General features: G+C 37.4%; 4 protein-coding genes across 5 annotated transcripts; 1 reads left to right on the top strand and 3 right to left on the bottom strand.

Annotated features, from left to right (window-relative positions):
- On the bottom strand, positions 9,365–15,211 carry LOC109843136 (APO protein 1, chloroplastic-like). The gene is given in 8 exon segments (XM_020412070.1): positions 9,365–9,649; positions 11,387–11,871; positions 11,874–11,958; positions 12,188–12,416; positions 12,418–12,483; positions 13,249–13,625; positions 14,964–15,019; positions 15,139–15,211. Coding segments are annotated over 7 exon segments (1,245 nt in total). The 5' UTR covers positions 15,167–15,211; the 3' UTR covers positions 9,365–9,649; positions 11,387–11,467.
- On the top strand, positions 16,366–22,631 carry LOC109841306 (protein PHR1-LIKE 2-like). Its single transcript, XM_020410234.1, has 6 exons — positions 16,366–16,577; positions 19,319–19,395; positions 19,549–19,603; positions 20,167–20,236; positions 20,318–20,387; positions 22,053–22,631. The coding sequence occupies exons 1-6, from the start codon at positions 16,433–16,435 to the stop codon at positions 22,308–22,310; spliced, it is 675 nt and encodes a 224-aa protein (XP_020265823.1). The 5' UTR covers positions 16,366–16,432; the 3' UTR covers positions 22,311–22,631.
- On the bottom strand, positions 24,621–34,870 carry LOC109841307 (probable calcium-binding protein CML21). 2 transcript variants are annotated; one of them, XM_020410236.1, is made up of 6 exons: positions 34,709–34,870; positions 34,544–34,581; positions 33,429–33,673; positions 32,056–32,264; positions 25,489–25,663; positions 24,621–25,033 (listed from the first exon to the last, which is right to left on the bottom strand). In XM_020410236.1, exons 3-6 carry the CDS (start codon positions 33,622–33,624, stop codon positions 24,924–24,926), a joined length of 690 nt encoding a protein of 229 aa, XP_020265825.1. In that variant the 5' UTR covers positions 33,625–33,673; positions 34,544–34,581; positions 34,709–34,870; the 3' UTR covers positions 24,621–24,923. The 2 variants fall into 2 exon arrangements, with proteins under 2 accessions (XP_020265825.1, XP_020265824.1); XM_020410235.1 differs by lacking the exon at positions 34,544–34,581 and having other exon boundaries at positions 34,709–34,868.
- Positions 42,153–45,338, bottom strand: LOC109841657 (germin-like protein 8-11). The gene is given in 5 exon segments (XM_020410605.1): positions 42,153–42,160; positions 44,675–45,050; positions 45,052–45,102; positions 45,105–45,159; positions 45,334–45,338. Coding segments are annotated over 5 exon segments (495 nt in total).

A 72,089-nucleotide genomic window follows, 5' to 3' on the forward strand; every position in this document is an offset into this window, starting at 1 on the left:
GCAATGAAAAATTAAGATTGGATATTGAAAGTTTGACCCATGATGAGAATAATGCCATGTTAGAAGTAGAAGCTAAAAAATAAATAAATTAGATACTCTTGTTTGCTCTACTTCTTGTGACAATGCACATATTTCAAATGATGAGTTGAATCAAATAAAAAAACGCATATCATCCTTAGATTTAACATTAAATATATGCATTGCTAATAATGAAAAGCTTATGGACGTGTGTGCAAAGTCCCACAAAAATGTTTCTAAGAAACCTATTCACTATGCACACATGTATAACAAAACTTACAAGTATTCTATTTGCGGCCGAAAAGACCATATTGGTAAGTTTTGTTATGATGCACTAAAACCCACCATGCCTAAATATATTGATCCTTGTGCATCCCATCAAGCCACTTCATCTCATACACATGCACATATTGCACATCATAAACATGGTCATGTGTACAAGTGTGAGTTTTGTGGTCGTTTTGGTCATTTGACCAAGTTTTGTTTTGACTTGAAGAAGGTTTCCCATCTGCAAAACAATTTTAAAGAAAAATCTATTCTTACAAATGATTTTCGTACACAACCAATTGGTCAACACAAATCTTTTCAACCTTTTCATTGCACCTATTGCAATCGAAAAGGATATTTATATGAGTATTGTTTTGATCGTGTCCATGCACCATATGCGCCCAAATGGGTTCATAACCCAAGGGCCTTAAGCTTTAATGATAGGGGTCATGTCCCTAGTCTCTTCGGCACCAAGAGTAATTGGGTACCAAAACATGTTTAATCTTTAAGAACAAATTTTTTAGCTTTTTAGTTTTTCATGTTCTTAAAAATGATTTCTATTTAAATTTTATAAACAAAATTGAAAACAATTTTATACTTGGCATTTGATTTGAAAAGTTATCATTCATATTTTTTTTATGATTCTCTTTCATAGATTTTCATGTTTTCATCCTTTATGAATTGATACAAATTTTATCAAGATGATTTTTCTATGCTAAAACATCATTTTTGTTAGTACACCTTGTTTTCAATTTTAAGTTTGAACAATGTGTTTGTGTTTATGGGATTATTATAAAACACTCTTATGATGTAATTTATGTGTTTGAGCTTCCGGATCATCTGTTTGTTATAATTTATTTCTTATATGGTTTGATCAAGTTTTATAAAGAAGATTTCTTCTATTGATCAAACACTTTATATATATATATACTTTGTTTTAAATTTGCATATGATAAGATTATGTTTTAGCAACCCCCTGGATTTATTGATCTTTCACTTCATATCATGTTCACCGGGCATTCATATGGGTTGAAGCAAGTTTTTCTTGTTTTTTGTCGAAAATGAGCATATTGATCTTTCATGTATTTATCCAAAGCATACTAATTTTTGATCTTTATGGACAAAACTTATAAATATTTTGATAAATATTTTTTGTTTTCATGTATTGAGACATCATTCTCATAATAATGTATTTATATATGTTCTCAATCAATCATAATTAATAATGTATTTATATATGTTCTCAATCAATCATAATTTATGGTTTGATAACTTATGAATTTTCTTTTGAATTTATTGACAAATCATTTATGGTTTGATAACTTATGAATTTTCTTTTGAATTTATTGACAAATCATTTGATTCTTGATTTTTTTAATTTTTAAAACTTTGATTTTCATTTTTGGGATTTTTTGTTTTTTTTTTTTGTTTTTGATATATATCCTATGGATATATATATCTTTGTGTTAGACCCTTGTAACACTTTGTATTAATGATACACATATGAGTGTTCACTTGGTCTTGTATGTGAGTGGTGTTTAGCATACTTTTATCTATGCTTGCTCATATTTGTTTGTCATGTTCATAATTGTATATTTTCATATGGCATTTTGATAGGGGGAGCAATCCTTATATCTTCTTATGTTTTATACTCACCTATGCTTTATGATAGGGGGAGCTTTCGCTCTCTTATTTTTTTGGTTTACCCATTTTGATGTTACCAAAGAGGGAGAAATAAGTGAATTGTGAGTATATTTTAAGAGTATTGTGTTTTATTGTACATCTTATATACTCTTTGTGTAGATAGTTTGTCATCATAAAAAAGGGGGAGATTGTTAGGTCTCATGTTATGAGCCTACATCTTCTAATCTTATTTTGATGATTACAAACAATTCCTAATATTATTTGTCTAGTGTTTATGTTTTCTTATTAGGTATTCTAGACAAACAATACGTTAGAGGATGGATGGACTAGAGCTTTCACGATCATATCCATTGGAGGATGGAAGGAAATAGTAGAATGAAGTCTATGCATACTAGTCAAGATTCAAGTTCAAGCTTCTTCCATGTTTACCAAGACAAGCTACAATGAAGATCTATCAAGCTTGGATAAATTAGTTTAGGGTTTATACTTTGTGTGTTAATATCTTAAGCTCAATATTATAAACACACAATTTAATGGTTTATGTGTTTTATCCAAAAAAGTTTTTGCAAACAAATAAAGATATAATACTTATTTGTTTTCTATGTGGATAAGTTTTTTTGGTTTAGCTATATAGATATGAAGCAATATATATCTTCATTTTCACATTTATGTGTTTCATATTCTATTGAATTTGTAAAATATTAAGTTTATGGATTGAAGACTTACTTACACTATTTTCATATCTTGTATAAGTCTAGAAATACATTCTAAAGTGTTTCAAAGTTTTGTTTAAGTCATTTTGGCAAAATCAAGCTTTTAACATGTTCATACTTATGTGATTTTACAAAATGATGAAATTTTACAAATGGAAAATGCAAATTGAAAAATTCTTTTTGTAACATGTTCATTATCATATTTACAATCATTTCCCAAAGTTTTATATTTTTTTAAATTTATTTAATATTTTCAAAAAAGGTTTGAATTTTGTTTTTACTATTCAATTCAGGTTGATAACATGTTATCAGTCGACTGGTCAGTCGACTGATGACATCAGTTGACTGATCAGTTGACTGAAGAATGTGCCTGCAATATTCAAAAGTTTCTGTTCTGTTTTGGTGCGACTGATGATCCATCAGTCGACTGATAAAGGTCATCAGTCGTTTGATAAGCTGCCGATTGCCTGCAATAGTCAGCTCATCAATCGACTGATAAAATCCGTCAATTGACTGATGACCTGTAACAGCTATTTTTCTAGTTTTTGTTTGTTTGTCTTTTGCTGGGTTTCACTTGGGTTTTGAGCTTTGTTTCTTCATCCTATATATACCCCATTCTATTTCACTTCTGAACTAGGAAAAAAGAGTTTAAAAACAAGTTTTAAGGGTGGTTTAAGTTTGTTTAAGTGTTTACAAAATTGGTCTTGTGAAGTTTGTTTCACAAGAAGAGGAGATCATCTTTGGTTTGAGCTTTCCATTTCACATCTCCATCTCTCTTGTTCTAGAGAAGTTTTCTCAACTCATTTATCTAGCTTATTTACATTTACATTGTCATAATTATATTGCTAGACTTTAATTGAGTTTTATTTTATTTTCTCATTGCTTGCACACACAACCTTTGAGCTTAACTATTTTCACATATTGTATAATTTGGAGTTGTGGTGAGTGTAACCTTGAGAGTGAGCTTAAATTGTGTTCTCACCTATTATAGAGAACAAAATCTTGTATTTGAGCCTTATTGTGAGAGTTCACCTTGTAATACACATTTACACCAAGAGGAGTGTGTGGTGAGGACGTAGTCGATACCAAGAGGAATGGCGTCGGTAGTAAAGCCTAGAGAGAGGTAGTAAAGCCGAGTACTTGAGGGAAGCGATACGTGAGGACCAACACTTGAGGTTGTAGTTTGTGTATGTACATTATGAGAGATTTGCAGAGTTTTCGGTGAGCTAGAAAACCGAGTGTGTAGAGAAGTTTGGCTTCCAAACCGGGTGTGTCGAGATAGTGGAGATCTCCTCGAGGTGAGGAGCGGAGACATAGGTCGTGGGGACCGAACTCCGTGAACGTATCTTGTGTTTGAGTTTGCTTTGTATACATTTATTTTGTGCTTGTACTTTATATTCTTGCTCATAACTCACTCATATATCATTTGCAAGAATTAATTAATCAAGAAAGTTTTAATCGGCATTAATATCTAATAAGATTAGCAATAACCCTATTCACCCACCCTCTAGGGTATTTTCAGTCACCGTGAATCTGACATGCATGACACCGTTTAGCATAATCGACAGCATCTGCAAACATTTTAGGCCAATAGTAACCAATTCTTCGAAGACGATCTCCTAATTTAGCTCTTGGTGGGTGAGCTCCGTACATTCCATCAAAGCTTCTTTAAGAGTCTCTTGCGCTTCTTTTCTGGAAAGGCAGCGAAGCAGGACTCTATCATGCGATTTTTAGTACAAGGTTTGAAAAACCGCGTCATAATAGAATCAAAGGACCTTCCGTTTTATGGCGGCCGCTTCCTTAGAATCATCAGGCAATATCCCGTACAAGACATAGTCAATATATGGGAACCGTCAATCCCTTGGTCCGAGCTTAATTGAAGTTTCACAGGTAATCTCTGCTGTTGTTTCATTTGAGTAGTCTTCTAAGGGGAACTTAGGATGATACAAGTCACGACCCATAACGAATATTGTTATTTTAGCCTTTGGCGGCAATGCCAATGAAGTTGCCAGCGAGGCTAAAGCATCTGCAAATGTATTCTGGACTCGTGGGATGTATCCAATAAAGAAGCCTTCAAACTTCTGGGCTAGCTCTAGCATGGCGAAGTGTATGGAACTAAGTCCTCATTACGTACTTTGTATTCTCCTCAGACTTGATTCACGATGAGCTGAGATTCATCATAAGCCTCAAGGTGTCGAATATTGAGCTCCTCAGCCAACTGCATCCCTAATAGCAAAGCGTTGTACTTCGCTACATTGTTGGTGCATGGTTCCATTAGATAGAATCCTCTTGGGATTACATGACCACTTGGGGATACAAGTACCACCCCCGTACCAGCAGTGATTCCTCCATTAGGGTTTGCTCTAGACGCACTGTCGATGAACAATTTCTATACTTGCATGACCTCTTGGGTTACACAAGCTTCAGCAACTTCATCTGGTAAGTCTTTATATAATTTGGATGAATCAGATACTAAATGATCAGCTAAAAAATCCGCTAGAGCTTGGCCTTTAGCAGCCTTTTGAGCTATGAATTGCATGGAGTATTGCGATAGGAGTATCGCCCATTTCACTAGATGACAATTCAGTGAACATGGTTTCATCATGAGCACCCTAAAAGGATTCACCTTGGAGATGACATGAATTGATTGACCGACCAGGTAGTGTCGCATTTTTTGAACGACGAATACTAAGGCAAGACATTCTTTCTCCACTGGGTTGTACCGGTGTTCAGCTCCGATCATGGTTCTGCTGAGGTAGTAGATTGCATGCTCATGTCCTTGGTCATTGTTCTGAGCTAACAAAGCTCCAAGATAATGATCCACGGCTCTCACATATAACAAAAATGATTTTCCTAATATTGGGGCCACAAGGACAGGTGGTTGAGTGAGGTATCGCTTAATCTCCTCAAATGTTTTTTGACATTCTTCATCCCAAATGAATGAGACTCCTTTCTTCATTAATTTGAAGAAAGGTTGGTAGCGACTCGAGAGATTTGATATGAATCTCCAGATGTATGCCAATCGGCATTGCAAGCCTCTGAGCTCTTTGATGTTTCTCGGAGGTGGCATTTCTTGGATAGCACGAACATTTTCTGGATCGAGAGAAATCCCTTTAGATGTGACTATGAATCCATGAAATTTACCGCTAGACATTCCTAGGAACGATTTGGTTGGATTCATCTTCAGTTGATGCGCTCGCATGATATTAAACATCATCTTTAGATCTGCAAGATGATCGCCTTTGTTTTGGCTCTTCACAGTAATATCATCCACGCAACACTTTGTCTTTTTACGTAGATGTTCGTGGAAAATTGTATACATTGCACGCTAATAGGATGTATTAGCGTTCTTCAGTCCGAAGGGAATTACCGTATAACAGTATACCCCCAGTGATGTTCTGAAAGCGGTATGCTTTTCGTCTTCAGGATACATTTTAATCTGGTTATACCCTAAAATCCGTCCATAAAAGACATCCTCACATACCTACAAGTATTGTCGATCATGACATCTGTGATGGGGAGTGGAAATTCGTCTTTTGGACATGCGGCGTTTAGGTCACGAAAGTTGATGCAAATTCGGACCTTGCTATTTTTTTTGGGCATGAGAATGATGTTAGTCACCCAGTCAGGGTTTTGTTCCTCTCTGATAAACCCGAGTCGATAAGCTTTTTGACTTCTGACTCAATCATCTTCATGATCTCTGGACGGTACCGACGTTGTTGTTTCGTAACAAGCTTTGCATCCGGATCAATATTAAGACGATGCATGGCTACTTTAGGATCAAGACCGGACATGTCTTCATAATTCCAAGCGAAGATATCTATATATTCTCTGATGAGAGATATGAGGTCTTCTTTCTTGGATGGAGATAAACTCTCACTTATGAAAATTGGCTTGGAATTGGTTTCATCTCCCATATTAACTTGATCAATTACCTTATCTTCTGTGGGAGGCTCACGCTGTTCGAAGCTCATATCCCATAAAATGTTAAGGCGTTTGATCCAAGGGTCGTTGGTTGACTCAACCAACTTTTCATCATCCTCGTCTGCATCTTCATTTGAATGATCAATCAAAATCATGTTCACAGAGATATTTTTAAAGAATGTTCCGATGCTCACATCGGATTCTCATGATGATGTTCCAGATGAATGGTCTTGCCATAGACAATCATTGACTTCAATCTCTGAAAGGGGAGGGGTTGAAATGTAGCCTAACCCACTTATAGTTTTATGATAATAATCAGGAGGTTTTCCTTCTAGAGTGAAAGATTAGATTGGTGCTCGTCTTCCTTTCCCGAAGTTTAAATATTCCTGTTTATCGAAGTCATAACCCATTCGTCTCATCCGATGGATAGAATTGGGTTCATAATAATAAAATTGTGAGATTCCGAGATCTTAATCTGAACTTTCCCCCTTGGGTAACTCAGAGCTGACTTTACCGAAATAGATTGGCTTTTGGCTTTTTTTTAGACGAGACCATGAAGAAAGCTTTCTGCACATCTTCCATCTCTTCGAATGTAGCGAAGGATGATTTGAGTGGCAAATCGAGTGATACCTCAGCATACAATGTATGTCAGGGTTCTGTACCTACATCTATATCAGTCTCTGTCTTCTCACATTCAGAGGACATATCAGACAAGTAAGCCAAATTGAAATCTTTATTAATGAACCACTCGCCCTCACTCGGTACATTATTATTATTGAGTTCATTCTGGCTCATTACATTCAGATCTAATTCCCACAGACACTCTTCCTTGGGGTCGGGCTCGATGTCAGCTTCGTTGCCACTGTCGGCGGCTTCCTTCGGCTGCTCTGGCTCTTGGGGTCCAGATAGAAGAATGAGCTAGTATGAAAATTTTCCATGCCTCTGAAAGGTTGCTTCTCTGCGATCAGCGTTTTGACTTCTCCCTCATCATCGGTATATTTTATTACCTGATGAAGGGTAGATGGGACGATGCGATTCGCATGAATCCAGGGCCGTCCTAACAATAGATTGTAGGACGTGTCCGCATCTATAACATAAGAAGTCACCTGTGACTTGAGATCACCGATTTGACACCTGAGTTTGATCTTGCCCAAGGGTCGGGTGTTGTTAGCGTTGAAGCCGAAGATCGTAGTCTAGGTAGAGCTCAGCTGGTGTAGGGGAATCCCTAGGACTTGCATGACCCGGTATGGCATGATGCTGAGTGCAGAAAAAATTTAGTCCGCTCTTAAGAGGACGCATAATGCGAGACGTGATAGACGTGGGGACTCATAGGGTACAAGTGTCGATGGTTCCGAGGACACACGGGAGCAAGCTCAAGTCGTGCACATGATAAAGCTGGTAGCTCATAGCAGGCTCAAGCCGGATGTTCACAGCCGGTTCAAGTCGACGAGGATGTCATGCGCTCCCAACTTCACACACAACCGGACGAGGATATCATCCGAGCTCATGCTGAAGGTGAACGAGGAAGGGGGAGAGGAAGAAGAGGGAGAGGGAGAGGGAGAGGAAAGAGAGTTGTAAATATTTGTTAAATTTTGATATATTTCATAGGATGTTTATGTTTGAAATTGAATATTACGTTTGAATGTTACGTATTCGATTGATTATGGATTTTCAGTAAGTGAATTGAATTTGGGGGTGCAATTGATCATGGATTGGTATGTGTTAATCTCTATTTGATAAGATATGTGTTTATTTGTGTTTGGAATTGCATTGTGGATTGATAACTTGTGCATTGATATGTATGTATTAGTAGGAGTGAGATTTTTCAGTTGAGCGAAGGCTGGAGGAGCTCTGAGAAATGGTCGAGGTTGAGAACCCCGACCATTTCTGGCATGGGTTCTGACCTGAGCTAAATGTCTGGGCTAAAGTTTCTACTAAATGGTCGGGGTTGGGAACCCCATCCATTTCGCAATAAGCAATGCCAACCCTGACCATTTTTACATTGACTAAATTAGTCGGGGTTTCGCACCCCAACTAATTTGGCTTCTAAATGGCGGGCAACCTCCTAAATAGTCAGGGTTACCAACACGACTATTTAGGAACGATATTAAAAAAAATTGGCCACTTTCTCACCACAATGCTAACGTGGCGAGAAAGTGGGTTGATTTTTGTAAATAACTTTGAATATGGTCGATTTTAAAGAATAAATTATAGAATGGGTTTAAATAGAAAATTTCTTCAAAAAAAACTCAAACTAATTTTGTTTTGAAATGTTACGCAAAAGAAAAATAACACAATTTATTATGTATAATAATGCACACCATTAATAAGAAAGGGAGAGAGAGTGTGAGATGGAAATACCCTAAAGAGATAGAATTTGAAGCTCTCACTCCCTCTTTAATAGCGTATCGAGCGCTCCCTCTTTAATGGCGTATCGAGCAGACGATGACCACGATTACCTCTTCAAGGTCATCTTGATCCTCCTCTCTCAATTCACAAGGAACGAGTTCAACCTCAAGTCTAAATCCTCGAGTATAAATGCACGGTCAGCGTCGAGTCTAAATCCACTCTCTTTATGATGATGTTGCACGCGGTTTCTTCCCTTCCTTTTTATATTTTTATGATCCAAACATCAAAAAATGAAGTAAACTGCCAGCTTTTTGGGTTTTCCTTGGATGTTAGTTTTCATTTTCGGGCTTTTCAGCATTTTTTTGACAAACCAAACAGCCCCTAAACCACAAGAAAAGCCAGAGTTAAGTGACAATTTTAGCTACTCAATACCAGGCAGGTGTTTGTTCTTGAGCTAACTAAACCAACATATTAAATACTCTCAATTTACACACAAGAAGCAAGAAAGGCATTTAGCAATGTAATATACCACTCGCTAGGATTGACAAAGTACAATATATCACAACATATTCCCATCACCATATGCATGTGCACTCTGAAGCAAGATTTCGTAACCAGACTCAAAAATACATCAGTGCAACTCGGTCATTCATCGATCTCAGTAGATCGAGCTTGAGATCTCGATGACTTCTGATCTGATGAAACTCCTTTCAGAAGATCTGCATAAGTTTTGGCTACAATCAACCAAGAATGTATCAGTAGAGAATAGATTTCAGTACCATAAGGGTATCAAGTACAAGAGGATTTCAGTGTCAGCTTATGCCAACAATGTGACATAAAGGGTAAATATCCTTATTCAAAATGTCACAAAACCCCCCTTTAAGCCTTGGGGTTTACAAAGAACCCCTTCAATTTTCATGCTTTTTCACAAAAAATAATAATAATGGTACCAACCACAATTTTTACATGGGTGTATAAATTACGTAGGATGATATTTTGGCAGTGAAAATTTTGGTTCATACTTTTAGGAGGTTTTCTTGAAAAACATTGAAAGTTAAGGGGGTTTTGTGACATTTTAAGAGGTACGGGGGTTATCTAACATGCCCAAACTTAAAAGGGATTTTGTGAAATTTATCTAGAATAAATGCTTCTAAAGACTAGAGGCTATCCCAACCAAACCCACCCCAAAATCATATTGTGACGGGAAAAAATAATGGATGAAAAATATAGTTTGACTGTTCATGTCTAGAATGAGAAAATTTAGGAATAATCTAGAAACTGACTAGAATGAAGAAATGCGTAGATAATATGAAGCATGTGTGGTATCTCTGCTTATAAATGAATACAGAAGGAAACACACAGGTCAAATTCCACAATAAAAAAGAAATAGCAGTGTATCAGAAAATAGAAAATAAAGTATTAATCAACATAACGTACAAATATGACCAAAATAGACCATAAACATTAAAGAAAAACTATGAAATTTTATACAAAATTTTCACGAAATTCACAAATCTCTAGTACTTCATTAATTAACTGATTACTGGAGAATAACTTAGGAAACAGGTAACCTGCTATATTTGAAAGTATAAAAAAGGCTAAAAACTAATCAACTTTTAGAAGTGCCTCGACCAGGCTCTATTTTGATTTGGTGTATGAACAAATATATGCAAAACATCAGAACTCAGAAGCCATCATTTCTTTCTCCACCAAGAATATGGGAAAAGAAACTTTCATAAAAGTTAGAAAAGGAAACAGGAAAAGGATTTCTCTTCCACTTCCAGAAAAGAGTCGCTATTTATATGCAACTCAATCGTAATTCAATAATTATCTGAACTAGACAAAAATTGAAACTGCAACTATCAAATAATAATAATAATAATAATATCTTGGTTAAGGCACATCTAAAAGCTAGAATCTACCAACCGGTGCTTCCTCATAAAGTCTGAAAAAGTCATAACCTTGTCTGATATGTCCATGATAAATAAGCTATACATATAACATACAAGTATAACCGAAATTAAATTTAAAGATTCTACTTTTTTCTATAAATGCCAGGAATTTCACGAATCTCTAGTAGTTCATTAATGGAATGCTTACTGCAAGAATAACTGAGGAAACTGGTCACCTGCTATGTTTGGAAGAAAGGGAAAAGAAGACTAAAACTCAATCAATATTAAGGAATCTCTAGCTATTTTAGTTGGTCTGAGAAGTGAGAACAATTGTAGAAAACAAGAAGTCTCATTTCTTTCTCTGTCATAAACATTCGAGAAAGAAACATTCTTAAGAGTTAGAAAAGAAGTAAGAAAAAGGATTTCACTTCCCCTTCTCAGAAAAGAAAAAGGAGAAAAAGACTCTTTCGTTAAAAATAGAATTTATAAGTGCAACTAACAGGAAAATTCTTCGTTCATGCACATCTAAAACTATAATCTATCAACCATTGTTTCATTACAAAGTGCAAAAAGTCATACCTTTGTCCGATATGTCCACCACAGGCTCTACTATATGGACAGTTAAGCTGCAGGAGCATGATGCCACTCTATGCCACAGTCTCATGCTGCCATTCTAGCCTCCTCAGCATCAGGAATAACAATATCAAGCCTCATCAAAGGCCGATACGCCTCCGGTATCTCCGCACCAGCCTGCACGCAGACCTCCACCACGGCCGGAGCCTTGCCATAGTACCTCCTCAGGGCTCCACTCAATGGTGGCCCGTCCGGGTCCCGCACATGCCACACGTAGTTTGGCGGGACCACCTCGTCCAGTGTGGCATCCTGCCACCCGTGCTTCCCATCCCTCCACTGGTGCTTGAACGCGCCACACAGCTTAGCATTGTGGCCCCATGGTCCCACGTGCACCTCCGAGCAATACCCGCACGCCTTCACTGTGTACTTCCTCATTAGCTGCCGAACCCCTCGCCTCACCATGTTGTATGCCTCCAAAGTCGTCTCGGCNCAACTGGGTCGAGCTCTGAGAGCAAGGCTTCAACGGCGGCTCGGTCAGATATTTTCGGCTCGTCGACAAACCCACCTCGGTCGATAACCTTTGTAGAAAAGAGAGAAGACAAAGTTATTAGTTCATCTACCCCACAAGGGAAGAAGTTCTCTAGGATCAAGAAGTAGGCCCTAATACCGTGTAGAGATTGAAAAAGATAATACCATTATTCCATCTAACTCTAACCACTCTTAAATAGATATTAGGAAGGTTACATAAGCAGGCATGTATGTTGACCTAAATACCCAAATAGTGAATAACTGATAAAATCTGACAACCTTCTTGCCAAGCATCCGAATCGGAGAAGCGCGGCGGCGAGAAGGGTATTGTGGAAGATCGACGCCAGCCTGGATGCAGAGCTCCATGATGGCAGGGATGCGGTCGTAGTCAAAGCGGGTTTCATGCTTGATGCGGCGGCCAAAGGGGTCGAAGAGGTGGTAGGATTCGATCGGGAGGAGGACATCATGAATGGAGCCTCGAACCCATACGTGGTGGCTTCGGGTTGACATTGCCTGGACCATGGCAGTCTTGGATGCGGTGGCCGATAGGACCAACATGGACTTCTGGGCAGTTGCTGAAAAAGGGGGAGGGAAGAACTTTTCATGATACAAAGATAGAAAATATCAGAATGAGCATGTATTGCATTTAAGTAATTTTAGTGTAAAATAACAGCAACAAAGTGTTATCTCAGTAACACAGGTCTCAGCTGATGTGCACTCACCACATGCATGCACACTCACACACAGAGGGAGAGGGTCACTGAAGGGAATTGTTGTGGTATATGCCTTTCTTTCTTTCTTTTCTTTTTTTTTTGGGTGGGTGGGGGGTGGTGTTGGTGGGGGGTATGTGACAAGGAGGAGGAGTATACAACTTCATAAGCAAAGTATAAACAAAAAGCAAAAAACATGTAAGCATTTGATAGCAAATATTTATTCTGGGGTTGGAGTTTGCTACTTCATATCTCCAGTTAAAAAAAGAGAAGGATAAATGTATTGTAACCATCTATACATCTCCAAAATAAACAAAGAAACAAAGAGCGGGATAGGTATGTAATCCCTCAGTAAAAGGAATTGAAAATGCTTCAGTTGGTACATAAACTGGAAAATCAAGTCCCTCTGGAAAGAATCCTGGAGAAGATATTAAACTACCGGAGACAAATATATCTATGAGAGATTGTCAGAGCGAAGTAATGTAGCCACAAAGAGGGTAGAGGACAGATGAAAGTTCTAAAAATAAGGAAATAAGTCAGGGAATAGGCTAATAGCCAGAACTTAGAGATAGCGTAATAAAATTGTAATTATAAAAAAGAGAAGCTGACAATCATCTATAGATTCTATACCTACAACCATGGACTGGAACAACTGTCAAGAGCTGAGAGAGGCCTTTGATCAGCACTTTCCATGATTCCAGAACCTCATAAGCTACAGGAATGAGTTCTGGAACCAGTAAACCATTCTTTGGAGGCTCCAGAGGCTTCTCTATTCCCTTTTCTGCAAGCTTTTTATCTGTTCTCGCAGCTCTTTGTATCTTCTTTAGTGGTATAGGATAAGGTTTCTTCTTATTCTTTGGCAATATCGGAGGGAGATCTACATTTTGACGACGTTGCTTTCCATATTTCTTAACTGTTGAGGGATCATCAATCTCTTGAGACAAACAAGCATAAGCTTTTGATGTCGTCTTCGTCTTTTCAAAATAGTGAAAAGGTTGTTGCCCAACCTGCAACAAGGAGGAGATAACAAGGAGAAAGCAATAAGACTATATGCCAACATATAAGAATCTACCAAGCTCAACCAAATTTCAAAGAGACGCTAAATAATACTATTAGTAATTAATTCTTGTGAAAGGATGCTCACTGAGATAATAAATTGACAAATTAATGTAAATGCATCTTAGAGGATAAATTTCCTCATTCTCAAGAGTAGTTGTAAGACACAGGTGAGATGGTGTTCTCAATCTGTAGCTACATAGTCAAATACATCCTTCCCAATCTTTTCATCTTCTCATTTACAACCCTCAGCAAAGTGTAAGGTAAGGTTACTTTGAACACCCCAAATATAACCCCTTTCTGTTTTCCATACTGATCAATAAGAATATCTTGCAGATAAACATGGACACAACAGATCCCTTGTTTCTTAAATCCTAGAAACAAAACCAAATCCAAATCCATGCTAAGGCAGTAAGCATAACCAAATCACCAATATATAACTATGATGTAGAGACGGATTTCGCTAACAGTCCTAAGAATCCTAATCCACACTTATGGCATTAAGTCCAAGCTAACAACGCCTATAAACTGAAAACCAAACGGACACACCTTTCTCAGTTATAGAACAAGTTAACACCCAATAACAGATTTGCATGATAATTCAATTAGATCTCCCATTGCGAAGGACCAAACTCTACCAGTGTTCCATTATTATGTATGTTACGATAAGCATACACGCTCACTCTGATTCTTGATTGTGTGGCATCGCCATAGCTCCATTATATTTGCTATTAGAAGCATCCCATTTGCTAACACTCAGGTATCATATCAGATGCTTGAATGAACCAAACTTGTATTCAAATCATATGTAGGTCAATCAACCAAACAGAAAAAATTGAAGGTATGTCGTGTTTTAGTCGCTATTTATGCATATTCAAGGTAAATCAGTCGATTTTGTATTTGATATGAATCTAATAGAGCCCAGTTAAAAAAAAAACCAGATTTCCAATCCAAACACATTCTCAAAATTGCCATGACTGTTTGAAATAACATTATCAGGAGATTTAACTGGGCATGATAATTTGGGAAAGAAAATCAAATTTCAGATACCAAATCCATTCACAGAAATATCTAAAAAATTTGAAACACCATTAACAAAACCTACACACACACACACACATAGTTAAATTTTTAAAAGAATTAAAAGCTTTTGGTTTTCTACTTCATACTTCAAATTATGAAAATAGAACAAGACCCATTAAAGAAAACATTGGAAAAAATCCAATTCCTTCAAAATTTACACCCAATTGTTTAAAATGGGGCAAAAAATCAACAGCATATAGCAAAACCTTGAAGAAGCCATGGGCTTTGGTTCTTCTAGTATCCACAAAACCCAAGCAAACACCTGCAGAGATAAAAATGAAGAGCTAATTGAGATAAAGTCTTGTGATGAAAATACATCTAAAAATGAAAAAATAAATTATTTTTTTTAAAAAAAAGAGACGAAGTAGAGAGGGGGCTCACCCTTTTGAGGAAGAAGAATAGACTCCATTTTTTTGCTTTTAATTTGGGAACTGCGAATAGAGCTGAGGAGGAAAAAAAGATCATGGGAACGGGTAAATGGGTGACGGATCGGGTTCTTGGATGATCCGTTTACTTTGGGTTTACAACACTCGCATACTGACCTAACCATGGACCAGCACACTGTGGGTCATTTTGCGGGCCCACAAGTAGGTGCCCTAGCAATTTCTTGCAGCAAAAACTATTTCAAAGACAACAACATCATCATCGTCATCATTATTTACTAGGAAATCTTGGTTAGGTAGGTTTAACGTTTCAACATTCTTTATCAACAAGGAACAAGATTCGGAGTCCTAATCTCTCTCATCATAAGGAAAAATTCTTAGATGCTCATTGAGAAAAATTCCTCAAGGATCCAAAATATGAGACCAACAGGGGGACATGTGAGGTGCCCCCTCCTATTGCATAATGAGTTGAGTTTGGTCATCACTCAACTCATTATGCAATAGGAGGGGACACCTCACATGTCCCCCTGTTGGTCTCGTATTTTGGGTCTCTGTAGCAAAGCCCGCTCATGGAGCATCATTGTTGCACGTTCTAGCTCAATCAAATTGTGTCGTGTGGCACTCGCTACTCTCATTCAACTGTCTCACTTTAAATGCCATTCAATTTTTGGTAAAATGACAAATCACGTCAAGTAACTCAATGAGCACCCAATAATCTATCCTTAGATCTCTTACTCCGGCCCAAATAAGCAGGCAATAAACAAAGCCAAGCAGAGGTCCTTTTTGTCCCTTGCCTAGTCGCATTCATGACAAGTCCACCCTGTTGTCCTCCATCCACATACAATATCAATTATGCCACCCAAACAAATTTTTTTTTTTTAAATACTCATCCTTACATCCTTTGTATATCATATTAGCCCCTCAAATCGTTGGAGTTATTATCAGACCACCCAATTCTCATTATTTCAAATTAATCCTTTAGTCGTCATCTTTAATTTTTGATTAGATGGACTGAATTCAAAATAACAGTTGCAGGGGGACCTAATGACAGTTTCAACGATTTGGGAGAACAATTTGAAAATATCTTAAAGAGTCGATGGTGCTAATAACAATTTTAAATTCAAGATGTTTCTAAGAAAATCCTAACTTTCTTGAATTGGGCCTTCACTACCCCGAAGTAGCTAAAAGAAATAAAAGTAGAAAAACACAGCAAAGTGCCAAAAAGTCCTTCGCCTTTTCTCCCCTCCTTTCTCTCCCCAGGCATTATTCTTCCAGAAATTGCAAAGCGAGGGATGTTCTCTGGCCTGCTTCCAGCTCAGGGGGAGATCCACGGGCCCAGGGTGGTTCTGACGGCGGATCCAAAGCCCAGGCTCCGATGGACCGCCGACCTACACGAGCGCTTCGTCGATGCCGTTGCTCAGCTCGGAGGCCCAGAAAGTTTGTGCTCCAATCTCTCTCTCTCTCTCTCTCTCTCTCTCTCTCTCTCTCTCCTCTCTCTCTCTCTCTCTCTCTCTCTCTCTCTCTCTCTCTCTCTCTCTCTCTGTTGCTGTTCTTTCGCTTAAAGATGGCATTTTGTGAAATGGGTAGTTGTTCTTCTGTCGGATTCGTTAGTGGTTTGCTTCAAGTTTGATGTTTTGGGGGCAAATGTAAGCTGCTGCTGTGTAGTAGTAGTAGTAGTAGTAGTAGTAGGTTCTTTTGAGAAATGGCTTGGGGTTTCACCCCTTTGGGGTTTCTTGCCTATGTGCCCCTAATCCAAGATATTTGCTAATTTGACCCTGCATTCTTCCACATTTGGGAGCGCACAACATCAGCAATAACAACGAAGACTTCATCCCAAATTTCTGGGGTCGGCTATGTGAATCCTGCAATGACAACGATAGGGAGGATATGCTTGCTAATTGATGTTTATAGTGTTTTTCTTACCCGCCGTGTTCGATTAAGATATAAGCACTGTAGTTATGTTGGTGCGGATAGACCCCCTGTACTATTTGCCGAAATGCACGTAGACGTCAGTGAACTTTTTTGACTCTTTTGAGAGAAAATATTTAGCAACTTGGGGTCTATCCGCACCAATAGAACTACAGGGGTCTGTAAAACTTGTTTTTAGCTCTTTTAAGAGTTCAAAAGTATTCACTCAGGGGTCTGTCGGCACCAATAGAGCCACAGGGATCTATCTGTAATTGGGCGATGCAGGGGCCTATTTGCAGTTACCCTTTATTAAAGGGTGACGTTTGTGAAATGGGTTCTTGGTTTTATCCCTGATTTATTCGTAATTTACGTCAACTTGAGAGTTTGTGCTTGAATATTTCTCTTTTTGTTGTTGTTTTTCTCTTAAAGATGGCATTCTCTGAAATGAGTAGTTGCTATTTTCTAGGGTACATTGGTGGGTTTTTTTTTCTGAAATGAGTAGTTGCTATTTGAATTCTGCTGTGGTATGTACTATGTTTGTTTGTCGATTTACGTTATTTTTTGATATAATTTTGGTGTTATTTAATCAACGGTGGAGGTTTTGAAACAGGCTCTTGTTTTTATTCTTGCTTTGTTGGTAATTTTTGACAATTTGATGTTTTGATCTTTCATTAATTTAAAATCTCGTATCTGTTAGAGATTATTTGTGCTTTCTTCCCTCTTTTCATACCTGTAGTAGCAAAACGAGCAAAATTGACCCGCTCGATGCTGCGACATTAATGTGGAAATTGACAAAAAATTTAGTTTAAACATTGGTTTAAAAATGCACCATGTACCTAACCATAAGGAATTAAAATATAGCAAGTTAAAACAAAATGTCACAAACTATGCAATATATCAAACTGCTGAAATAAAGTGGGTTTGAAAATAAATAATTCAGTTGAGTATGTTGGACCTAAGAGTGAATTTGGAAGTGAGTCGATTTTAAAATGATAGGGTAAAACTTTGGACTTACTGGAAAAAACTCTTTCTGGAAGGGGTTGGGTTTTGGAAGTGAATGGGAGTAAACCTTGATTTATAGGAAAGTCATCTTCAGTTCGTCATGTCGTAAGATTAGCATGGAAAAAGCCAAAACAAATGGTTTAAGCATTTTGTTTAGAAATACATTGTGTACCTAACAACTTAAAACAAAGATATATCAAATTACAATACAATAAGAAAATTACAATGTATACTAAATTGTTGAAATATAAAGCTGGTTTGAGAATAATGAGTATTTTGGATCTAAGTGTCATTTTGGAAGTGGGGTAGGTTTAAATATGAATGCGGGGTAAACTTTATGTTTACAGGAAAAAACCCTTTTTGGAAGTAATAGATTTAAAATAAACGGGGTAAGACTTTGGGTTCATCGGCAAAAAAGCTCTATCTACACTAACTATTAAAAATGTAACCCCCTCTAACCTTATAGTATATGGGGTATAACACATATGAGGTAAAACTTTGGTTTATTGGCGAAATACCCTTAATATTATATTATTAAAGTTGATGAAGCATTTTGGGTCTTGGATTGACTTTCTAAGAGTGGGCTTAAAAATAATTTACGAAAATAATATGGGTTTATAATGAAAACTCCTCTATTTATTACCTTTTCGTATCTTTAGTTAAAGATCTACTGTAGCTTCTCCAGTGACGAGCTACAGTGGATGACCCTTTAATTTTAGTATATAGATTAATGTTGTGTGTAATGTAGAAATTGGTTCTTTTGTCTTTTATGAGGTGTTTTTTTGTTTTTCTGTTTTTTTCAATTTATGTTTCTTTTGGGTGGTTGTGTATTTTAGAGTTATGGGCTATAACTGTTATCAATCATCCCTCATATTGATACGTTTTCAATCTGAAACAGGTCTTTCCTTTTATATGCTTTCATGATTGTGCTTTATTGTCAATTTTAGTTCCGTTGTGTAATTTTCTGTTGGGTTAACTTGGTCTTTCTTCTCCTTTGAGTTGATGTTGGTCGATTTTGATGTATTTTAGTAGATATAATACCTTGCTTTGATAATTTGATGAGTTAAATTCTAAGATTATTTATTTATTTACGTTTATTTCTTGTCTTCACTAATATATACATAATAGAATTAAGGATAACAATCTTAACTATTAACTTCTTGTCCGTTCTATGTTTGCTGGTGATTTTTCAGCTAACAATCAAGGAACCATTCAAAATGCAAACGTGCTTTATTGATTGTAAACCTTTTTATACAATTTTGCTGCAGAAGCAACTCCAAAGACTATCATGCGAACAATGGGTGTGAAAGGGCTTACACTTTTTCACCTTAAGAGTCATCTCCAGGTTAGTATGCACTAGCTTTGATTTATACCCGTTTGTTATATCACCCATGATTTGGTCACAATTTTACTATCTTGGTTAGTCGGTTGCAGACAGTTTGTTAAACTTTCAATGTTAGAGAATGGTTCTTACTGATTACTTTTTATTGTCTTCCAGAAATACAGATTAGGTAAACAATCAGGCAAAGAGATATCAGAGCAATCCAAAGATGGTAAGATCATAAACTCCAATTTTTTTTTACCATATATCAAGTTTTCTCTCTTTTTTATTCATAGTCTATTCTACTTGTGTGGACAAGATGTTATCAGCACAAACAGCTGTAAACTTGATGATATTAGCACAAACTGCTGTATACTTGATGACCAACAGTGTATATGTTAAGTTTGCTCTCAATTATGTTGAGCTAGTTCATAAATTCAGCTCCTGCTCAATTCTGAAGATAGAGTAATGACATAATTAAGGATTTGTTTCCAATCAGTTTCAAATTCGGAAAGGATGCTTCGTCCACAGATCAGTCATGCTTAAGTCATGATTCTTAAACATTTTGTTTTGTTTTGTTTCATGCATTACAACCATATGAGAAAACTTGTAACTATTGCTACTCTTCTTTTCCGTAACTAGAAATAACATTAGGAAGAAGACCTGCTTCCTAAATCTTCTTCTAGACATTCAACCTGAGATGCTTTTTGTGCTTCTCTTATATTATTGATAATGTCTTAGCCTTGTTTTACCCTTCAAAGTGAATTCTCTTTGTGTTTTGGTTCAAAAACTCAGCCTCTTATCTTTTGGAAACCCCAACCAGCAGTGCATTGTCTCCAAGCGTGGGTACTCCTGATGCGAATGAGTAAGATCACACTTAGCAATTTTTCATTGCTAGTGATTACATTTCCCAGCACAATGTCCTAATGTCTGATTCCCCTTGTAGGGGGCAGGAAGTCAAAGAAGCTTTAAGAGCTCAGATGGAAGTTCAGCGAAGACTTCATGAACAAGTGGAGGTACGTCTTTTTTTTCTAATTGGCTTTTATCTTAAATCTTTCCATAATGGAAAACCGAGCTTGTAGGAAAGTAGAGATTATGCAGTTACATATTTTCCCAATGCTAGATTAAAACAAACTTCTCTAACTTTCCTAATATACTAACTAGTAAGTACTCTAATATCTCTTTCCTGTTTGTTGAACCCTACAACTATCAAATTCTTCTCCTTTTTTATATGAAAATAATTCTAACTCCCTATTAGGAACTCACTTCTTGTATTAATCACTTTTTGATTTTGAATGCAAATCACATCTCCACAATATGCTATTCGATATCTATTGAAAATTAATAATGATCTCATATAAATTATTAGTTTCAGTATTGAAAATTAATAATGATCTCATATAAGTTATTAGTTTCAGTATATACATGTAGTTGTATCCCCATGCCCTACATTTCACAGATTTGTCGTGTCTCATACCAGCACTCGTACCTGTACCTGTTTCCATTCAACTTGGATGTTTCCATTCAACTTAGATATTATCGAATGAGATTATTGATATAATTGTTTTAGTATTTTTTTTAATAGAAGAACAAGTGTGCCCCAAACTCCAATTCTTGACTACGTGACTAATAGCAACCAGGGTTTTAAATATCGATTATCACCAAAATTTATATTAGATTGCGATTATCGAAGACAAGTAGTAAAATCGGAGAGTCATGTTAGATGGTGTACATATATAATATAATGTCCTAAAATGTAATGGGCACCATAATATCGTTGAACTCTGAGGGTCGAACACCTTCGAGAGAGCTTTGAGCGTCGTTGAGCTTTGACTTGGAATGCTTTCCAAAAGGGGTCTTCAATTGAGAAGTTTCGAGCGATTGAATTTAAGAATATAATGGTGGAGGCGGAGAGAAACCCGAATGGTGGAGGCGGAGAGAAATTAGGGTTGGGAAATCGAGTGATGGGATAGGTGCGTGAGTTCTTTTGCTTTTATTTAATGGATATCAGGTTGGGTCTGGAAAACAATGGTTTTGTAACCAAAACGAAACCAATAGTTGGAATGTGATTTTTAGCAAAATCAGGTGATTTAAACCACTCCAGAAATCAGGCAATAAAGCAGATTTACACTGATATATCGGACAAAATTGGTAATAAACGATAAACGATCAAATTTCTAGAAATTGTTGCGGTTTTGGTCCAATTCTGATATATCAGCGATAGGTCAATAAAATCGGCCAATTTTTAAAACCCTGATGGCAACTATAGAATACACCATTTTATACTGCCTTCTTCCTCTTTATGCATCATAGTCAGCCTACTGTTGCAAAATAGATTTTAAATTCAACACCGGGAAGAGTTTTTGAACTCTGTTATAATTTGCATTAAATCTGCATATTTTTATGATAATTGGGAGTCCAACTCTTCATTTATTCCATGTTTTTCACTCATTTATCAAGGAAAAAAATCATAAGAGTGCCCTCTACATAAAATCATATAGGGATAGGCAATGAAGATAGCCTTGAATGAACCTTGATGCATACCTCACTATTGACTATAGGTGCAGTATGCACTGAGAATCTGACTGCACTGATGACTGAGTGATTTTCCTTTTCCCCTCAACATATAATTGCATAGTTAGCTGATTACTGAATATTGGCATTTGTTGCTAATCTTTCAGGTCCAAAAGCATGTACAAATCCGAATGGATGCCTATCACAAATACATCGATGCCTTACTAGATAAGGCATGCAAGATTGCACATGAGCAGATAGTTTCCGCTGGCTTAAACAACCCATTCATGTGCGCCTCTTCTGTACCTCTCAGCCCATCTTCGTTGCCTCAGATATCAGTTGAAGCAAAGTCCTCACTCTCCTCCATTACAGAAGGCCAGTTTCTCTACCAGAAGTCCCCGCAACTAAAGAGGAACTTAACGTAGACTGGTATCTCTGTTTCCCAATTTTACCAATAATTTGGTGAAGTTTCATGGAGCTTTGATTTTGAATGAGAAGTGTTGGGGGTGTCTTCTCTTGTGATGAGAAGTCTCACTTGAAATTGGTACTGTGGTGGATTTGTCATTGGTTATGTGCTCACTCTCTTTAACCAAGCAAGATTTTATCTAAATGCTTCCTTTTACCAACTTGTGTTATCTGCCTTCTTGTTGAACTTGTTTATGTGTATATGAGCTCAGATGCACATCTAGTTTGTGATTCTAATATATTTTGCAGGGGATGAAATGACTGATATTGATAGAAATACACCAAGCACTTGAGTTTTTTTGTCATATCTTCTACATGTAACGTCAGATGGATATCTTATTCATGAATACACACTACTTCCAGATGTCCTGATATCATTCTAGTGCTCGTTGATTCGGCCACAAAGGCGAAGCTTGTGCTCGTCTATCATATACTTCGAGTCGAGCTCAGGCTCAGATTTCCATCTGAGCACGGACTTCCAGCAACCATCACGGTAGGGGATATTATGATGTATGGTTCAAAGTTAGGTAGTGCTTATATATAGATGCACGTCTGATTTCATGATGGAACTGCAGTTTATATGCTTGTCATGCATCAGTGCACATGGTTCGTAAGATGGATTCTGTGTTGTCACTATTCAATTTCAACTACAAAATCTCACATAAAATTTTGTATTATGGTGCACTACCGATTTATTGAGTTTGGATAATACTTTAGTTTCAATTACAAAAAAAAAAAAAAAAAAAAATCAACGTGGAAGGTCTATCCGCAACAATGAAACTACAAGGGCAGTAAGTTCAAAGCAAGAATAATACATGGATTCATGTGCAAGTAATCCATTGTTCTATTCATATATATATATATATATATTATATAATATATATATATATATATATATATATAATATATATATTATCAGGGCCGGTTCTGAGATTTTAGGGGCCCTGTGCGAAAAGTAACACAAGATCATTCTCTATATACAAAAAATCAATAAATTCCAATTTGAATCCCTAAAATGCTAGGGAACAAAATGTTACCGATCAGACATTAACATGTTACTTGATTTTTTGCATCTGGATAGTCTTTAACAATATAATTTTACCACTATGACGTATTCAGACCATATTTATGATCATTTTCCCATCAAGCAATTAAAAGTATACAAATTTCAATATCTGGAGATGCAATTCCTTGTATGACACTAATGCCTAATGGCACGAAATCACTTCTCCAAAATCAAGAAATAATGGCTAACAAATCAAGCTTAACAAGGTCAGAAGTCCAATTTCATCAAAATAACTAAACGAACTGAAATTAATTTCCACAAACCATAAAGATAATTCAAATTTAGTTCAATAATAAGCTCACAGCAGTCAAAAATCATTCAATTTTTTACTACACCGAGAAAAAAGCACTTTTAAGAACAAAAGTTGCCAAAGTGCAATGAATGATTTCGCAGGTGGCTTGATTTTAAGACTAACAGGGTAAAACTTTGGGTTTATAAACAAAAAAGATCAATTTTTATTGCAACTGAACGTACCAGATCGCTGATACTCTCGAAATCAGAATCTTGATGGCCATAATCTCATCAAAGGAACGCATCGAGCGGCGATGCAGCATCGCGCTCCCTCCGTCTCCAAATCAACTCGTAAAGCTCGTAATCCTCAGGCCTAATCGGATACTTTTTCCTCTCCATTGAATTCTCCGAAGGAAGAAAGGTGAAAAAATAAATAGAAACTGGATTGGAGATCGTGAATTGCGAGCGGATCTAGGAGGAAAGTAACACCTAGATCTGTAAAACAAGCAATGATTGCTAGATCCAGAACGGAGGAGGAGAGGCGATTGGATAAATTTTTTTAGGGGGCCTCCTCAATTTTAGGGCGCCCCTGCTGCGCGTCGATCACCTCGCACACTCCTCGAGAACCGCTCGAGTATATTATATATATATAGTAGTATATATATATATATATATATATAATATATTAATATATATATAGAGAGAGAGAGAGAGAGAGAGAGAGAGAGATTTTTTCAGCTGGCTTTTTTTCCCATGTAAACTAGTGTTAAAAATAGTGAACAAGAGGCTGCAACGACTAACAACAGAAGCCTTATTGCCGACCTTTGGTACCAAAATAAGCATAAGAGCTTAGTGAAGCAACCAGATTGAAACCAACAAATGAATGTCGAATCAGAAAGGTTCAACCGTCATCCTTAAGTAATTGTCTTTTTATCACAATGCCTCCCTCATACTTCTGCATAAAATTCTGTGGTTAAAGCAAATTCTAAAATATTTATAAATTCAAGCCAAAAGCAATGCACCCTCCAGAAGAGGAATTAAGGACGGCAAACACATGAACTACTACTGACATCAAGAATTTCCAGTCTATATACATGATATATATCCACCAATGTTACAGGATGTCAGAATTTTGAGTCCCAAATTGCCATTATTTCAAAACAAAGATGCATTACCTTCTTTGGGATATCATACTTAGGTTTTTTCCCCCGTACTTCAAGGGCCACACCTGCAAACCTTTGCAAACGTAAAAAAGAAACAGCAGGATTCAAGGAGCTCATTCTTCGTCTTCATCATCTTCATTTTCGTCAATCCCAACCCAACGAGTAAAAGCAAAGAGAAACTCCTTGAAGGTGACCATTCCATTTTTATCCCAGTCCATCTCTTCTGTTAAATCAACAGAGACCGGATATAGGATTTGTTAGCCAAAGAATGTATTTGGTAATTTATATAAACAGTACTGTTCGAAATAATTTTAACAATCCACAGATATATCCTTTTCATAGTTTATTAGAGATTAATACATAAAATCTCCGTGAGATTCAAAGAATTAACCACCCCTTAAGGTTTCAAAAGTGACTTTTGACCCCCTCCGTCTCTATTTCTGAGTAAACTTGGATGTGAAATTGTGATCATATGAGATAAGAATTATATGTACTCTCATACAAACATGTATGTGATTAATATATTGAAATTTGATAACTACATCAAGAAAATGATGAATATTTGACTAAAAACTGAAAATAAAGGAGTGGGGCGGTAGGGGAATGACACTAACTTTAGGGAGTAGAAGCCAATCAACACAATTTTATATGAGAGCACAAGCTACAAAGAGCATTTACCAAATCTTCTCATTGCGATTGGTCCCGAAGAACGTTCACCCGAAGTAGTCTCATTAATCGCTTGTACCATCTCACTCTTGCTAACGTATCCATCGCTGTTCTTATCCAAGAATACAAAAGCATTAACCAAAGTTTCAAAAGTTGCTTGAAGATCTGGAAAGCCCAGTTGATATTTCTATCAACCAGGTCAAGGAAAAGCACACTTGTTGAAAATCACAATCAAATAAATGACGAGCGTGCAAAAGTTAAGTAATTCATCCTCCAAGATGAACTTTATGAAAGGAAAATATTTAAAACTCCCTGAAGTTTGCAAGTGTGTCCAAGCATATGAGATATAAAAGCATGTCTCTCATTTATTTCCCTTGATGATGGCAGCTTCTTTAAAATAAGAAGATTCTCAATTCCCTTTTCCATCATCTTGTCGATATTACTAGTTATATTCAGAGACTTTAACAGTAGACCAGATTACCTTTGTCAATAACATCATTTGTTTTTAATATATACTCCGTCACTAAATGTTCCACATGTATTCGGGATTCCCTTGTATTCACTCTATCATACCTTTTAATATGTAGAAAAATCAGAATCCAAACCAGCATAGACATTAAGGACAAAATGCACAAAGAGTAACCAGAAAGAAAAAGACATGTTCATTGATGTCACTACAAGAATACACGTGAATAATACATAGGAGATAATACATATATAAGGGCAGCTGGTCGGAAAATTTGTTCATAAAAATATCCACAACTTTCATCGCAACAGGCAGATGGACTCAAACTGATATACACCAAGTATCCATCTAACAGGACAGAATCTAATTTCTACACTAGCACTGCACGGCAACAAAGGAATAACAAGAACACGCCTTTCATCTCAAACTTTTAGGGTCAGCCACATGAATCCTTTTCTTCACTTTAGCTCCTTTAAGGGACATCTCCTCCATGAAGTTAACAATTGCAAAGTCCTTTGGTTTTCACTTCCCACGTTTATTTAATTCTACCTCTAGTCATTGTCAAATCATTATGTTAGTCTAAGTGTGTAGACCCAAAGCTGCAATCGAAAAGACGAAGAAAACAGTCAGAAGACTGTGTGGTCGACCGCAGTGGCAGAGCCGGTCGACCGCGTGCACTGCAGGAGACTGAGAAGAAGTTTTCGCTCTGGCCGGTCGACCGGCGTGGTCGCTGCGGTCGACCGATATCGTGCACAAGACCCTGTAGGATTTCGTCGTTCTGACCGGTCGACCGACCTTGGCAAAGCGGTCGACCGCGACGCAGATTCGCTGTTTCCTATTTTATCTAGGAATCCTGTTCTGCTGGGGTTTGTTATAAATACCCAAACGTTTCTAGGGTTTGAAAAGAACATCAAAAAGAGAGCTTTTTGGCTGCTAAGAGAGAGAGAATCTCAGAGAGATTTACCCCTTGTTTGAGAGCTTGTATTTTCTTCTTCAATTAATAGAAAGATTGTGTGGTGTGGCTCCCGAGGACGTAGGCACGTTGCCGAACCTCGTTAAATCTGTGTGTTCATCTCCCTTACTGTTTTTTGCAAGTTAGATCTTTATTTGTGGTTTTATTCCTACTTTCCTACTTTCAACACAAGGTCCGGAAGGGCAAGGGTTCGATTGATTGTTTCGAATCCCCAACAACTGGTATCAGAGCTTCGTTCAGCAATTTGTGTGAAAGCCATGGCAGAGGAAAGCAAATCAAAGATTGAGAAGTTCGACGGATCGGATTTCGCCTACTGGAAGTCGCAGATGGAGGACTATCTGTACCAGAAGGACTTGTATCGCCCGCTTCTGGGCAAGGAAAAGGGAAAGAAGACGACGGAGTCAGATGGTGATTGGGAGGTACTGGATAGGAAGGCTCTAGGGCAAATCCGGTTGTCGCTCGCCAAATCAGTAGCCCACAATATTCTGAAGGAGAAGACGACGGTGGGGCTTATGGAAGCGCTCGCGAAGATGTACGAGCAACCGTCGGCAGCAAACAAGGTGCATCTAGTCAAAACTCTTTTCAACCTCAAGATGGCAGAAGGACGGTCCTTCACGATGCACCTCAGCGATTTCAACACGATTGTTGATCAACTTATCTCCGTGGACATCACGTTCGATGACGAAGTGCAGGCCCTTCTACTACTATCGCAGTTGCCGGATAGTTGGGCAGGTTGTGTGACGGCAATTAGCAACTCGGCGGGGAAAGAGAAGTTGAAGCTGAATGAGGTTGTTAGCATGATTCTATCCGAGGAGGTTAGAAGGAAATCGTCCGAATCAGAAGGTTCAGGTTCAGCCCTAAGTTTCGAGCAGAGAGGCAGAAGCCAGAAGAAAGGGAACCAGAACAGGAATCGGTCGAAATCAGTGAAGAAGAGGCCGAACTCGAAGGTTAGGTCTATCAAAGGGAAGTGTTGGAACTGCGGCCAGGAGGGCCATATGTCTTCGGTCTGTAAAGCACCAAAGAAGGATGCGGGTGAGCAGGAGGCTCATATCGTGCAGGATGCCTTGATCCTTGCTATGGATAGCGATTCTGATTCTTGGGTCATCGACTCAGGAGCTTCTTTCCACGCCACTGCTAATAGGAAACTACTTCAGAACTATGTAGCAGGGGACTTTGGTAAAGTATACTTGGGGGATAATGAACATTGCAATATTATTGGAAAGGACGACGTTCAGATACAGATAAAGGGCTCTAAGTGGAACTTGAAGAACGTGAGACACGTGCCGAAGCTAAAGAGGAATCTTGTTTCGGTGGGACAGCTTGGAGCAGAAGGCTACGTTTCGACATTAACCGGGGATTCGTGGAGAATCTCCAACGGTACGATGATTATTGCCCGAGGCAATAAAACAGGAACTCTCTACCTCACTTCACATGCGAGTGACACACTCGCAATTGCAGCTGGCAAGGAGAGTACAGATCTGTGGCACAATAGGCTGGGGCACATGAGCGAGAAAGGGATGAAAATTCTACATTCACAAGGAAAGCTAACCGGGATCGACACCGTGGAAGTCGGGGTTTGTGAAGACTGCATCTTTGGGAAGCAGAAGAGGGTTAGTTTCCAGAAGGGTGGAAGGCCACCTAAGGCTCAGAAGCTAGAGTTGATTCATACAGATGTATGGGGCCCAGCCAGTGTGTCTTCTTTTGGCGGTTCGAGATACTACGTCACCTTCATCGATGATCACTCGAGGAAGGTGTGGGTTTACTTCATGAAGCACAAGTCAGAGGTGTTCGAGATCTTCAAGAAGTGGAAGGCCATGGTCGAGAACGAGACAGATCTGAAGGTGAAGTGCTTAAGATCAGATAATGGTGGAGAATACGAGCTGGAGGAGTTCAAGAGGTTTTGTGCTACGAATGGGATTCGCTTAGAGAGGACTACTCCAGGGACGTCGCAGCAGAACGGCATTGCAGAGAGGATGAACAGGACCTTGACAGAGCGTGCGCGGAGCATGCGATTACATGCAGGTCTACCTAAGACATTTTGGGCGGATGCGGTGCATACGACAGCTAGGAGGTCATCTAGGGTACCCAAACCAAATCCCAAATACCTCTCGTCACTTGATTATCTACTCTTAACAGATAGCGGAGAGCCGGAGTGTTATGAAGAGGCAGTGCAAGTGAGTGAATCTCAGCAGTGGGAGCATGCGATGCAGGAGGAGATGGATTCTCTACTCACTAATGAGACATGGGAGTTAGCCCAGCTACCTGCACAGAAGAAAGCCTTGCACAATAAATGGGTCTACCGGGTCAAGCAGGAGAGTGATGGAAGCAAGAGATTCAAGGCCAGATTAGTAGTGAAAGGGTTTCAACAGCGGGAAGGAGTGGACTACACGGAGATATTTTCCCCTGTTGTGAAACTCACAACCATCAGAGTGGTGTTGAGTTTGGTAGCTGCAGAAGACCTCTTCCTTGAGCAGTTAGATGTGAAGACTGCCTTTCTTCATGGTGACTTGGATGAAGAAATCTACATGAAGCAGCCTGTTGGCTTCATTGAAGAAGGAAAGGAAGAGATGGTGTGCAAGCTCAAGAAGAGCTTATATGGTTTGAAACAGGCTCCGAGACAGTGGTATAAGAAGTTTGATAACTTCATGCAGAACAATGGCTACAGAAGATGCAATTCGGATCATTGCTGTTATTTCAAAAGGTTCGAGTCCAGCTTCATTATTTTGTTATTATATGTTGATGACATGTTGGTAGCAGGACCGTGTTTAGAAGAGATAAACAGTTTGAAGAGGCAGCTAGCAAAGGAATTTGCAATGAAGGATCTGGGTGCAGCGAAGCAGATTCTAGGGATGCGAATCAGTAGGGATGAAGCTGAAGGGACATTGAGTTTGAGCCAAGCTGAATACATTGAGAAGGTACTTCAGAGGTTCAACATGCAGAATGCTAAAGTTGTTAGCACACCCCTTGGAAGTCAGTTCAAGTTATCTGAGGAGCAATCGCCTAAGACAGATGCAGATAGAGAGCATATGAGCAGGGTGCCATATTCTTCGGCCATTGGGAGTCTCATGTACGCGATGGTTTGCACGAGGCCGGACATCGCCCATGCAGTGGGAGTTGTGAGCAGATTTGCAAGCAATCCAGGAAAGCAGCATTGGGAGGCCGTAAAGTGGATAATGCGGTACTTGAGGGGAACAACGAACAAGCCACTATGTTTCAGGAGGAAGGAGTTGGTGCTGCAGGGATACGTGGATGCGGACTTCGCCGGTGATCATGATACGAGGCGAAGCACCACGGGGTATGTTTATACCTTAGCGTCGACAGCAGTGAGCTGGGTCTCACGTCTGCAGAAGATTGTGACTTTGTCTACAACCGAGGCTGAGTATGTCGCGGTGACTGAAGCAAGCAAGGAGATGATCTGGTTGAACGGGTGCTTGGAAGAGTTGGATCTGAAGCAAGGGAGAGGAGTTCTTTATTGTGATAGCCAGAGCGCTATACATCTTGCCAAGAATCCAGTATATCATGCCAGAACGAAGCACATCGACGTTAAATACCATTTTATACGCTCGCTGATCGAGGACGGAAAGTTGCACTTAATGAAGATTTTGGGGAGTCAAAATCCGGCGGACATGTTGACGAAGGCAGTCACCATTGAGAAACTGGAGTTGTGCGCAACTTCAGTTGGCCTTCACGAGTAGAAGACGAAGGCGGAGCCACACTACGAGGATCGGCGCGATCGTCGGGATGTTGATTGAAGAAAGAATTTTTCGGGGGAAAAGATACATGCGAAGAAGGGGAGAGTTCGGGTGAGCTCATTGATGGCGCTTTGGTCTCCAAGTGGGAGATTGTTAGTCTAAGTGTGTAGACCCAAAGCTGCAATCGAAAAGACGAAGAAAACAGTCAGAAGACTGTGCGGTCGACCGCAGTGGCAGAGCCGGTCGACCGCGTGCACTGCAGGAGACTGAGAAGAAGTTTTCGCTCTGGCCGGTCGACCGGCGTGGTCGCTGCGGTCGACCGATATCGTGCACAAGACCCTGTAGGATTTCGTCGTTCTGACCGGTCGACCGACCTTGGCAAAGCGGTCGACCGCGACGCAGATTCGCTGTTTCCTATTTTATCTAGGAATCCTGTTCTGCTGGGGTTTGTTATAAATACCCAAACGTTTCTAGGGTTTGAAAAGAACATCAAAAAGAGAGCTTTTTGGCTGCTAAGAGAGAGAGAATCTCAGAGAGATTTACCCCTTGTTTGAGAGCTTGTATTTTCTTCTTCAATTAATAGAAAGATTGTGTGGTGTGGCTCCCGAGGACGTAGGCACGTTGCCGAACCTCGTTAAATCTGTGTGTTCGTCTCTTTTACTGTTTTTTACAAGGTTAGATCTTTATTTGTGGTTTATTCCTACTTTCCTACTTTCAACACAAGGTCCGGAAGGGCAAGGGTTCGATTGATTGTTTCGAATCCCCAACACATTACCTATTCATGGATGCAGTGTGTATGCCCGTATAATGCACAGCAAAGGACTTCTACTTTGCACATAATCATTGAAATCTATAGTTGTCATGACTTCGTGCGCGCGCGCGCGTGATGGGCCAAAATAATTGGCCAATGCAAGCACTATCAAGGTGTAACTCAATTTTCAAGTTGGAGTAGTATTGAGTGGAATCCTCGACTAGCCAGGACACTAATGAGAAAAGTGGACGAAAGGGAAATTTTCCAGACCACTATAAATCTACGTGTTTGAGCTTTTCTGCGGAAATATCTAAACTTGTTTCTTTATTTTTCCACATTTAATATTCATGTCTGTGTTGCAAGTTATATACTGAGATTGTGTGGTGGAAATTATTTAACTTGTTTAGAATAGTTGTTTGAGAACAATTATAAGTAAATGAGATAAAGATTAAATTTCCAAAAACTTTTCACGTCACCCTCTTCCCCTCCCCCACCCCACCGGGGGAGGGGTGGGGTGGGTGATTTTCGAATTCAACAGAGGTCAGTTATAGAAAGTATATCCTTTTCAGAAACTTTGTAACAAGATTTAGCATAATTAAAACTAAATTAAATTAAATTCTGAAATTGAATTCTACGAAGAAATTAAATTAAATTAAACAAGTAAAATTGCAGCCTTAATTAGCATTATTAAGGATACTCCTTGAACCACCGTTGAGTCAGCCGGTTCCTTGAGCAGATAAACAAGGCAGAGCAGGACAATGAACTCGTTGAACTTCATTCCCATGTCTTCATTAATATCACATACCTCAAAGAGATCATTGATCTCCTCTTCTGAAAAATCAATTTCGAGTTTCTGGAAACAATGTTTCATTTCTACTCGATCTATAGTACCATTGGAATCTTCATCTGTAAGGATATTAGAAAATTATGTTATCTATAATAAAATTAAAAGCAAAGGAAATTCTGGTGCTTATAAAAGATACACAGCTACTATTATATCTCTTTAGACATAACACAAGTTTGTTTGCCCAATGAGCTGATGTGTTCTTTATAATGCCCGGGGTTTTAGGCTTACTGAGAATGCTGATATTCACAAGGATATTTTCAGTCTACCACACACATAATGCGGGCGCTGTCACTAAGATGACAGTATATATATATATATATATATATATATATATATATATATATATATAGAGAGAGAGAAGAGAGAGAGAGAGAGAGAGAGAGAGGGACACACACACACCATGCTAACTGACATAAATTATATATAATATAGTTATATATATATATATATATATATATATATATATATATATATATAGAGAGAGAGAGAGAGAGAGAGAGAGAGAGAGAGAGGGACACACACACACCATGCTAACTGGACTCCACTAGTAAAAGGTGGGACTATAGGGCTAGCACCATGAAAATTCTAAAAGAACCACTCTCTATAGTCAGCTAGTGAACAAAAAGTTCAGAAACAGAATTTTATGAAATGGAACAAACATCAGCAAGTGGAAAGATGAATTTGATGATTATGAGCTGGCTAATTCTGGAAATGCTCTTCTTAGATAGTGAAATGAGCCCATGCTGCTAATATACCATACCATTATTCACATAAGCAAAGGAAACACCAAAGAGAAATAACTTTCTAGGAAAGAATGTCAAATTCAAGACATAGGAATTTAAGCACAAAAGACCAATGAGAACATTTAGCTGAAAACAAATAGAAGGATTTTACAATTCTGTTTTGAGCAAAAGGTGCAGTAGGTCAACGTATCAAACAGAAAATGTACGCTATATAAGATTACAAGAGAAGGCAATTGTATTGGACAACATCAAGAACCTATTATATGAATAATAAAAAATGTTTGATGTCCGGAGAATTTTAAACTAATCAGCGACAGTGGATAATCCTATGTGACAACTTTATGAATTCTTTACTCGTAAAATAATGAGAATATAAATTGATTATATTTCCCTTCTTTGTTTTCCTAGTTTTCCCATAGATGTGCAACAGAATGGAAAAATCGATGAGATTTGAATAAATGCTGGATGCGATCTACTTACCAAATTCCTCAAAGATGGTTTTGCACTTTCTTAAGCTCTCATCGATTTTTGGAAATTTCATAATGATGCTGTTGAATGATTTCATGGAAGTCCCCTTCAATGACCTTTTTTTCATTGCTTCAACCATCTTTAACTCAAGCTTTGACACTGGCGAGCTTTGCTTATTTGAATCACTTCTTCCAAGTATACCACCCATTTCAGTGAGCTGAGAAAAATGATATGCAGGATATAGGCCACTTATTTACCTACAAAATGGAGATAAATTGGGATTTTCAGTGACGAGATTACTACCTCAACTAGTAAGTTACACAGGATAGAGGAATAATTGCTAAACGGGACATGGGGCCTTGAGTTCACTAGTAATGTGTGCACTATGGCCAATAAGTAAGCATGATGATGAAACTGCGAACATATACAGAAGATTCCCTCCATTTAGCTTATATCTTTCTTATATACATTAAAAACCTCTTGAGTATACTCTTGCTAATTACATGAAGATAAAGACAAGAGGAAGTAGGTGTTTTGATCTGTTACTCTTTTCACATATGAACACCAAGAGAAATGATGACACAAACAAACTACACCCCAAGAACTCTCCACAGCTCGAGTCTCAGACAAATTCCATTAAAAATGATAAAAGATGAAGCAATGGCATATTGTCACTTAATAGGGAATCCATTAACCTGCTAGATGAAAGTCATGTTTCTCAGGTTCCCAAATTCATAATCTGCTTTAAGATCTCAAATTTGATGCTTTCTGGATTGTATTTGCCTAATTTAGTTTCAAAGGAGAAGGAAAATACCACAACATTTAGCTGAGAGCTTCAGCTATCTAAATTCCTAAATTTCATATAGAGAATAAATAATAGATTATAACTTAGATTCGGCAGAAAAAAGATTATAATAGTAACAATCAGAAACTCAAAGATCACTAACAAGAGACATAGAACATTATACAAACATCAAACTTCGCAGATGAATTCATTTCAATGATCATGCAAACCCAAACATGAGAGGGAAATAAAAGCCCAAATCAAATGACAAAAGCCCATAAAAGTTTTTGATAGGTTCAAGGTCATTAAACCAAAAGGCATTAGATATTAGATTGGTCCTTACCCAATTTCTCACATTTACGCCATCAAAATCTCATACGGCTGACCAAGAGGAAAAAAAAAAGCTTATAAAATTGGAAAATAATCAAAGAAACAGAACAACATAACAAAGACCCAGATAAATTACGACAGATCCGAACGCAATTACAGCAAAAAGATTAGAACTTGCCTTTGGTTCAGGATTGCATCAAAGCAGAGCCAACAAAATAAGGAAGGAGAGAGTTTGGCAGGATGAAATTGCTTTTGGTCTGAAGAAGACGGAGTTACTGGTAAAATTGGGGAAAGCTCTTTTCTAATGGGTAAATTTCACATAACCCCCTAACCTTGGGATTATATGAACGAAACCATAGTGAACTTTAAAAATTGGACAAAATAACTAACTCATAAAGTATTCGCAAGCTTTCAAATTCTCTCCTAAAGGATCGATTTATATGTTTTGCTTTTCAAACAATACATGTCGTTTCAGTGTGTCGTTTTATGAATCTAGAGTCAAATATTTAACATATCAATAATGTCGTAATTTTTTTTTGTACTAGTTGAGATGCATGTGTAATGTACGTGGTTGAATATCAAGAGTTAAGATGCACGTGTAATGCACGTGGTTGAATATCATAATTATTTAAATTGATAAAAATAGATTAAAAATAAAAAATAAAACAACGTTTTTTTTGTGAGATTGATCATCAACTCAATAATCTCTCTCTCAAATAAAATATTGTCATTGTTTTCTTCAACCCAGACTGTAGCCACGTGATCTACTATTTGTGAGTTATAAACACATTAATCTAGTACAACATCTCTATTTATTAGTATCTTAAAGTCTTCAATATTGGATTAAATCTAATTATGAGCATATATGTTACATTAGTGTATAATGTTATCCTTAAGGTTAACCCGCATAAAGTGATCAATAAATTTAGATTAATGGATATTTAAATAAATCATGAGCTAAATGTGTGGATACCAAGTTGTAATTATAATTTAATGATGGGCCAAATTATAAAAGAACAACAACTATAAATAAGGGGTTATGGTCCCTAATCTAGGGTTACATTCTCTATTCTCTTAATCCTCATCTACTCAAGATTAGAAGATCAAACCCTAATTCAGATCCGTACAAATTCTTCCTGGATTCAGGTATTGCTTCCGCTCATTGTTATGTTTATTCTCTTTGAATTAATCATGGTTTTATGGATTAGATCTGTATTGCTTCCGCTCATTGTTATGTTTATTCTCTTTGAATTAATCATGGTTTTATGGATTAGATCTCAGTTTTAGATCTAACAAGTGGTATCTCTTTGAATTAATCATGGTTTTATGGATTAGATCTCAGTTTTAGATCTAACAAGTGGTATCAGAGCCACAGTGTTTAATTCTTTGAGATTTATGGTTAAGATTAAGAATTTGAGGTTTTTTGATCTTAATTTGGCTTGATTAAGATCAGATGCACGTTTGGATCTGTGCAAATATGATCTGTAGGATATATTTTTTTTTTGTTTGATTTTCTCTTTCGGCTGTTGAATCTGGATCAAACTCTTGATCCAAATTGTGAGAAAATCATCAATTTCATGAATTAGGGATCAACTCATTGAACAAAATTGTGTGCAATCAAGTTCATAATTGTCAAAAATTGAAATTTGGATTAAGTCATCGTTCACTTAAGTCCTCGCCAGCGATGTTCGCTGGCGACCCCACTATCAAAGGAAGACAATGGCGGTGGCATCAGGAAGCCCTATGGTTTCAAAACTAGGGGTGAGCACGGTTCGGTTCGGGTCGGTTTTTACCAAAATTTGAACAACCAAACCGAACCACCTATAATTCAAAACCAAACCGAACCGTTACAAATCGGTTCGGTGCGGTTCGGTTCGGTTTGTTCGGTTCTAACTTTCATCAAGTATAACAATTAAATGCACAAATATTGCTTGTCCCAAGAGATAATTTGTATATATTTGTTTTCGTATGCGCCCAAATGCAAATCATTTGAGCCACGGCTAAGATACTTAAGCGTCGTGCACACTTGAATCAACAACTAACCCAAGGGACAACATACACAGAAGTGCTGAATTGAGTGATTAAATGGGGAAAATCCAACTCAAAGGGCACTAACATACTCCAACAAGAAGCGCCCATTCCACCTACTTCATGTTCAATTCAAAGACAACAACAGAGGAAATTGAAGAAAAATTAATACTACGTACCTTGAGAGTAAGGGCCGGGGTCTTGGAAGAAGAGAGAGAGCGAGAGAGAGGGATTGAGGCCGAGCGAAATGGGAAATTGGGAATGAGTAGCGGCGGCTGGGATTTGGGAATGAGAGGAAATGAAGTTAGGGTTGAGGGTTTGGGACGGGTCGGGTAAACGCGAACGGATTTGAAAGTTTTGGGAATATATTCGGTCGGTTCGGGTCGGGTCGGTTTGAAAAGTTATCAACCCGATCCGAACCGCCTTACTCTTAAAACTGCTTTTTTCGGGTCGGTTCGGATCGGTTCGGTCGGTTTTTTCGGTTTGAACCGAACCATGCTCAGCCCTATTCAAAACCCTAGGGTGCGGGAGCTTAAGCGGCAGCGGCGACGGTTCAGAACGAAATCCTAAAGGGGTGTTCGTGCAGGAAATCGTGCGAGAAAACTTGTGGAAAATTAGGGCAAAAGGAGGAAGTTACCTCAATTTTAGGCGACCTTTAGGGCTTGAAAGTTTCAGCGAACTTCGGTTCGATCTCAAACGAACCCTGCGTTCGTCTCAAGTTGAACCCCACGTTCATTCTCAAGCAAGCCTCGTGCTTAGTCAAACGAACCCCGCGTTCGTTCTCAAACGAACCATGCGTTCGTTCTCAAATGAACCCTGCGTTCGTTCTCAGGTGAGCCTCGTGCTCAATTCAAACGAACCTCGCATTTGTTCTCTGTGGTTTTATTATTTTTCCGTCAGGTGAAAGAAAGCTTTGCCTGCAGCTTTCTCATTTGAGTTAGGGCACAAGTTTCAAACCCACTTAAGATGTTTACCTGGGTTGAGTTATCACAGGCCCATGTAAGATGTTTTTTTTTCCAGTGCCTTTTTCCTTGTAGGCCTATAAAACACTTGTTTGAGCCTTTAATGAGGTGCTGGAAAAGTCAGTAAGGCTATGAACATGTGATTTCAACCAACTAAAGCCAATTTAATTATTGGGTTGAGAGATAACAGTCTAAGCCCACTTAAAGCCATTCGGTTATGGGCCTAAAATTATTTAAGAATGGTTTAATTGGATATACCAATTAAAACATATTTTGGTGGGCCTTATTAAGTTATGGGCCCAATTTTTTAGTGTGCTTAATTTAATTAATTAAGCTATGAGACCCTTAATTAAGTTTTTTAGAAATTCAGTTAATTTGAATTAAATTATTTAATTTGAATTAAATTTGGTAGTTAATCAATTATTTAATTTAAATAATATGACACTAAGGTATTATAGTTGTCTCTCATTCTAAATGATTAATTGAAACAAGAAGTTGCCAAAGTAGCATCTCTTGTGTAGATTGTTCATGAGGGATGTTAGATGTTTGTGTGTGTGTTTTCGTGTAAATATTAAATCGGCTCAAAGGAAGGTTAATACTTATTTAGACTGCATACACATCTGTGATGATAAACGTGTGATAATTATTAGGTTTACAAGTAAATAATGAATCGATCCAAAGATAGTTTCATTATTTGACATGAGTTATTGTTAATGTTTGATTATTGCAACAAGGTTACAAATTAATATTATTGTCCAAAGACTTGATATTAATATTGTGCCGGATATCTTGAGATGAGATTTGTTATTATTTAAATTTTATTGATTACTAATTAGAGTTAATAATGTGAGTATCTTTTATTTATTTCAGCTAATGCATCTGTTGCAACAATTTCTGCTAGCATCAACTCAATCCCCATGCTCAATGTGACTAATTTTAAGGTTTGGAAAGAGAACATATTAATTATTCTTGGCTGCATGGATCTAGACTTTGCATTAAGAACTGAACAATCCCAACCTCTCAATGCGGATAGCACTTCTGATGCAAAGGAGTATAAGAAATGGGAGCATTCAAATCGCATGAGTCTCATGATCATTAAACGCGTCGTTCCGAAAGCCTTCAGGGGCATAGAATCCGAAGGGATTACTAAGGCTAAAGATTTCCTTGCTGAAATTGAGAAACGTTTTGCGAAAAACGATAAGGTAGAAACAAGCACGCTTTTAGCTCGTTTGATTTCGATGAAGTATAAGAGCAAAGAAAATATCAGGGAGTACATTATGGAAATGTCTCATATTGCTTCAAAACTTAAGGCACTCAAAATCGATCTCTGTGATGAGTTACTAGTGCATCTGGTTTTATTGTCTCTTTCTGCATAATTCAATTAGTTTAAGGTCAGTTATAACTGCCAAAAGGAGAAATGGACTCTGAATGAGCTCATTTTATACTGTGTGCAAGAAGAAGATGGGTTGAAGCAAGATAAGATTAAAAGTGCTCATTTGGCCTATGCCTCTAAAGATAAGGACAAGAAAAGAAAGAATGATAATGATGCTGCTAAGGGTCCTGTTCAGAAGAAACAACAAAAGGATGGTTATGGTTGTTTCTTCTGCAACAAGTCTGGACATGTAAAGAAGGACTGTACTAAATATCACGTCTGGCGTGCTAAGAAGGGTACATTTCTTACTTTGGCCTATTCTGAGGTTAATTTAGCTTCAGTACCTAGAAACACTTGGTGGTTAGACTTTAGTGCCACTACTTACATAAGTGTTTCTATGCAGGGTAGCCGGGGCTACTGAAAGCCAAGTGATGTTAAAAGATACATCTTTGTGGGCGATGGACAATCGGTAGATGTGGAAGCAATTGGGCATTTTAGGTTGCTATTAGGAACTGATTCATATTTGGATTTAAAAGATACTTTTGTAGTACCATCTTTTAGACGGAATTTGATTTTAGTTTCTGTATTGGACAAATCATGTTATTCTTGTTCATTTGGAAACAATCAATTCAGTTTATCTTTTAATTCAATTGTTACGAGAACTGGTTACTTGAGTACTTATGACAGCCTATATTTGCTTGATACAATTGCTTCTTATATTGAATCCTTGCATGTGGAATCACATGGTACTAAGCGTAAATTAAATAAGGAAAATTCGGCGGCATTATGGCATAAACGCTTGGGTCATATCTCAAAAGGTAGAGTTGAGCGTCTTGTGTCTGATGACATTTTGGATTCTCTTGATTTTTTGGATTTTGACGTTTGTGTTGAATGTATCAAAGGAAAACAGACTAAAATTAAGAGATTAGGTGCCAACAGATCTTCGGATGTCTTAGAATTGATACATACAGATATTTGAGAGTCATTCCCTATGGCATCTTGGAATGGTCAATAATATTTTATATCATTCATAGACGCTTACTCACGTTATGGGTACCTATATCTCATTCATGAGAAATCTGAGTCTCTGGAGATGTTCAAAGCTTTTAAAGCTGAAGTTGAGAATCAACTCAATAAAAGGATTAAAACCGTTAGATATGATCGTGGTGGAGAGTACTACGACAGATATGATGGTTCAGGTTAACAACGTTCAGGACCATTTGCTAGATACCTAGAAGAAGAAGAATACGGTATCGTCCTATAATACACCATGCCGGGTTCACCTAGCATGAATGGTGTAGCAGAAAGACGAAACAGGACTCTTAAGGATATGGTAAGAAGTATGATTGCTCATTCTTCTTTACCAAGTAAAACAGTTGCTAAAATACCTTATGAGCTTTGGACTGGTCGAAAGCCTAGTTTAAAGCACTTACATATTTGGGGATGTCCAGCTGAGGCAATGCCTTATAGGCCAAATGAAAAGAAATTGGACTCCAAAAAGTTAACATCTACTTTATTGGGTATTTTGAACGTTCTAGGGGCTATAATTTTTATGATCTCACACTTAGGAATATTTTTGAGATGGGAACAACAACATTCTTTGAGGATGTTGAGTTTAGAGGTAGAAATAATGTTAGAGACATTGCTTTTAAGGAGGAATTGGCTTCAGATCCAATCCATACAGTTACTCTTGACAATATTCAGGTTCATATACCTGTTATTGATCAAGAAGTAAATCCGGAACCTCAAGAAGATAATGTTGAACAACTCCTTGTTCCAGAAGAACAAACTCAACAAACTCAAGAACCAGTGCCATTACGGATATCTACGAGAGAAAAGAGAAATGCCATTCTGGACGATTATATTGTATTTCTCCAAGAACATGAGAAAAATAATGGAATGATGGAAAATGATCCAATCAACTTCCTTCAAGCCATAAAAAGTTCTAACTCTCAAAAGTGGATTAATGCCATGAATGAAGAGTACAAGTCTATGCAAGACAATAAAGTTTGTAAACTTGTCCCATTACCAGAAGGTACAAAACCAATTGGTTGTAAATGGATATTTAAAACCAAGCGTGATATAAATGGTAATGTGGAGAGGTATAAGGCACGTCTTGTAGCTAAAGGCTATACTCAAAAGGAATGCATTGATTATACAGAGACTTTCTCTCCGGTAGCTAAAGGCTATACTCAAAAGGAATGCATTGATTATACAGAGACTTTCTCTCCGGTTTCATCGAAAAACTCATTCAGAAATCATGGCACTTGTTGCTCATTATGATCTTGAATTATATCAGATGGATGTTAAGACTATGTTTCTCAATGGAGACATTGATGAAATAATCTATATGGTGCAACTAGAAAACTTTGTGTCAGGAGATCCAAAGAATATGGTTTGCAAATTAAGAAAATACATCTATGGACTCAAGCAAGCTCCTTATTAATGGTATCATAAGTTTCAACAAATAATTATCTCATTCGGTTTTGAGATGAATGTTGTTGATGACTGTGTATATCACAAGTTCAGTGGGAGTAAGTATAGTTTTCTGATTTTATATGTCGATGACATATTGCTTGCCACTAATGATAAATGCATGTTGCACGAAACCAAGAGATTTCTATCAAAGAATTTTGAAATAAAAGATCTTAGGGACGCCTCTTTTATATTAGGAATTCAGATACATCGAGATCATTCTCGCGGTATACTTGGACTATCACAAAAGAGCTATATCGATAAAGTACTCAAAAGGTTTGGCATGCAAGATTGCAGACCAGATGACACCACTGTTGCTAAAGGAGACAAGTTTATTCTAAATCAGTACCCTAAAGGTAACCTTGAAATTCAGGAAATGCAGAAGATTACTTATGCTTCGGCTGTAGGAAGTCTAATGTATGCTCAGGTGTGTACGTGTCCGGATATTGCGTACATTGTTAGGATGTTAGGCAGATACTTAAGCAACCCTGGTATGAATCATTGGATAGCAGTTAAAAGGGTTATAAGGTATCTTCAGAAAATAAAAGATTATATGCTCACATACAGAAAATCAGAACAGTTGGAGGTCATTGGGTATTCTGATTCTGATTTTGCTAGATACCAAGATAGCAAAAAATCTACATCAGGCTACATTTATATGTTAGCAGGAGGAGCTATATCATGGAAAAGTATTAAACAGACATTCGTAGCTTCCTCCACTATGACAACAGAGTTTGTAGCTTGCTACGAGACATCAAATCATGGAATATGGTTGCAAAATTTTATCACTGGACTGCACATTTTAGAAAATATTAAAAGACCATTAATGTTATTTTGTGATAATAAATCTGTAGTTATGTATTCCAATAAACAGGAGCTCAACTAAGTCAAAACATATTGATATTAGGTTCCTATTTGTGAAAGAAATGGTACAGAGTGGATAAATATCCATAGAACACATTGGGACAAACTCCATGATAGCAGATCCTCTTACTAAAGAATTGCCACCAAAGGTCTTTCATGAGCACACTGCTCATATGGGTGTGGTGTTATTCGAGCACATCATGATTTAGTGGGAGTTTGTAATTTTCTGGTACTTTGTGTTTGGGTGTATTGTCTGATCAGAATAAACTATTCAGTTAAGACACTCTGTTTTATTATGTTTAGTTTTGACCTCACTAAAGTTTAAGTTAGGACTAGCTAAAAATAGACATATACTGATCACATTACATGTAATTTTTATGCTGCACATCCATGATTGATCTATGTCATTTAATTGTATTGGTATATGTGACCATTGATGGGTTTAGTCACGATAAATGTGATGAAGGCCGCTTTGATCCTATATTGATATTGTCAATGGACGAGAATGTTTGGAAATACCCTTATTTGTGATAGCAATTTCTGAGCTCATAAGGTTGTACACATTTTTTATGAAACATATAGTGTCCAAGTTGGATATTGTTGGATTAAATCTAATTATGGGCATATATGTTATATTAGTGTATAATGCTATCCTTAAGGTTAACCCACATAAAGTGATCAATAAATTTGGGTTAATGGATATTTAAATAAATCATGGGCTAAATGTGCAGATACCAGATTGTAATTATAATTTGATGATGAGCCAAATTATAAAAGAACAATAACTACAAATAAGGGGTTATGGTCCCTAATATAGGGTTACATTCTCTATTCTCTTAATCTCCATCTAAAGAGATTCAAAAGGAGAGACCCTCAAGATTAGAATATCAAACTCTAATTCAGATCCGTGCAAATTCTTCATGGATTCAGGTATTGTTTCTGCTCACTGTTGTATTTTATTCTCTTTGAATTAATCATGGTTTTATGGATTAGATCTCAGTTTTAGATCTAACATTCAAAAGATGGGTGATCATTCAATTCGCAAAGGAACTTTGCATATGAATTTACTTGCAATACGTCCATTAAACTTTTAGTTGTGGTTTGACTCATATTCACGTTAACTTTTAGTAGATGTTTCACTCATATTTATATTATATAATATTCTCATTCAATTTTATAGCCCATTCTCTGTATCATAGAAGTAAAACTGAAAGTATGAAGAATTATTTTCTTCTGAAATTAGAAAAAAAGATTATGATATATTTCACCATGTGCTCTAAATATAAATTTTTTTTCCTTTGATGTAAGGTTCCTATCAAATCTTACCCCAAATGACGTGAATAAAAAATACTATTATAACTCACTTGCCTAGGGTATTGTATTATATATAGGATTCATAACTCATCTGGAATATCCATATCTTCTAAGTGGATTTTGTTGTTGTGAGAGCAACATGTTAGAGACTCGTATTCAAACTTTTTGGCTCTATAAAAGACACAAGATTTTGGAGTGTATAACTTATATATTGTAAAGAACATATCGATTCATGAAGAATTTTTCCTAATAATGATATTATTACAACGATGTTACTATTCAATATTAATTCAATTTTATTATATAAGATTATATGATCCTTTTTAATAAATTATAAAGTATATATGGGGAAACCTCGATACTTATAGCCAATAGTTGGGCTCCATAAAATATGTTAATTTTATTTTGTAGTTTGCTATTTGTAGTACTGTTGGCAATACCATTATATTTCCTCTTTATCTTATTATTCACACTTTTTTTATATAAGTTCTCTTTTGCTAATCATTCAATTGGCTATATTTAGTTTTTATAATATCAGAGGTTAGAATATTCTCTTCTATTTAAAAAGTGTTGATATGGTTTTCTTAAAAAAGATATACACATAGAGCAATAGTATATACTTCAGTGCAACTTAAACATTGGCTTGAAGCCATTTAGAGTTGGGCCATTTCTATGATAGAATGGTGATATAGTGATTACACAGTCTAAAAGTCAAAGAAGAAATTTCTACAAAGGAAAAGTAATTTAATATGTCAAATTGAGAACTAATTTATAAAATATACATGAGCAGTGCAGATAGCTATAGAAAGTAAGGTATATATATTCATAAAAATTCCATAGCGAGTGACCAACTACAATCATCCTAATTTAAGCATAAATAATTATTATTTTAGTTACTAATTTGATACACGTAACAATGGAATAAATCTCCAGTAAAAAATAAGAATTAAGATTGTATTATGCAGTAGGTAAATAAATAAATGTTATTAGAGTTCCTCTTTATATTAAATTTAAAAGTAATAATTTAAATTATTAAGTACCAAATGTTAGCTCATGTGAGAAAGTAAAGTAATCTACGGTCTATATACATATATAGTCAATCAATCAAACATATTAAAATTATGATTACCACAGTCAAAATTATTGTCCATCCAAAACTGAGCTTGGAGCCAGTCCACTAACTTCTTGTCAATCTGGATTGCCTTGGCGTGAACATAGTCAGAAATAGGAGGTTTTGTTCCGAAAACTGCATTAGCTATTGTCATCACACCTGGGTTTTGGCTACCAAGTCCTGCTGCAATCGCGATAGCACTTGTGTAACCAGTGTTAAACTGAAAGTGAGCGAGTCCCCGAGGGAACACAAACACATCACCCTTGTTGAAGACTTCAGTGAAGAGTTTGTTATCGGGGTTTGATGTCACAAATCCGACATAGAGCGTTCCTTCTAGCACTGTTAGGATCTCGGTTGCACGTGGATGAGTGTCTGGCGGGTTGAGCCCCGTAGGGTGCAAAATCAAGTCGTGCCAAGGAGACGCCGAGAGTATTGAGGCCTGGTATAAGTTAGCTGCACTGACCAGCGTTACTTTTGATCCCAGACGGTTGATGCTTTTCCATCTAAGTTGGGTTGGTTTTCACTTTAACCACTCTTTTCTTTGGTCATTGAACTTAACCCCACTTGCTTCAGAAATTCACTCATCACGTTCAGAGATGGCGGCTTTTTTCACAAGGGAAAATCCACTTGCCTCATGGCATTGTTTATTTTAATCCCTTTGAGTAATAAAGCCTTACCTCATTTTCTTTTCTTAAACCTGTAGTCGGGTAGCCGTCGGATTGTTATTTTTCAGAACAATAAAAACTTTCCAACGTAACTTTGAAATTGTCATTGTCTCTTAAAGAAGCACCTCCTAAGATATTTTCTTTGTTTGTTAGGTTTTTTGAGGCAGTTAATTATGTCTTTTGAAGCAGTCTTCATTGCTTTCAACATATAGTAGTGGACTCGTTAAGGGCCCGTTTGGATAATGGAAGTATTGGAAATAGGAAATAGGTTGCGAAAGTAACTTCCAAATCTATGAAGTAGGAAATAACGGAAGTAGCATCTTTTTTGTTTGTTTTATATATTTTTAGAAGTAATGGAAGTAGAACTTCTTTCTCTTCATTTACTTTTTTTGTTTGGATAGCATTTGAAAATATTACTAGGAAGTAATTAATACATGTTGATTTCATTTACTTTTTACGCTAGAAATGATTTGTATATCGAAAGATTGCAGTTCAAAACACTTGGATAACTTATTAATTTCAGGACGTCAACGTCAAAACAAAAAAGGATACTTCAGGCATGATAAGTGCCAAGACACTCATGGCGGAAAAAATGTCTAGAACACATACAACCAAGATGCATAACAGTAAACTTGAGCGTTCACAATCCGAGAAAAATAATAAGAAGAAAAGCAAGAATTAGTGTAATGAACTTCCACACCATCATATCAGCAACCTGCTGAAAGATCTTCAGTGACCAATGACTTAGCTTCGTCTATGATACAATTTTACCATGACAATTATCCATATGAAGGTCAAGCTGACTCTGAACTCGACTCCTGTCCTCTACCGGGAAATATTACTCATACGAAGAAAATTCATCTTGATGACGAGCTTTCTAAAAAGTATCGTGTGCTTCAAAAGGCTCTGGGTGATGCAACCAAGGTTTTCCTCAGTCAGAAGCTCTTAGATTCAAATTAAATGAGCTTATCCGCAACAGAGCGTTCCAATCCAAAGAGTTCATGGATGCATTAGAGATCCTAAGTTCAAACAAGGAGTTACTTGTGAACCTTATTCAAGACCAAAATTTGACCCTACTGAGACACATTCAAGATATTCAGCATGCTCTTGGTAGTGAACTTTTAGAAGGGACGAGTAGTTCCGAGAAAATTGAGGATTCTGTAAGTAGTGACTTATTTCCAAAACAAAACCATCATAAATTTTTCAGGAAGAAGGATAAACTCAAGAGAAGTGATATTTCTCAGGATAGAAGCCAAATAGTTCTTTTGGAGCCAAGTCCAGTAAAAGTTGAGAATGATTCAGTAACTCAAATTCTTTAAGTTCTTCACCTCTTTCACATCATTGCTTGAAACAAGAAGAAGGTTTAAGAGCTAAGCCATGTTTTTATATTAAAGGAATCAATAGAGGGTGGGGACGTGTCATGGGTGAGAAGAAAAAGGAGAATCATCCAATTTCCATGGACAAACTACTGGATAAAATTTCATATGGGTTTAAAGATTCAGGCGATACTCTAAGTTGAGGGAAGAGTCAGGCCAGGGGTTTAACGATCGAGCTCACCGAAGAAGGATGGACGCCTTTTGCCGCGACGACGGCGGGGACTAGAATTGCCGCGAGTTGAGGGTACCTTTCACGCGGGGACGTCGGTTGTGAGGTTATGATCAATAGAAGGGCTGGAGTCAGTTGTTTAGAAGGGGAAGAGTCGGTTGTAATCTCATCACTTGTAATTTATGATTTTGAGAATCTTTCTTTTCCTTGTGGACCCCACCCTACATTAACTTCCGCCGTGTTTCAGTGCATTCGAGGACGAAAAAATATCTAGGAAATGAAGATGCCACGCCACATCATCATTTAAGGAAATAGTAGAAATAGATTTTCAAAAGAAACAAACATATATATTTTTGCTAAGAAGTAATTAGGAAGATATTAGAATAGTAAGATTTTCCTTGTAGTTCATTAGCTTTAGATTAGATTCTTTTTAACAAACTCATAAAAGTTAAGATCCTAAAAAATTTATCAATAGATTGTACATCATATATTGTACCTTTTAGCCTTTTCCTATACGGGTTTGTTTGGTTGGTTTCCTAAAATCAAAGAAAAGGAAATAGCAACTAGGAAATCATTAAAATTTGATTTTCATCCATTTTCATCCTTAAAAATCACCCGCATCATCCAATAATATGGTGACAACTCATCTCATCTCATCTCCTTTCTTACTTCTAAGAATGAATCAAACACAAAAAATGAGTCATATTATTCATCTCATCTCATCTCATCTTTAAAAATCACCCACATCATCCAATAATATGGTGACAACTCATCTCATCTCATTAAATTTTAATTTTCATCCATTTTTTCAAAAAAAAAAAATAAGGAAATTGGTTTCCTTAAGTATGAGTCACATCATCCAATAATATAATGACAACTCATTTCATCTATTTTCTTAGTTTTAAGAATGAACCAAACACAAGAAAAGAACCTATTATAGGAAATATGTTTCTTATAATTCATTTTCTTATTTTTTTTTAGCCAACCAAATAACATCAAAACAAGTTATGGAATTTATTTCTTAAAAAATCACGCACATCATCCAATAATATTGTGACAACTCATCTCATCTCATCTCATTTCTTACTTTTAAGAAGTGAACCAAACACAAGAAAAACCCTATTATAGGAAATATGTTTCCTTTTCTTTAATTTCCTTATTTTTTTTAGCCAACCACACATCTAATCCAAAATTTTGATTTTATAAGCAAAGTGAATATGATGCATTCCTCCGAGATTCAAATAGAGTATCATGAGCCCATTCTTAGTTTAGTGAATATTAATGTGAAATGCATGAGAGACTATTAGCTCTCTTTTGATATTATTAATAGTATTTTGGAAAAAAAAAGAGTTTGTTCCCCTCAAGCTAAGCATACATAACATACATGTCTAGTTTGTTACAAATAAAATTCACTTGTATTCTCCCAAGACATTTTGTGAAACTAAATAATAAGGAATAAACAACTCTCCTATCACTCTCCCTCAAGCCGAGCATACATAATGTATATGCCTAGCTTGTTACAAATAAAATTCACACATATTCTCTCAAGATATTTTGTGAGAATGTCTATAAATTAATGTTCTGATGGTATATGCTTGGATCTAATGATTCCTTTCTCCATCTTCTTACGAATCATGTGATAATCAATCTCCATGTGTTTTTGTTGAGCGCTGTGGAAGCCAAACAACCAAACAACCGTGCTACGAAAAATTAAATCAAACGAATGTCGAGAGAAGGCCAAACGAACCAAATCAATACCACAAACACAAATAACCAATTTTAACGTGGTTCGGAAAGTTGCCTACGTCCACGGGGAAAGAAGGGGATAGAGTTTGTTAGACCATAGAGGGGGGGGGGGGGGGTTGGGGGGTGATTAGGGTCTTATGCTAATCTAATCCCAATTAATAGCAATTTAAAATTATGTTGATCAATTTGTTCTTGCAAGAATAAATATGATATGAATATGAGCAATAAAGATGAATAATTTGTACGCCAACCAAAACACAAACACACGATATGTTTACGAGGTTCGGTCCCCACGACCTACGTCCCCGCTCCTCACCTCGAGGAGATATCCACTATCACAATCCGGTTTAGAAGTCGGAACTTCTACACACTCGGTTTACAAGTTCACCGAAAACTCTCACACTACACAATCACTCAACAAACACACTTTACACACTAAGTGTAGGAACCTAGCCCGTGTCCTCCTCCTCAAGTGCTCGATTACAACCTCTCCCTAGGTTCGTCAATCGACACCACTCCTATTGGATTTGACCCCGTCTCTCTCTCCTCACACTTCTCTCGGTGTACAAGTGTGTTACAAGTGAATCTCACAAATAAAGGTTCAATACAATGATTTGTTCTCAATTAACAAGTGAGAACACAATAAAGCTCACACTCACTAAATCCCACACTACAACCCACAATATATAATATGAGAATATCAAGCTCAATAAGTGTGTGTGATAATAGTGAATGAAACTCAATAAATATAACTCAATGAATATAGCTTAATCAAATGAAAGTGAAATAATAAGCTATATAGGAAAGAGTTTAGAAAACTTCTCAAAGAACAAGAAGAGCTGAAGAAATGATGATTCCAATAGGGTTTGAAAGCCTCTTCTTGTTGTAGAAAAACTTCTCTTGAAAACAGATTGATGAAACAACTCTTAAACAGCTCTTAAACGCGATTAATAACTTGTTAAACAACAAACTTGGATTTCTTGAAAAAAAAATTATATAGAAGAAGAGCAGCAATGGAGTATATATAGCACCCCAATACAACAGCTAGAAATAAGTAAAAGAAAAAGTCTATTATGAAACTGCCGTTAGGCTCATTCTGACAACTCGTCGGTCGACCGGTACGGTGACGCGATTAGTTCAAAACCAGAAGAAACGAAGAATTAAGCTGTCGGTCGACCGACGGAAAAAAGCGGTCGACGAATTGGAAATTTTGGTCGTCTGATATAAATTCCGGTCGACGGGAGGGCTCTCTGGAACTTTGCTAAGAAAAGAACAACTGTCGGTCGACCGTACCGGTCGACCGAAATCTGATATACACAAAATTGACAGGTTTTGGGCAGTTTTGAAAATTTGTTAAAAATATCAAATCACATCCAAAAATAGTGAAACTTTGGGGAAAGTTTCTAAATGATGAAATGAACATGTTTGAAAAAGAATTTCTGGAAAATTAATTTTCGTTTGTGAAAACTACCTGTTTTTGAAGAATGCTTAGAAAACCTGTAATTTTTATGAAAGTGAACTTTGATATAGGACTTGTAAATATTCATATATATATTGTGCATATAATATATGTATATAGTGAAGTATGAAGGAGCTGTAAACATGAGATAAAGTATTTTAACAACGTTTAATGAAAAATCATCTATATGATAGAAAACGTCAAAAATCGTGTTAATTGTATATATATTGAGCTTAGATATAATCATACTATATATGTAAGTAAACTAAACATATACCTAGGTAAATCCACGCAAATGAACTTGAATCTTTAACGCTTGATTAACGCTGTTGAAATACCTGAAAAAAAAGAACATAAACACAAAACACTAGAAAACTTATTAGTAATAAATTGTTTGTCAAATCATCATCAAAACTATAGGGTCAACAATCTCCCCCTTTTTGATGATGGCAAACAATTTATACATGAATATGAAATATATATTGATAATCCACATATAAGCCAAAAATCATAACAAGACCATATATATATATAAAAGAATCAATTTGTAAGCTATATGTGGTATTTTCTCCCCCTTTGACAACATCAAAAAGGGAAAAATGAAAGATAGGAGCAATGCTCCCCCTGCTTATAAGCATAGATAAAAAATAAAGAATTGTATGTCAAAGGCTCCCCCTGTCAAAAAGACTGAATGACATCTACTGATCATATATACAGGAGCTAAACCAACAACTATCCATCAAACATATGCATAAATGATACGAGTAACTCAAATTCTATAAACAAAACATGATTATAGTCTTAACCATGCATAGATCATAACATGATAAACTGGCATAAGTAATTACAAAACATCATTTTAGCATCATAGATTGGCATAAATATACAAAACCTAAACAGTGCAAAGAACTCATGACAGGCAACTAATATTTACCACACATCAAATCATGAATGTTGTTTCAACAATGCATTGATTTATAAAAGAAATAAATTAAACACAATAGGCCACAAAATATCACATAAGCATTAGAAGCAATATAGTTTTGCACAAAACATGGATTCGTTCACAAGATAGTAAATTATACGTAAAAAATCACACAAAACCATACATAGTTTGTTCCACAAAGTATCATAGAGTTATTACACTCAAATAAAACAGAGTTATCAAATCAGTCATCTCCAAAGGAGAACATCAAGAACAAAGATAACCATCACATAAAGAAACTCAAATCAGTCGTCACCAGCACCATCACCACCATCATCGCCACCATCATTACCACCATCATCATCAACACCAGAATCAGAAGAGCCTGATCCATCAGCAGAATCCTCACCAGAATCAGAATCAGAATTAGAAGGGATCCCGAGAGACTGACGCTGATATGAAAGAATAGTCCTAACATCCTTCTGAATAGATGAGACTTGCTTCTGAATACCTGAGTACTGAGTCTCAAGGCGATCCAGACGGTCACAAATATCAGAAGTGGAAGAGGTTGAGGCTCTAGAACGGGAGTGAGAAGATGATGAAGGAGTGGAGTCAAGGGCCATCTGCATTCTAGAAAGAGAGACCTTATCAAAGAAATCTCTCGTAGATTCAATCTTGGGTTCATTTGTAAGATCAACATTGAAGTGTTTGAAGATGAGGGTGAGAAAGGAGCCAAAAGGTAGAAACTTTGTATGCTTTGATGCCATATTATTGACAAAGATAGTTGCCCAATCTACTTTGATTTTGGCAAAAATGGCGTAAACAGCATTAATTTTATCAGAAGCGAAATGATCAAAGCTACCGGTTTTGGGAATTAAGTTCTGAGCAAAGAGGAGATGATGGTCAAACTACCATCAGCAGAGGATGATGTGGATAAATTGGCATAAAATAGATAAACTAAAAACGGATAGAAGGGAACTTTATATGCCTCATCTAGCAATTTATCTAACCCAACATTATGAAGAATAGACTGGGTGTCATACATGAATAGCTCAGGATATTTGATATACCTAGTTGGGAGAATTTTTAGTTTACATAGTTCCCTATACTTCCTAACAAGAGATTTAATAATCAGATAATCCTCATAATGTGAAGCATTAATAGAGGAGGAACTCGATTCAGGTTTGGATCTCTTTTTGGAGGGCTTGGGAGGCATGATGAGTTAGGGTTAAACAGATAGAAGAAATTTTCTCAATTTCCTGTAAACAAAAATAAATTTAGAGCAAATTAACAAAATGCCCTAAAACTAAAACCCTAGATGAGAAAGTAGACATAAGAACTCAGAAATCAAAAGGTAAAGGAAGAAATTACCCACAAAACTGATGAGAAATGACTGAAAGTAGCAGCGGTTGAATCCAAACGGGCGACCGAAAAATTTTGGAACCCTAGGTCTGCGATTTCAAAAAGAGGAGGAAGAAGAGGGGTCGGGTGTTTTAGGAGAGAAGACAACGGCTGGGATTAAGAGGATGATGGATTAAGGGTGATGTAGAGTTCGGGTTTAAAAACAGAATCCAATAACAAAACCAAAAAACCGATAAAGAAAACAAAGTTCGCTCCAGAAATTTAATTCGGTCGACCGACGCGGTCGACCGGATCAATTACAGAAAGATCGTCGGTCGACCGGGTCGGTCGACCGAGGGAGGGTAAAAGAGACAGGTAAAGGGAAAATTTGTTTTTGAGAGATTTTTCAAAGTAAACCTTTTGGAAATTTGTTTTATAACATATTAAAGGTTTTATAAGATATATATAAATGATTTTGACTATTAAAAAACATATAAATAATTTATTTTGACAAAAGAATATAATTTGTCATTCAAGCAAAAAAAAATCAATTATTCAATAAAACAAATCAAACCAAATAAAAAAAATAATATGTAAGTCTTTTTGGTACCCACATCATTTTGGTACCACTAGAACTTAGGACATGACCCCTATTATTTAAATTCAAGGCCCTAGGGTTATGAACCCGCTTGGGCGTATTTTGTGCACCGATACGATCAAAGCAAAAATTGTAAACGTGACCCATACGGTTGCAATTAGTGCAATGTAGAGGTTTGAATGGTTTGCGTTGATCAAAATGGAGTGCACGTGGTTCTTTTGCAAAAATAGATTTTTCTTTGTAATTATTTTGCAAATGAAAATTTCTTTTTAAATCGAAACAAAACATGGCCAAATGACCAACACGACCACAATAATCACATTTGTACACATAAGCATGTTTATGATTTGCACTATGTGTGTGTACATGTGTATGTGATGAAGAAGCTTGATGGGATGCACAATCATGAATAGGCTTTTCAATTTTTGGTGCATTATGACAAAATTGAGCTAAATGGCCTTTAAGGCCGCAAATAGAACATTTGTGAATTTTGTCATACATATATGCATAGTGAATAGGTTTCTTGGAAGAATTAACATTAACCTTTGCACATAAGTCCATAAGCTTTTTATTATTAGCAATACAAGTATTTAGTGTTGAATCTAAGGTAGATATTCTTTTTCTCATTTGATTCAACTCATCATTGTGCATACAAGCATTGCTACTAGAAGTAGGATAAACAAGATTACTCATCATAGATTTTAACTTATCTACTTCTAACATAGCATCACGTTTTTCATGAAGCAAACTAGCATTTTCAGTTTTCAAATTTTCATTGTATTCTTTAAGAATTATATTTTCATTTGCAATAAAATTGAACTTAGTAGCTAGTGTTTCATGAATGGATTTCAAATTAACATACTTGCTCTTTACATGAATATAGCAATTGTGTAATTTTTCAAACTCAAGAGCAAGTTCATCAAAAGTAATAATATCATCGTTATCGCATACCTCACTAGGGTTATCACCTAGTGGTAATGTACATGGGGATGAGGCTTCCTTAGGACTCAAAGCAAGATTTTCCAATGCTTGTTGAATAGCCTCCAATTTCCCTTCATGTGCTTCAATAAATTTCCATAAAGCGTGAGCACTATCAAAATTAGCAAATTTGTTAGAAAACGATGAGTGAAAGGCACTAATCAAATATTCTAACAAAAGTTTGTTCATGTTAAACAATCTTTTATCATTATCACACCATTTGGATTTTTCCAAGATGGGAACAACATAGCCATCCTCAATAATTTCCCACAAATCAAATTGATTAGATTGAACAAAAAGTTTGAATCTAATACGCCATTGAGCATAGGGGAAATTATCCAAACGAGGAGCAATATTAATAGCATATCCTAAACAAGATGAATCATAAATATCCATAAAGATGAGATGCAAGAAGCACAATGTAATCAAAATTAGATTAGCACAAATACAATAACTTGGATCTTTAACTCAAGGCGGTTAGTCCTTAAATCAAAGAGCACCAAGCTCTGATACCAAATGTTAGACCCTAGAGGGGGGTCTCACACTACACAATCACTCAACAATCACACTTTACACACTAAGTGTAGGAATCTAGCCCGTGTCCTCCTCCTCAAGTGCTCGATTACAAGCTCTCCCTAGGTTCGTCAATCGACGCCACTCCTATTGGATTTGACCCCGTCTCTCTCTCCTCACACTTCTCTCGGTGTACAAGTGTGTTACAAGTGAATCTCACAAATAAAGGTTTAATACAATGATTTGTTCTCAATTAACAAGTGAGAACACAATAAAGCTCACACTCACTAAATCCCACACTACAACCCACAATATATAATATGAGAATATCAAGCTCAACAAGTGTGTGTTAATAGTGAATGAATGAAAATAAATATAACTCAATGAATATAGCTTAATCAAATGAAAGTGAAATAATAAGCTATATAGGAAAGAGTTTAGAAAACTTCTCAATGAACAAGAAGAGCTGAAGAAATGATGATTCCAATAGGGTTTGAAAGCCTCTTCTTGTTGTAGAAAAACTTCTCTTGAAAACAGATTGATGAAACAACTCTTAAACAGCTCTTAAACGCGATTAATAACTTGTTAAACAAAAAACTTGAATTTCTTGGATCTTAGAGAAGAAGAGCAGCAATGGAGTATATATAGCACCCCAATACAACAGCTAGAAATAAGTAAAAGACCAAAAAGTCCATTTGAAAAACTAGCCGTTAGGCTCATTCTGACAACTCGTCGGTCGACCGGTACGGTCGACCGATTAGTTCAAAAACCCAGAGAAACGAAGAATTAAAGCTGTCGGTTGACCGACGGAAAAAGCGGTCGACCGAATTGGAAATTTCGGTCGTTCGATATAAATTCCGGTCGATCGGAGGGCTCTCTGGAAGTTTACTCAGAAACGGAACAACAGTCGGTCGACCGTACCGGTCGACCGAATTCTGATATCTGTAAATATACAGGTTTTGGGACTAGTTTGAAAATCCAGAAAAAATATCAAATCAAGTTCAAAAATAATGAAACTTTGGGGAAAGTTTCTAAATGATAAAATAAACATGTTTGAAAAAGAATTTCTGGAAAATCAATTTTACTTTGTGAAAACTACCTGTTTTTAAGAATGCTTAGAAAACCTGTAATTTTATGAAAGTGAACTTTGATATAGGACTTGTAAATATTCATATATATATTGTGCATATAATATATGTATATAGTGAAGTATGAAAGAGCTGTAAACATGAGATAAAGATATTTTAACAATGTTTAATGAAAAATCATCTATAAGATAGAAAACGTCAAAAATCGTGTTAAGTGTATATATATTGAGCTTAGATATAATCATACTATATATGTAAGTAAACTAAACATATACCTAGGTAAATCCACGCAAATGAACTTGAATCTTTAACGCTTGATTGACGTGTGTTGAAATACCTGAAGAGAGAACATAAACACAAAACACTAGAAAACTTATTAGTAATAAATTGTTTGTCAAATCATCATCAAAACTATAGGGTCAACAATCTCCCCCTTTTTGATGATGGCAAATGAAATACCTGAAAAAAAGAACATAAACACAAAACACTAGAAAACTTATTAGTAATAAATTATTTGTCAAATCATCATCAAAACTATAGGGTCAACATTTTTCACTAATAGAGAAGAAGAGTACAAACTGAGATTACAAATCACTCAAACTCACCAATTAATCTCACCAACAAATCTCTAATTCTCTCCAAGCAAAACTCTAACGAATAGCTCAGAAAATACCTCTTTTCTGTGCTCCAAATATCCCTAATTTTCTTCTTAATTCTCTCTTCCAAAACCCTAAAACGTGTTGGTATTTATACCAAACACCAAACTGTTACCAAAACAGATTTGGAATCATGTTACCAAAACATATTAGGAATCCCAATAACCTGTTACCAAAACAAATTAGGAAACATATTAGGAACCTGCTATCCAACAATTCTCTACCTCGGCGAAGTTTTCCTAAAACTGAGCCGACACCAATACCAACCAAACGTCTCACTTGTTGCGTCTAGTACGAAGTGGAACAAATCCACGACAACGGAATACCAACCAAACGTCTCACTTGTTGCGTCTAGTACGAAGTGGAACAAATCCACGACAACGGACTCAATTCATAACAAGTCGAGAACCCAAACGAGATTACGGACAAACTCTAAATGTCGGTATCAACTCACCATACCGGCTGCATCATAAATAACTGCCTACGTATCCTCTTGCCCAAGGAATCAAGCATTCACGTAGTTTACCCAAACGGCCTCCAAAGACCCTCAATCAAATAGAAAAGTTTACAACTCTTCACTAATATCATCAACGGATCTACAACTGATAGTGCTCCTAATGGACCCAAACTAAAACAAATCAAACACATTCACCTGAGGTGAACCAATGATCGTATCCAAAACATGTCCACTAGCTGCACTCGAATCCAAAACCAACTCATAATCTGTATCCAAATCCAAATGATCTCCAAACTGTGTCACCACAGTTAGAATCCCAAACGATGCAATTTGATCTGGAGTATGTGGAGTAATCTCCACCCAATGTGAAGTATCATCACCCTTCACCCGCTGTGATATCCTAATGATCTGATCAATACTCTTCACCTGTCAAGAGTCAAATGTGACATACCTGCTCAGAACAAAATCAGAAACTCCTAACTGATAATCAAACAAACCTCTGAATCCCAAACATGCAATCAGATCAAATCTCACATCCTCGATGTGATCAAGTGTTGGGCAACCAAATATCTGACGCAATCCAAAATCTAAAGCAGCTCCACCAGATCCAAAATCTCCACACTCAGCGGTCGGCAACCTATGACCAAGATGACCCAAATATGTCGAACCTCTAAAACCAAAACCAATGCTCGACAACCAACGTCGATCCCCTTCCTGTAATGAACTACCCATCAAAACTGTCATTTTATCTCGTCACCCTAATGTCTCCACATCAATGAAGTGTCTCAAACTGCCATGAGCTCGGCACGAATGCAAGAAAGAACCCCTACCAAAGCTAGAACAACGGGTTACCTTTCTGCCAATACACTTCTTCCAATTGTTGTTGACTTCTAGGACTTCACACCAACAGGACATGGTTGCAACCTACCAATGCCTAGAACAATCTCTAACTGTGAAAACCAAATACCGATTACCTCCTAATGATGCCTCCTTGGAAGGTCCCCAAATGCCTAACTGAACACCACCTAAAAGACCCCTCGATCGATGGATAGAAGTACCAAACTCTACCTCGGTCTTCTTGCTCATACCAATGTGCTCAAAGGACTTCAATTTGTAGGTCAAAGTACTCCTCAACAAACCATGCACGATATAACCAATCAAATAACTCAGCCTCAACAAATGCCACAGTCTAGCCAAATCTAAAGAAGTCGTCAGCTCTCTATCAAACGCCGTGCTCCCAATCAAATAATGCAAATTATTCCTCCTGACGCCCTTCATCACAATCATGGAGCCTAATGTGACATTCAAATGTGAATCGACCAAGGTCACCCTATAGCCTGCTACATCTAAAACTCCAAGTGAAATGATGTTCTTCTTCAAATGAGGAACGAACCTCACTCCAACCAACTCCCGAATCACTCAGTCACTCATCCTAATCCGAACGGTAGCGATACCACCAATAGGATATTCATGATCATTACCCATGAGCACGACATTCCCTCTTTTCAACTCCTAAAAGCTGGAGAACCAATCTCTCCTGGGACAAATATGATAAGAAACACCCAAATCCAACATCCACTTTATAGAGTCAGCAATACAATTCTGATAGTAGTGCAGATAATGAGTAGCCTGAAGAATTCGAATCTGAATTATTGCCACTAGCCTTAACAACATTCACCTCTGAAGCTTGAATAGCTTTTTTCTTATTCTTCCCAGCTCGATCAACCAACTTTGGGTATTCGGCTTTTCAATGTCCATACTCTTTACAAAATGCACACTGATTCCTACGAACTCTAAGATGTGCCCCTCTAGAATGTGACCTTCTACAATGATTTGGACTCTTTGCTCTTGCGATAAATGCCCCTCGCTACCGGTTCAACTAAAATCTCATTATCCTTCTTTCGAAGCTGATAATTCACAAGTGCAACGGTGACCTCACTATAAGAAAGAGATGTCTTCTCATTAATAAGAGTAAGAACGAAGGTCTCATATTCCTCGTCAGGCAAGAAACTCAACAACAACAACGCCTTATCCTCATATTCAATCATCACATCTACATTCACCAAATCCACAAGAATCTTCGTACAGTGGTTCATATGATCACCAATAGAGGTCGCAAAGCCTCCTCTTCAAATGCAAGTGGTTCTCTATACTCTTGGTCAAATACTTACCCTCTAGGATCTCCCAAATCTTCTTAGCCAAAGTCTCATTGATCACATCATATTTTAAATCTTGAGTCAAATAAGATCTAATTACACCATACGTCATTCTATTCATCTTTTTCTAAACCTTATCCTCAATGTCTTTCGGTTTTCCGTCCAACTCTAAAGTATCTTCCAAATTTTGCACATTGAGCGCATCCAAGACTTCACATCTCCAAAGACTAAAATTATTTGTGCTATTAAACTTCTCCAAATCTATCTTCATAGAGTGAATATTTAAACTTTGGACGGTCTTCACGCCGGAAGTATCCTCCACAACTCTTTCTTTCCCGACCATCTTTCTCAAAGCACCAAAACAAATGCGGAACAAATAAAGAATAGATCCAAAACTGAAAAAGATAAAGTCTTTACCAAAAAGATCTCATCTTTATCACCAAAGGAAGCCCTAGACGAGCCTCCAAAACGACCTACTCCTCCAAATAGCCCAAGCGTAGCCCGAACTCTGATACTACTTGTTGAGTGCTGTGGAAGCCAAACAACCAAACCAACGTGCTACAAGAAATCAAATCGAACAAATGTCGAGAGAAGGCCAAACGAACCAAATCAATGCCACAAACACAAACAACCAATTTTAACGTAGTTCGACAAGTTATCTACGTCCACGCGGTAAGAAGGGGATAGAGTTTTTCACTAATAGAGAAGAAGAGTATAAACTGAGATTACAAATCACTCAAACTCACTAACTAATCTCACCAACAAATATCTAATTCTCTGCAAAACAAAACCCTAACCAATAGCTCAGAAAATATCTCTTTTCTGTGCTCCAAATATCCCCAATTTTCTTCTCAATTCTCTCTTCTAATTGTTCCATATATAAAAATCCTAAAATCATAAACATACTAGGAATTCTAAAATAAAAAACAAAACAGATTAGGAATCCTAATAACCTGTTACCAAAACAGATTTGAAATCATGTTACCAAAACAGATTAGAAATTCTAATAACCTGTTATCAAAATAAATTAGGAAACATATTAGGAACCTGCTATCCAATAGTTTTATCATTTCATGAAATATTGGATTCTTAGCTATGTGAATGACGGCCTTATCATCTCCATACAAGCTCATGAGATATTCCCGAGGATAACTAATCACTGTTAATATATTTCTAACCCATATTAGCTCGCAAATGAAATTGTCCATGACTTGATACACAGAATCAGCTATGGTTCGAGAGACTATACTTCATATATTACTCTTTTATGATATTATATTTCCTTCAAGAAATACACAATATCCGGTAGCTGACCGTCTATGCCCAATATGCATCTAAGAATCTTACAACTCTTGTGTGACCACTATCTGAATAAAGTACTTTATTTTCTAGATTTTTTTTTGAGAAATTTAAGAATCCTTTTTACAGCTTCCATATAAGATTTCCTAGAAGTAGTTTAACCTTGTCATCGACACCTGAGTCAAATATCGTTGCATTCTAACATCTCAACATTTAGCAGCATACCAAACACATATTTTCTCTCAGATAAGAGAACCCCTTGTTCGATCTAGCAACCTCAATACCCATAAAATATTTCAAGGATCCAAGGTCGGTGGTTTGAAGTTCTTCCTGTAGATACTTATTCAAATGATTAACGCTCGGTGCATCATCGCTGATGATCATAATGTCATCAATATATACAACCAAAAGGATCTACTTCCCACCATAAAATCTCTAGAAAATCGAGTGATCTTTCTGAGCTTGATGAAGACCAAAGGTCTGTTTGCAATTTTTAGATTCGTTATTGAATATGACATCTGATAAGCTTTATGGCTTTTTTATATATGTAAATACTAAATTATAGGCAAGTTTAAATCCTTTCCGTCCAGCTATATTCTTTTGTTGCTAATTTTGTCCTCATATTATGTCTTCCATTTTATAGATGAATGTCATTTTCTTCCATTATTGACCATTCTACTTAAATTCAATACATTTTTTGTGGTTTTGTATACGTTCCAGTTTGTATTATTGCTCATTGGAAGCTAAAAAGGGAGGAGATGGCTTTCTTTGGTGTGAACTGACCCCTCCTTTACATATAAAAAAGAGAATTTGGGGTACTCCTAAATGCCCAAAAAAAGACCTATGTTATATCATAAAGACACAAAAAAAACATTGAGACCGACAATCAAGACTTCCGTCTGATGTCGTGCTTAGGATAGTTGACTTGTCCAAAATTTTTTTTCTTTTCTATGAAAAGGAATTCCAACTTACATGTCGTCCACACCTGAATAGATGGAGTTTTCCGAAAAAACCTGCTAGTGGAGGAAGACCTCCTAGGGATAAGAGACATAGGGCTGAGGAGAGAGCCAAAAAAGAATCTTCTTGTGTATAATCCTGCATAATCTATAATAATACCAGTTCCGGTACGTAGACCAAATGACTGATATTTATTATATCATAAGTATTCACATGCCCTCTATTCTATTAGGAGATGGCACGTGGATTCTAACCTTATATGCACCTAAGAATTATCATCAAATTAAAACAATTCATAATTAAGCCATAAGGGTGTGTTTGGATTTCAATGGGGTTAAGGGAAGTTAAGGGAAACTAGGTGAGAGAATGGAAGGGAAGGGAAGTGAGTTCCCTTCCCCTTGGTTACACCCCAATTTGGGGGGTAACAAATTTTATACTATTAGGGGGTGAACCAAGGGGAACTAGGGTGAATAACTTTACCTCCTAAATATTCCCAAACAAGGTGAATGGTTCCCCTAACTTCCCCTCACCCTTATTCCCCTCAATCCAAACAAGCCCTAAAGCTAGGCTCATCATCATCATCATCTCTCTCTCTCTTTCATGGCAACCGACAAGCTGATTCAAGTCGACTCGCCCGAACTCAGATTCATGTGTAAGTAGTTCCCTTTCTTAACCAGTACTGTTAGGATTTTACTGCGAAGCTGATCTCTTCTTATTGGCTCATAATTCTCTAATTTCATTGTTTTGTTTTGTTTTGTTTTTCCCCCTCAATTAATCAGTCGAATAAAAAAGGAGCAGCTTGTGTTACATCATGTTAACCAACAAAACCGATGACCGCATCGCCTATAGGGTAACTCTCGTTGGGCTTTTTTTTTCTTGACTCTCGTTGGAGTTTTTTCTTTCAGTTGGATTAAGAAAAGACATAAAATAATACAAAATTGATGTCTTTTTTCCCCCTTTTCTGGTTTGATTTAGCTTCGTTCGGATGCCGCAAAGAAGTACATGGCTCAGCCCAGCAGAGAGATCCTCTAGCCCCGATCCACATGCAAAGTCGAAGGTAATTTTTGTAATGTTTATGAACAATAATGCTACCACGGAGGAAAGCACCACATCACTAAGAGGTACATTAAAGTTCAGAGCGTCGTCACTTGCAGTGAGCCTGTCGTGGACATTACGTACAAACAACTAATTTAGTCAAATTTTATGTAGCTTTAAGTTTGTTTTAAGTCGGATTTATGAGGCATTTTCACTTGCGCATTGCAACGGCGTGTGTTTCTTTGTTTGTTTTGAACTACTATAATGCTCGTACTTTGCACGTGAACATACCTTTTTTTTAACTCTTTTCATTCGAGTGCAGAACTATGAATGTACTAATATAAAATTCTTATATTAATAAACTGTGTTGTGTACAAAGAATGTTGTATGAGTAATTTCTATATTTTGGGTATTTATTATAATTTAGTATTAATTTAGTTAGATACTTATAACAAATTAAATAATGCTTTAATATTATAATATATAATTATAGTTTTTTAACTATAACATAGAATAATGATAACAAATTATATGTTATATACAACTATTCATATTTCTAGTATTTTTGTATAGTATAATTATAATACTGTTATTCAATATAATGTATTAAATAATACTGAAATTCATAGTTGGGTTATAATATTAAAATAATTATTTTTATTTTACTATTAAATATTTACATAATTTTACTATATTATTATTCAATTACATACTTTTTTAAGAATGTTTAATACCGCATTATTTTGTTTATAATAGTATTTATAAATTATTATAAATAGGCATCTAACAATTTAATAATATATTATTTAATAAATTATTTATAGTTATTTTATAAAATGTTTTATTACACTGATTAACTTATACTATTTTTCTATGATTAACAATTATTTATGTAAATTATAATATATTTTATAAATTTTCTTATAATTATAAAGTATTTATATTAATTACAGTTTAGTGAATGCCTAAATATGTGGGAAAGTGAGGAGGTCCATAATCAATAAGATGTTTTGGATAATTAGTTAAAGTTTAATATCAGTTAATAGTATAATTCCAAGCTATCAACTTTTGAGAGGGAAAAAAAGGAAATAAAATAAATTTAACATGTGAGTATTCTCTTTTATAAATAGTATAGATATAAATTTAGAATTGCACATGTGTGTGCATTTGGTTTTAGTTTTGTTTGTCGAAGAGGACTTTTTAGCTTATTTGGTTATTTTGGATTGGGATCGTGAATTAAATAGTCCTGGTTATTATTATTATCTAAAGTTGGGTTTAACGGAGAACTTGGTTTCATGCGGTTTGCTAATGTGATTATGTCATGCTCGCTTAATTGGGTGAAGAGCTTTTTAACTTCTTATTCTTTCAAAACTTTCTTTCCTTTTTTTTTTTGGATAATTCAGGTCATGTTCTATAGTGGTTAGCCGTACATAATCATAATGTTATACTTGTGGGGTGGGGGGTGGGGCGGGGGGGGGGGGGGGGGGGGGGGGGGGGGATTAAAGTCGTGTTGCCTGAAAAAATTCGATTGTGTGTGAAGTTTATTAGAAGACGTTATACTATGACTGCAAGAAGCTGGTAAATGGAACTAATACTAAGGAGGTTGAGCTTTCTGGCAAGCCAACTAGTATTTCGGAAGACGTTTGTTGTGCGGCGCGGAAGCGCTCAAATAGTCAATCAAAAGGGCATACACAAGACAATAGGTAGACAAAAGTGACACAAGCCAAACACTTCAGCAGCAAGAACACAAGATAGTATACGTGGTCGGCAATGTGCCTACAGTCACACGGGGCAAGGAGGAGAAGCTTACTATGAAATAAAGGGGAATACAAATTAGGGTTACAATCTCCAAAACCCTCAACAAACAATGATGCTCTCCATAAGATCAAAATAGAAGCCCTAAATCCCCTTTCAGCAGCTCAAAATCAATCTCAAAAGTCTAACCCTTAAAAATCGAGTTTTAGGGTTTATAACAATCAGAAACCAAAGCGGGTCTGGGAAACAAGAACGCCAACCGCAACCGCAACAGGCGGTCTGACGCACGGCGACGCGCGATCCATCGCGGGTCGCCGGTGCGGTCGACCGCATCCATGCCAGTGCATCAACATATTCTCAGAGAGTTCGGCGTCGACTGCGCCGGTCGACCGCCCATAGAACAGAAACTTCTGCGGTCGACCGGGCCGGTCGACTGCCACCAATTCTGACGCCCACTGAACCATGTGCACGAAAGCGGTCGACCGGACCGGTCGACCGCCACCCTGTCAGTCTAAAAACTTGAGCCTGCTGCCAATTCTACAAATCTCCACCTCGGCGAACGTTTACCAAAACTGAGCCGACACCAAAGCACCCCCAATCAACTTAACCAGCTGCATCTGCAAGACTGCCTACGTATCCTCTTGCCTAAGGAATCAAGCCAAACGTAGTTCATCCAAATGACCGCCAACGGCCTCAACAATAAAGAATATTCAACAAATTCAAACAGTGACCAAACTTCACACCTGATACAACTTTGGTCAATATATCAGCAGGGTTATCCTTAGTGTGGACCTTTTCCAACGTGACATCACCATCATCTAATACGTCACGTACAAAGTGAAATCTAACATTAATGTGCTTTGTGCGTGCATGGTAGACTTGGTTCTTCGCCAAATAAATAGCTGACATACTATCACAATATACCTGAATGGTCTTCTGTGCAATCCCCAAGTCACCCAACAAACCATGTAGCCACAAAGCCTCCTTCACTGCTTCAGTCACCGCCATATATTCCGCCTCAGTAGTAGAGAGCGCCACTGTAGACTGAAGAGTGCATCGCCAACACACCGGTGCACTAGCCAATGTAGCTTGTCAAGATCTCCGGCATAGTCTGAATCCACGTAGCCAATACAATCCTGTCCTGTCTCCTCATTCTTCGCAAATATCAGCCCAACATCCACGGTACCCTTAATATACCGTAGAATCCACTTCACGGCCTCCTAATGCCCCTTCCCCGGGTTGTGCATGTACCTAGATACCATGCTCACGGCCTGTGACAAATCTGACCTAGTACACACCATAGCATACATCAAGCTACCCACTGCGCTGGCGTATGGAACTTTGGACATATAGTCCCTATCCTCCACTGAAACTGGTGACATCAAGGCTGAAAGCTTAAAGTGGGGAGCTAATGGAGTACTCACCACCTTGGTATTGCCCTCAAAATTGAATTTCTTCAGCATCTTCTGCAAGTAACTCCTCTATGTAAGCTTCAATCTCCCCTTCACCTTGTCTCGCTCAATCTCCATACCCAATATCTTCTTAGCCTCTCCCAGGTCCTTCATCTCAAATTCAGATGACAGCTCATTTTTTAATTTCCCAATAGCTGAAGTGTTCCTGAAAGCTAAGAGCATATCATCAACATACAATAACAAATAAATATGCTCACCATCCTGTAGCTTGCGCATATAAACACACGGGTCATAAGGGCTCCTCGTGTACCCTCGGCCAATCATAAAGCTATCAAATCTCTTGTACCACTGTCGCGGTGATTGCTTCAGTCCATAAAGAGATTTCTTCAATTTGCACACCAAATCTTCTCTTCCTACAGCTTTAAACCCCATAGGTTGTGTCATGTAGATCTCCTCATCTAAGTCTCCATGTAGAAAGGCCGTCTTCATGTCCATTTAGACCAAATCTAAGTCCAGCTGGGCCACCAATGCCAATAGTATCTGAATCGACGAATGATTCACAACGGGTGAAAACACCTCATTGTAGTCAACGCCCTCAAGCTGTGCATATCCCTTGGCAACCAATCTGGCCTTAAACCGAATGTCCCCAATAGAAGATCCCTCCTTCTTAGCATACACCCACTTGTAACCAATAGCTTTCTTACCCTTCGGTAGCTTTGCAAGTTTCCAAGTGTCGTTCTTCTGAAGAGATTGCATCTCCTCCTCCATAGCATTCCTCCACCTAATGGAATCAGGACTGGACTCTGCCTCCCTGAATGTGGCAGGAATCAAATCATCAACGACCTCCACCGATAAAGCATATGCCACCATGACATCATCATATCTAGCTGGCCGACGAATCTCTCTCCTCGGTCTATCTGCTGCAATGGACCCCTGAGCATGACCCTGCTCGTAGAAAGGCCGTCTTCACGTCCATTTGGACCAAATCTAAGTCCAGCTGTGCCACCAATGCCAATAGTATCCGAATCGACGAATGCTTCACAACGGGTGAAAACACCTCATTGTAGTCAACGCCCTCAAGCTGTGCATATCCCTTGACAACCAATCTGGCCTTGAATCGAATGTCCCCAATAGAAGATCCCTCTTTCTTAGCATACACCCACTTGCAACCAATAGCTTTCTTACCCTTCGGTAGCTTTGCAAGTTCCCAAGTGTCGTTCTTCTGAAGAGATTGCATCTCCTCCTCCATAGCATTCCTCCACCTAATAGAATCAGGGCTGGACTCTGCCTCCCTGAATATGGTAGGAATAAGATCATCAATGACCTCCACCGATAAAGCATATGCCACCATGACATCATTATATCTAGCTGGCCGACTAATCTCTCTCCTCGGTCTATCTGTTGCAATGGACCCCTGAGCATGACCCTGCTCCTGAGCCTCACCATCCACTGTATCCCCCAAATGCTCGACTGTCATCTCAACTCCTTCCTGTGTCACCTCTGTAGGAGTCTCTATAGGAACAGTGCCAACTGGAGTGGGTGGAGTCACATCATCCTCCACCTGCTGCGATATCCCTCCTATCTGATCTTCTTCCACCTGCTGAGGAACTTGAGGCTTCATCATGTACGCCTCATCGAATGTGACATCTCTGTTAATGATCATCTTCTTGTCTTGTGGATCCCATAATTTGAAGCCTTTTACACCTTCTCTAAATCCCACAAAAATCGCCTTCCTCGCTCTCGGATTCAACTTCCCATCACTAACATGGAAATAATCTGGACACCCAAATATCCGAAGAGTCTCATAATCACTAGCTACAGAACCAGACCAATGCTCCAAAGGAGTCTTCCCCTCTATCGCAGTGCACGACAACCTGTTAACGAGATGGCTCGCATAAACTAACGCCTCGGCCCAAAAAGATCTAGATAATTCACTATGTGTCATCATACATCGTACCTTCTCTAGCAAGGTACGGTTCAATCTCTCGGCCACCCTGTTCTGTTGCGGTGTCTCTCTAACTATGAAGTGTCTTCTAATGCCATGATCCCGGCAAAACTACAGAAATGGATCACTCTTATACTCTCCCCTATTGTCTGAACAAAGAGTCTTCACCTTTCTACCTGTCTGCAGCTCCACTTTCTTCTTCCATTCCACAAATATATCCAGGACCTCATGTTTATGCTTCATGGTATATACCCAATTCCTCCTGGAATAATCATCAATGAAAGTGACGAAATAATTTGCCCCACCAAGCGATGTGTGCTTATAAGGGCCCCAAACATCTGTGTGAATGTAGTCTAATATACCTTGGGTGTTGTGAATTGCGGTGCCAAACTCCACTTTAGTCTTCTTCCCAAGTATGAAATGCTCACACAGCTCCATCTTGCAGGTCTTTGCACCTTTCAATAGTCCCTGTTTTGCCAATGACTGTAGGGACTTTTCACCTGTGTGTCCAAGACTCATGTGCCATAGTGTGGTAGTGTCCTCTCTTGTGGTGATAGAAGCCGCCGGACCCCTTATAACTGTCTTGCCCTTCAAGTAGTATAGGCTGTTTTTCCTGACACCTCGCATCACCACCATGGATCCCTTCATGACCTTCAAACTAGCATCCTCTAATATCACTCTATAACCGGATGCCTCCAAAGTCCCAAGAGAAATGAGGTTCTTTGTCAACTGCGGCACAAACCTCACTTCTTTCAATTCCCTAGTCACCCCGTCATGCATTTTGATTCTGACTGAGCCAATCCCACTAATAGGACAAACATGATTGTTCCCCATGAGCACCAGTCTCCTCTCTTCAACTCCTCAAAGTTGGTAAACCAATCCCTCTTAGGGAAAATATGAAATGTAGCTCCCGAATCAAGCATCCACTCCGTAGAGACGGCATAACAAACTGAAGGCAGTGCGGGACAAGAATAACCGAAAGAATCCGAATCTGAAATGTCGCCAACAACCTTAGCAACATTCACCTCTGAAGCTTGTATAGCTTTCCCCCTTTGCTTCCCGACTCTATCTTTTAACTTTGGGCACTCATTCTTCCAATGTCCCTCTTCTTTGCAAAAGGCACATTGATTTCTACCAACACTTTTATGGCCACCCCTATTCTTTAATTTTGAGCGGTTGAACTTTTGGCGGTTTGGACTACGGCCACGAACTGCAAGTGCATCACCCGATGCCTTCTCGGAGGGCTCACAATCATTCTTCCTCAGCTCATAATTCACCAATGCCGAGGTCACCTCCTTGTAGCTAACTGTAGTTCGCCCATTTATCATAGTGAGAACAAAAGTGCTAAATTCATCATCCGGCAACGAACACAATAGTAACATCGCCTTGTCTTCATCCTCCACCATGATATCAACATTGGCCATATCCGAAATTAGCTTTGTGAAGTTGTTAACATGCTCTCGAATGGAAACTCCTCTCTTCATCTTGAATTGGTAGAACATTTTCTTCAAATGAAGCCTATTCTCAATGCTCTTCGTCAAATATTTTTCATTGAGCATTTCCCACAATCTCTTTGCCGACGTCTCATTCATCACATCATAGATAAGATCCGGCGTTAAGCATGATCGAATAACCCCACAAGCCCTACTGTGCATTTTCTTCCAAACCCTATCATCAATCTCCTCGGGTTTCTCTTGAAACTCAAGAGTCTCCTCTAAATTTTGTGCATCTAAGGCGTCCATTACTTGACACCTCCATAAACCGAAGTTAATCTTGCCGTCGAACTTTGGGACATCAATTTTAGTGTTATTGATGCTCAAATTTTGGATCGCCTTTGTCAACGCCGACCCCGATGTACTAGTAGCACTTGAACTAGCCCTGCTTGTTTTAACCATATTGTAGATCTACTCTTCAACCAAGAATCCAATAGTGAATCCTTCAAACAAAACTCCCAAATCCAACCCGGAGCTCTGATACCACTTGTTGTGCCCCGCGGAAGCCCCAAATAGCCAAATCAAAAGCACACACAAGAACAATAGTAGACCACAAGTGAACACAAGCCAAACAATCACAGCAAGAATACAAGATATACGTGGTTCGGTAATGTGCCTACGTCCACGGGGCAAGGAGGGGGATGCTTTACTAATAAAATCAAAGGGGAATACAAATTAGGGTTACAAATCTTACCCAAAACCCTCAAACAAGACCAATTGATCTATCCAATAGACTCCAACAATAGAAGCCCTCAAAATCCCCTTTCAGCAGCTCGAAATCTCCAAAGCTTAACCCTAAAACGAGTTTAGGGTTTATATACAACTCACAAACGAAACGGGTCTGGAAACAGAACCCAACCCAAACCCGCAACAGCGGTCGACCGGTGCGGTCGACCGCCCTCCATCCAGCTGCCATCCAAATATTCCAGAGAGTTCGGCGGGTCGACTGCCCGGTCGACCGCCCATAGCCACAGTAACTTCTGCGGTCGACCGGCGCCGGTCGACTGCCACCAATTCTGACGCGTACTGAACGAAAGCGGTCGACCGGGCCGGTCGACCGCCACCCTGTCAGTCTGAAAACTTGAGCCTGCTGCCAATTCTACAACGTTCATGAGAATAAATTTGTTTAGACGTTTGTTAAAGAGGCTTGCGATCAGCTTTCATTTTGTTGAATTCAGAGTTCGAGGGTCTGACGCGTGCATTTGGGTTTCCTACAGTTCACTGAGAAGGCAGATAATAAGCCGGACAACGTCACACTGCAAGTTGTTTGCGTCTTCCCAACATCTATTGATCGATCACTTGATCTCAAAACAACCAGTACCAGCAAGCTAATTGAGGTTAAACCAACAAAAATGCGATTCCCATGTAAGTATATTTCCTTCCATCAGATTTTTCGATACTCTTTCTAATCTCGATCAATGTTGGGGGTCTTATTTGTTATATTCCCAATTTACTCGCTTAATTTCGTAGTTTTGGTTTGATCAGTTGAATTAAAGAAGCAGATATCGTGCTCTATCTTTATATCCAACAACACTGATGACCACATTGCCTTGAAGGTAATTCTAATTTGATTTTTTTGGATAGATTCAGAAAACACATAAAAACTATCTGATGTTTTCTTTGCTTTTTTTTCTCTTGTTTTAGTTGACGTCCACGAATTGGATGGACTACAGCGTTCGACCTTCCATGGCAATCCTCTTACCACGATCCACGTGCAAAGTCATTGGTGAGTTTTGTAAATTTTACAAATTTTATACCTGTTTGATCTCCTTTTGCTATGGTTGTAATTAATTCAGTTGTTTTTAATTATAGTTCTAATGGAAGAGCAAAGGAAAGCACCACGTAACATGAGATGCAATGACTCTTTCTGTTAATGCCATCGTCACCTTTGCAGGAGCCACTGTGAAGGACGCTGCTCATAATATAGTAATTCAATAAAAAATAGCTATAGGTTTATTTTGATTTTTGGTTTATGTGGTATGATCTAGGAAAATCGACATAATTTCACGCTCAATGCATGCAATTGGTTGTTTCAATAAGGGCGTGTTTGTTTGCACAGAAGTAATTATGAAGTAGCCAAAGTAAAAAAAGTAGAGGTTACTTCTGCTACTTCCAAACGGAAAAGTGTGTTTGTTCTCTGAAAAACTTACTTCTAATACTTTCTTAAACGTTTATGTGGCGTCTACGTGTCATCCTTACTTTCAAAATATTTTTTCAATCCTTAATACTCAAAAGTAGTTGAAATGCATATTAATTATGAAATAAATAAAATTTTTATTAATATTTCCTTTATTAGTTACTTCTTATAACTTTTTATTGATAAATTTTCTATTAATTTTAACAATTATTTTGTAGTAATTTGTGATGGTCGTCGGCCAGCTTTTCTTTGGGATGAAGAGAACAGTTTATCTATTAACTCTTTGTCTAAATAACACGTTGATGTTATGATCAAAGGAGCGAGGGAGGAGTGAAATTTAAGATTCATAGGAATTTATGGTCATCCAGAGTCTCATCATAGGTGAGAGTTAAACAATTATTTTGAAGCTATGTGGTTGAAGGATTCTTCTTGCTCTCAAGTGGCGAGGGGTCATAGCGGCATGGAACTGATTGTAACGTGCTAGATTAAATTAAAGAGTGTGACGTGGCTTTGAAATTGTGGAAGCAATATGTGTTAATTACTTTCTAGTAATATTTTCAAATGTTATCCAACCAAAAATATAATGAAGAGGAAGAAGTTCTACTTCCATTACTTCTAAATGTATATGAAACAAACAAAAAAAGCTATTTCCACTACTTCCTACTTCATAGTTCTGAAAGTTACTTCTATAACATACTTCTTACTTTCAATACTTCAATTATCCAAACATGCCCTAGACGTTTAAGCTCATTCGTATTTTGACTTGGAATTGTGAAATAAACTGTCCAGGTTATTAACTAAAACAAGGTTTGATTTAAAATTTGGTTTCCCATGGTTTACTAATTCCTATTAGATCATGCCATGCTCGTTTTCTGGACTTAACTGGGCATGGAAATATATTTTGTTTGCTTCTTTGAAGATGTTTATTTGTAAGTATCAAGAATAGGTAGCATTGTCTAAAATTGAATTTTGCATGTAGTTTACTACAAGTGACACGTACTATGGAGGATAACAACTTAGATATGAAGCTAAAGGAGGTTACTCTTAAATTAAATCCCTATAACCATTGCATCAAAACTCCAAAGTTATGGTGAGAGTTGAGGATTATAGTTTTATATTAATTCTATTATGTTCCCTGACGTTGAGTGTCCTTTTTACGTGTTGAGAACCTGGACTCATGCAACTACAAATATTTTTTGAAATCCGGATTAAATTCATGACTGTCAAGATTCGCACATGGATTGCTCTGATACCATTTTGTCAAGTCCCTCTA

Source organism: Asparagus officinalis, chromosome 5 (genome assembly GCF_001876935.1).
Source record: "Asparagus officinalis chromosome 5, Aspof.V1, whole genome shotgun sequence".
In the NCBI taxonomy this organism is placed as follows: Eukaryota; Viridiplantae; Streptophyta; class Magnoliopsida; order Asparagales; family Asparagaceae; genus Asparagus; species Asparagus officinalis.

What these genes read in the sequence shown, in the direction of transcription:
- LOC109841306 (XM_020410234.1), top strand. Translation starts at nt 16,433, where the DNA reads ATGTTCTCTGGCCTGCTTCCAGCTCAGGGGGAGATCCACGGGCCCAGG. An exon ending in TCAGCTCGGAGGCCCAGAAA is followed by an intron (nt 16,578 to 19,318) that starts GTTTGTGCTCCA and finishes ATTTTGCTGCAG; the next exon opens with AAGCAACTCCAAAGACTATC. An exon ending in ACCTTAAGAGTCATCTCCAG is followed by an intron (nt 19,396 to 19,548) that starts GTTAGTATGCAC and finishes ATTGTCTTCCAG; the next exon opens with AAATACAGATTAGGTAAACA.
- LOC109841307 (XM_020410236.1), bottom strand. Translation starts at nt 33,624, where the DNA reads ATGGGTGGTATACTTGGAAGAAGTGATTCAAATAAGCAAAGCTCGCCA. An exon ending in AACCATCTTTGAGGAATTTG is followed by an intron (nt 32,265 to 33,428) that starts GTAAGTAGATCG and finishes ATATCCTTACAG; the next exon opens with ATGAAGATTCCAATGGTACT. An exon ending in AATCGCAATGAGAAGATTTG is followed by an intron (nt 25,034 to 25,488) that starts GTAAATGCTCTT and finishes TTGATTTAACAG; the next exon opens with AAGAGATGGACTGGGATAAA.